Here is a 72,089-nt window from a genome sequence, read left to right as displayed (position 1 = left end):
ACTTTTTTTGACACCCAGTTATTTTCCTCACCATACTTTGCTTTGATCACTTTGCCCCATAAAGATTGGGGTTCTTGAGAGTACTTCCATAACCATTTCATTCTAAGAGCCTTGCTATGATTCTTCAAATTCCTTATTCCTAAACCACCTTGTTTTTTATCCATTGTGAGTGTCTTCCATTTAACTAAATGGAAGACCTTTTTCTCCTTATTACCTTGCCAAAGGAATGATCTTCGGAGTTTGTCCAATCTCTGTAAAATGTCTGCTGGAATTGTGAACAAAGACATCATATAAGTAGAAAGTGAGTCTAATACTGAGTTGATTAGAACTAGCCTGCCCCCCAAAGATAGGTATTGTGATTTCCATCTTGACAGCTTCTTCTCACACTTTTCTATGACTGAATTCCAGATTTCTTTTGATTTGGATCTTGCGCCAAGAGACATCCCCAGGTAAACAGTTGGTAGGGACCCAACTTCTCCTCCCAATATCTGTGTCAGTTGCTCCATGTTGTTAACTTCATTAATGGGAAAAATATTGCTCTTTCTCCAGTTGATGTGTAAACCTGAGACTCCCTCAAATAAGACCAAAATGATTCTTAGAAATCTAAGTTGGTCCTTTTCGGCATCACAGAAGACTAGAATATCATCAGCATATTGGAAATGTGTGATCTCTAGATTGTTTGCCCCACTCCTGTTTACCTCAAAACCTTTAACCCATCCACTGACTTTAGCCGTTTTGATCATGTTGTTCAATCCTTCCATGGCTATAATGAATAGAAAGGGAGATAAAGGATCACCTTGTCTTAGACCTCTGTGTGAATGGAAAAAACCTTTAGGAGATCCATTTATGAGAATGGAGAATTTTACAGTAGATATGCAAAATTTCATCCATCTATTCCATTTCTGCCCAAAACCCATTAGTTCTAACATTCTGAGTAGGAAGCTCCAATTTACATGATCATAGGCCTTCTCCATGTCTAATTTGCATAAGATTCCAGGTTCCTTCTTTTTTATTCTTGAATTCACAGCTTCGTTGGCAATCAACACAGCATCTATTATTTGTCTTCCTTTGATGAAAGTCATTTGTTAAGCATCGACAATTTTCCCTACCACCCTCTTAAGTCTTTCGGTTAAGACTTTTGAGAGCATTTTGTAGAAGCTCCCTATCAGACTGATCGGTCTGAAATCTCTCAATTCTTTCGCACCTGTCTTCTTTGGAATCAAAGCTATATATGTTGCATTGAAGCTTTTCTCAAACATCTCCTGAGAATGGAAGTTGTTGAAGGCCGTCATGATGTCTTCCTTCAAAATGTCCCAACACTTTCTGAAAAAACCCATTGTGTATCCATTCGGACCTGGGGCCTTGTCACTTGCACACATCTTCAGACAGGTCAAAACTTCTTGTTCCTCAAAGTTACTCTATAAAAACTCCCTTTCTGATTCAGAAATTCTTAAGCTATTTTTGAAATTGACCGTTGGTCTCCACTCTTCAGGTTCTTTGTATAACTCCTTGTAGAAGGAAGTTATCTCAATCTCTATTCTGTCTGGATCCTCGACTACTTCCTGTCGAATCATTAGTTGATCAATGTTGTTGTTTCTCTTGTGTGCATTTGCAGTACGATGGAACAATTTTGTATTCCTGTCCCCTTTTTTGAGCCACAGAGCTCTTGATTTTTGTCTCCATACAATTTCTTCATTCTTGAGTTGTTCCTCAATCTCCATTAGAGTAGCTGCTTTCCTCACTCTGTCAGCGCTCTTAGTTGTTGTGTTGTCTCAAAACCTGCTAGTTGACTTAGCAATTTTGATTTTTGCAGTCCCAAATTACCTTCATAAACTCTGCTCCATTCTTTTAGCTTGCCCTTGAGAGCTTTTAGCTTGCCCTTGAGAGCTTTTAACTTGCAAGCTAAAATGTAATCTGGTCTTCCTGAGAATTCAAAAGATGTCCACCAATCTCTAATTCTGTCATCAAAACCTTCCACATTCAACCACCAATTTTCAAACTTAAAGTATGATTTAGCTTGTTCCCACGCACCACAGTATAAAGCCACAGGTGAATGGTCCGAAATCAGCCTTTGTTGGATAGTTTGCTTGATGTTTCTGAAGCTTTCAACCCATTCTTCTGAAATGAGAAATCTATTGATTCTTGAAGCGGCTGTATGATTGTCCCCTTTGAACCAAGTATAGTAGCCTACTTCAAGTCGTAGATCTATCAACTCCATATCTTCTATAAAATCCGAGAATTCCCCCATCGCTTTGGACCTCCTTGAACATTCCCGTTTTTCAGAAGGGTACCTTGTAACGTTAAAATCGCCATAAACCGCCCAAGGACCTTCCATCAATCCCCTCACTGCACCAATTTCTCTCCATACTATTTTCCTTTCTATTCTACAATTTGGGGCATACACTCCTGTTATGTGACATTGAAAATTCTGTAAAAGAGCCTCGAACTTGCAAGTCAAAGTGTATGCACCAGTCTGTAACACCTCCCCTTTCCATACTCTGCAATCCCATAATAACAAAATCCCCCCTCTCGTGCCGCTAGCTTCTAAACTTGCATACCTCACCCATCTACCACCCCATATTTGACTGACTATTTCCTTAATATCCCCCTCCACTTTTGTCTCTTGCATGCATATGATGTCTGTCCTCCAGTTCTGCACTTGACTTTTTATGATCTCTCTTTTCTTCTTGTCGTTTAATCCTCTTACATTCTAGGAAATTACTTTGATCTTCATATTGAAATGATTGATAAGTCTCTTCCCCTACTCCTTTTCCCGTCACTCTTGAATTTGACATCAAACGAAGTTAAACCTTTTAATTCCAGTGATCCTTTGAATCTTTGTTTCTTCACCTCCAACTCTGTCTCCACCCTTCTAACCTGTCTACAACTGTCAATTTGCATTAACAACTCCAATGCTTCTTCTTCATGGCCTTGAAAATCTACTCCAAACATTTTCCCCAATTTGATCATATTTTGATGCATAGTGTTGCATCCATGTCTTTATCCATTAATAGATTGTGTTGTTGAACTGCTATCGGATTCACCTCCTCGATTTCCCATTCTTGGATAGAGCTAAAGTGCTTTAGTTGTTCTAAAGCACTTCCAACTTGATCTTCCCCCATATTTGTGTTTGTGCTCTGCTCCCCTGCTCCACCTTCTGGCTGACTGCAACTGTTAAGTGTTGCCTTTGGCATACTTTCAAGGTTTTCATTGGGGATTGGGTCCCCTGGAGTAGACTCTTTTGCCCCCAGGTAAGAAGGTCCTCCCATTTCCTCAATACAAGGTTTCAGCCTATATCATCAGAAAATTCACACGAGAGATCATTAAAAATGACTTGTGCAGCCAAGTCGGAGTCATATGATTTCAGCTCGTTGTTTGTCGCTTTACTGCTCTGATTCATCGAACTCGAACCTTGTGTAAGTTGCACATTTGCCTTTCCTTTATCAGTATTTTGCAATATGGTGCACCCCACTAGATTGTTCAAATATCTCTCTATTCCAAAACATTGTTCGTTTTCTTGCATCTTCAGCTCATATCTTGTCTGACTTTCAGCCCAGATTGGGATGAAAAATTTGATACCGTCTCTTTCAATCCCAACCTCATTGGGAGTCTTTCTGCCATCACCAACAATTTTAATTCTTGCCCACTTAAGATGATTTTTGAGATCAGTTTCTTCTTCAGTAGCTATCCATCCCCCACAGAGATCTCCTATTTCTTTGAAGATCTTTTGTGACCATAGATGTAAAGGAATCCCCATGGCTCTAATCTAGCATGTTTCCTCAATTTGTGAGTTTGGAATGCATCCAGCAGTATGACTCCACCATTCCAGATGAAGCTTGAACTTTTTCCAACTCCATTCTCCTTGCATAATCTGCTTCGCCATGAATCTATTTGGAAATTCAAAAAGAAACATGTTGCCTGTCATTTCATACATGTTTACTCCATATGCTTTGTTCCATGACGCACTAGCCCATCGCCTTATGTCTGCTAAAGTGGGTCTCTCGTTGATTTCTTTCCCAAAAAACCCGACAATGCATCTTTTTAGTAGACCAGAATCCTCGCTACTTGTCGGTTCCACAACAGAGATATCTCCATTGTTTATGCTGACCTTTGCCTCTCGAAGGGTATTGGATTGTCATTTACTCTCCTTGATTGCTTTGACATAAGGGTAGTTGTCCACAGTGATTCTAGGTGGGGCTGTGGGATTCATTTTGGGGGTCTGATGTATGAATCTTTCTATCTTAGCTGCTATGTCTTTCCAACCTGCATTCAAAGCTAACTCTGGAATTATAATAACAGACCTCCCTTCTCCCTTCAGTGACAGAATGCTCATGTATCTTCCATGAACGTTGAATTTCCTGGTACAGAAATGTTCTGTCATATGTTCCTTGTACTTCCATCGCTTCACTAAATTCATTTGATCTGTCGATGCTTCTTTAAGTACAAAACAAATCCATTCCATTGCCTTTCTGCCCATGGATGAACGTCTCATCATGCTGCGGCTTCTCTCCACCCATTCGAACCATACATCTTTGTTGGAATTCCATCTGGTGATGTCAAAAGATTTGAATCCTGCGTTGAAATAAATCCGGTTGTCTCCCATATTGTATCCCCCAGCTGCTCAGGTTATGGAAATTATAAGGAGTATTTGATGGTAATCACAGTTGAGCTGTTGATGTAAAAGATACTGAAATCTGGACTAAACAGAGGTTCCCCGCTCCCCAGGAAAAATAAAAGTTGTCGGAAATCTGAAAATTTTGTACAGATCTGGTCGGAATTATCAGTAGATGAAGCTGTCCAAAAGAAATTTTTTGAAACCCTGCCGGAAAAGGGCTCACGCGCCCGGCGCGTGGCGTCTAGATCGCTGGTAGGTGTCGCGCGTGGCAGCTTCTTCGTCGGAAAAATTTCAGTGGAGTGGTCGGAATTTTGGGGGCTTTCTAATGGTGTTCATGGAAACCTAAGATTCCTTGTTCCCAGGCTCCTCGGGGAGTATGCCTGAGAGCTTGACAGTAGAGAGAGAATATAGGCCAGGAATACTTGTTTGCACCCGTGGGACGTCCATTTCCCATTTTTACAGACAGATATATGAAGGGAAAGCAGCTAGTCCTTTTGTTGGTTTTGTTCAATTTTGACTCTCTTCGTCTTCTAACAGCAAGGTTTAAGCATTAAATACATGATTATATTTTGACTCTAAATCCTTCTTCTGTAAATTTTTCCAATCATCTTGCAGAATTGCACATTCTTCATGCACATGTTCCCACTTAGACGGAAGAATTTGGGTAGTACACCAACAAACCAGATGGCAAACTTAATGCTCTTTCTGTTCTCATTTTCTCTCTTCAATTGGTTCACGAGTCTGCTTGATGCTTTAAACAAAAGAGGATGTGGAGAATAGAAGATGGAGGGCAGTTCTACTAACAGATAACTAGTTTAACCTCTGCAATACCCAATTCAATTCCTAAATAGGTATGCCTTTATTTCTTGGTCTTTTGATTATAAGTTGCTCATGAGTTCCATATACCAACAGAACAAACAATGCACTTAAGATCAGTTCTAGCCCTAGTTGGAACACAAAAAATAACCCCCACCAGGATTCAAGGAAGAAATGTCCATCCTAATCATCTCAGAAGTGTTTGCCTACTTGTCGATAACATGACTCATAGCAATGTATAAAGCAGTCAAGAAATCCTAATTCACTGAACAAGAAAAAACCACTGAGACAAATGAATCCACGAAGAATAATTACTCGACCTGTTTGAGAAATTCTTCATGCCAATTGTCAAGGTTATCAAAGGATCTCATAACATTGACATCATAGACCAAAACACAGCAATCTGCACCTCTATAGAATGCAACTCCAAGACTCTGAAATCTCTCTTGGCCAGCTGTATCCCATATCTACCAAACAAGAACACAAACACATTCAGCAAATACATAATCCCCAAAATGGTTCAGCTACTCTTATGCATTTAAAAGCACGTAAACATCAGAATATTTTTCACATATAAATAACCAAGAAACTCACTTGGAGAGTTACAAGCCTGTCGTCAATTTGAAGCTCCTTTGTCACGAAATCAGCTCCAATTGTAGCTTTATATTGCTGGCTGAACTTCTTGTGAACATATCTTTGCTATTGGTCAAAGATCCCACATGTCCAAATACTTTTAAAAACATAAATCCACCCATAAACAGTGATCACAACAAATAGACAGTATAAACAAAAGAGCCCATCCCTCTGTCCCAATTTATGTAATACTCTTTCCTTTTTAGTATGTCTCAAAAAAAAATATTTAAAAAATGATTTAACTTTAATTTACCTTAATGATCTGTGCCCAGTCAAACAAGCTGATAGAGAGAGTAAATATTTATAGGTATTTGCAATGCCCAAAAAAAAGGGACTAATACTAAGTTAACTATAAATTGAAGCTAATAATAGAAAATCGATTAAAATCGAAATACCCAATTCGTAATTCGTAAATATAAATAAAAAACTTGACCTCCAATAATTAGGGAATGTGGTAGAGAAGGATACTGATTCATTAATGACGTTTTACCAACCCTGAAAACACATTAAAAAAAAGAGAAAATAAATTAGCATTATATACTTTTCCAAATGAATAGTCCTGGGATGAGAAATTTCTCAAATTGTACAAAGTTAAAATGAAAAAATAAATAGAGAGAGAAAAGAGGAAAAAAGGAACGTACCCACTATCGCCGAGGACGATGACTTTAAGCAAGGTTCTCCTACGCATAGACATGGTGAAAACAAAATGAAATTAACAAAAGGTGAACCCTTTTTTTAGGTTTGTATTTTCCCTTTTGGAATTTGGGATTTCAAATCTGGGTTGACAATTTTCAGAAGAAAGGAAATGGGGTTGTAGAGAGAGAGAGCAGGGGAAAGCGGCGCCAATTTCGATATTTTCAGACACCGATTTGTTTGACAGATAAGCAAATACTGTGTTTGGACATTGTTATGTAATGGAGTAGTATTATTTTTTTCACCATTGTTATGTAATTATTAGATTATATAATATAATTACATACTGCTTTTGGTCCAAAATAAATTTTCGATTAAAATTGTGATAAACTCATTAAGAAAATTATTAAATAATATTCATCGTAAGAGTCACTTGATTAAATTACCCTTTAGCACTCGGCAAATTATTATTTATCTCACTTGAGCTCACTTGAGAACTTTTTAGATCATTTATTAGAGCAGAGTAGATTTAAAAAAAAAAAAAAAAACATGATGTGGATTTAGCTTCCTAACATGACACCTAATTTGAACCATATTGATTTGGCTAAAATGACACTTATTTTGAACTAAATTAATTGAATTTTAACTAATATAATATTATGAGCCTACGGTTAATAGGCCTTGGGTTGGGTATCATGGTGTAACAAGTAAATTTACCCGCGCTTTATGCGGGGTTTAAAAAACATCAATAAAAATTTTAAAAAATTATCGAGTTAATAACAAATGTAGATATTATCCCTTTTTTTATGAGAAAAAAAAATCTCCAATAAATAAAATACATTTGGCTTAATTCATAAATTTAGTTTATTTGTAGCAAATAATCTAGGCGAAATACATAAATGGCTCAGTTGTCCTCAACGATCATTTGAACACCTCAACTGAGACCATTTCCAGCACCTTTCAAGTGATTGTTAAGTATATCTAGTAGACACCCCAGTGCAGCATACAAGATGCGTGAGTTACACTTGCCAAATGAGCCAATCAATGAACGACACGTGTAATTTATAATTAAAATTTAACACAAATTAACCAAAAAAAATGAATTTAAAGAAGAAAAACCCTTTTCCAACGCCCCTTCTCTTCCTCCTCCTCCTCCCCCTCCAACTTCATCTTCTTTTTCCAAACCAAAACCAGCGCCACCCCCACTGTAAGGTTTACAAAATCTAAAATCCTTGAAACCATCACATCACAATTGTTTCTTAGACACAGTATCTTCGTTAGTCATAGCCAACAATTTGAGAGGGGCAATAACAATAGTCCATGGATTCGATGCATTCCAATGAAAGTCCGCAATTTTATCCCTAGGCCAAACCAGAAAAAATCAGGAACAACAATAATTGCAACAGTAACGGAAATATGATTAGGAGAAACATTATTTACATGACAATTGCTTGTCAATGAACAGAACCTACAAAAGTATCAGAGCCGATTGCTTGCCCACTCACCCAAGGGGAGAAATAAAGACCAAAATATTTCACCCCTCACAGATTTTATGTTTCCAGGATATAGTAGTATGCAGTTAGTACTCATCGCTTAGTTTGTCCACCATCTATATGGTATCATCATTAAGACCAAAAAGTGGCATCAAATTAGTGTATCTGCTTCAAAAAAAAGGTCAGTGAAGGCTCTGGCCAAACTTTCGGCTACTACTCTGGTGGTAGCTTAAGGTAGTGGAGCTATTTATGTTGGGGCGAGGAAGGTTCACATGAAATTTTGGGTGAAAAAAGGTCTAATACTATTGCTGACAGATTTTTGAGCGAGAAAAACATAATAATGTGGGACCCACTTTATTAATTTAATTTAATTTAATTCTAAAATTAAAAAGAAAAAGTCTGAAAAAACCTCACGCGCCCAAACACAATTAAAATACATGTAACTTGCCGTGTCACTGTGAGGTGTCTACTAGATATACTTAACAATCACTTGAAGTGTCTAGCAGAAAATGGTCTCAGTTGAGGTGTCCAAATGATAGTTGAGGACAACTTGAAGGGGCCGTTTATGTATTTCGCCAATAGTATATGTAATGTATGGTTAACCTTATATTATCGATGAATATTACTTAAGTTTTATCTAATTAAGAAAGTCCAAGACTAAGAAAAATAAAAAATAAAATTAAAATAAATGTTTCATAGATTCTTAAAACTACTAATTACACAAATAAAATAAAATATATTATTGTTAGTTGTATATTGAGAAGCTAACAATTTGTATGAGGAAAAATATATACTTTTGACAAAAGATCATTAGGAAGACCTCCTCCTCTTACCTTGCAACATAAATGTTAAAACTTTTATTTCGTTAATTTATTGTATTATTCTGGTAGTTAAAGCATGCTTTTATGGGATACATTTAATTGAGTAACATCAACATTAAATTAGAGATAATGACACACTTTAAAGAATAAAATTGACCAATCATTCACAGGAATATTTTTTTTAATAAAAGAATCTTTCAATAACACACTTAATGAACCAAAACTAACGGTGTGTAAATCCTAACATTAAAAAAATGAGTATTATTTGCAAGTTGATTGTGAACTTCACTAAGTTTTCAATCATGATAGTATAACCCAAAAATAAAAAATACTTTATTTCATAAAGTTAATAATTCGTTGTCTAGTGATTTTTAAACTACTAAAATCCTACACCATTCATAATGTTAAAAATGTTATTCAGTAATAACCTATTATTACTCATGATTTTTTAATTAATTAGATTACATTATATGTTAACTAAAGTTACCTATAAATTATCAATGTCATAGATTAATGCCTAATGAATTGAACGTTTGAATTTTTTGGTACAACTTTCATAACACAAATAAAGCTTTTTACAATGATGGTGGTAAAATATCTTCATTCCTCGAGAAAGGTCACCCTGCAACACTTTTTCTTTGTGGAGCCATTTTTTTTAATCTCATTCTTATTTACTTTGGTTTCTTTCTTTTTCTTATGAACACCAAAAATAAATAAATCTTTGAGTATTATGAAAACATGGAAAGAAACTGAGAATTTTGAAAAAGAACGTTAGAGTAAACATGTTATAAATTTACAAATGTTATAAAATAATAAAAGAAAAAGAGTATTGCAGAACAAAGTAGAGAGAGAGAAATCTTATTGATATGAGATGATTTACAATGGAATAGAACCCTTTATTTATAGGGAGAGGGTGACTTAGCCACCAAATAATAAACCCTAAAATCTCTCTAAATATAAACATTCACCATAAATAAAATTCTATTTATAACACTCCCCCTTGAATGTCTATTCAACATATAATGTGCCTCGTTAAAACCTTAACTAAATAAAACTCAATGGGAAAAAAATTCTAGAGAAGGAAAAAGAGTACACATATCTAACAATACGCCTTTTGGTTGTCTCGTTAAAACCTTGCAAGAAAAACCCAGTTGAACAAAACCTTGTAAGGAAAAAGAGTGCAACGCGCATTAACTCCCCCTGATGAGAGCATCAATCCACATCTTTAAGCATTTGCATTCCAATCTTGTGCACCATCTTCAAAAAATCTTTGGTAGAGATTTGATAAACAAACCAGCCATATTAAGTTAGAACGAATTTGTTTCACTTTAAAATCATCATCCCTAATAGATGTATTATCTTCATATGATCTTGTTGGAATCGTCAGTTCAATATCTTCACATAGAGGTGAAAACTCTTGCTATCATATTATCATGCTTATAGTTATAGCAAGATATATTTGTCCACAAATTGCACTGAGGAAGTGGTACTTCAAGATCAAGAATTGTATATGCTTCAAGCAACTTAGATCCTTCATGGATTATCATATAAGTTAAGTCATATAAGCCATATAATAGACTTTAGATGCATATCAAGTTTTCATGTCATGCTAGACATATAAGATATCGAAAACTGATTGCACATACTATTGACTTTATACTTTCAAGTATTTAAACTACATGTCCAAAACTACATGTCTTTCATATTAAACCAATTCTATTTGAATTGTGTATTGTCTATTTGGCCAATATTTTTGTATTTGTCTCGACAGCCTTAAGATCCCCATCTAGACTTAGCGCTATGATAGATGTCGTCGGCAAAAATTTTATATCGGTTCCAATAATTTTCATAAAGACATAACATAGAGATCTCTTCATTCATATATTCAGGTACCTTAATCTCTCATGAGATTTTATGAAGTGTTATGTCATATGATCTTCTAGATCACTTGCCTCATTTATTATGATCTTTTTGATCATTTGCTCATCTTTTTTATCAACAAATTTTATTTGAAACCGATTTGTCTGTATGCTTTAAGCGTATCATAGACTTTGTCCTTCTAGGACTTAATATGAGCATTTACAATGAGAATATAGTTACTTTCTTTGGGTCAGCAAATGCGTATGGCTTGCTTTGCAATATATTGCAAATGAATTATCTTTTTATGAACTTCAAGTTCATATTGTTTCATTCGAGGATCTAGATGTACAAATGATAATTCATTCCATGTAACCTTTTCTCAATTGTTGTATCTTGTCTCCCTCTTATGTTAGAAAAACTAACTTGTTTTCTCAACTTTGAGAACCCATCTTTGTGCATTATGGTGTTAATCAATATACACCGCACATCAATAATAATAAGATTGAATTATTTGATTCCTGACCCTGAACCATTTGTGAGGGGAGAAAATAATATACTTTCGTATATAACGTATATCAAACTGATATAGATAATTTTGTTCTCATAAGCAATAGTTTAGATATTAAGTGGAGGCACTCAATAAATCATTTTGCTAAACCAGCTGTGATATAAACCAACTTATCAAGATAAACTATCTTGGATAGAAAATCTGGAAATTATGCTCTAAGTTAAATTATTGAGCAAATTACCTCGCAAACACCAAGTTGCAGGTTAATAATAATCGCACATGTAACCATCTCATAAATGCATCTTATGTGGTATACACGGCAGGTGAATGGGCCCATATTCACCTTTGATATTTCTAGAATTCATGGAATTCAATCCCAATTTTAATTGGTCTATTAATTAATAAGAACAAGCAATGTAAGAGAATTCGTAAAGAACTTTCTAGTTCTTTAATATTTACCCATGTGAATTCTCTATTATTTTTTTGCACATCATACTTAAATTGATATGGCTAAGCTGATTATGTCAACTGAATAAATTATCAATATTGATAAACTTCAGATTTACACCATGACATGTGCAATTATCAATAAACTCCAAGTTTATTATGATATGAGTTTTTATATTAATAAACTTCTACTATATTGTGGTATTCTTGTATTTGTGTAGTACAAACTGGAGAATAAAGCGGGTAACTTTTCATATACATATTACCCCGCTACAAATTGTAGTAATAGAAGATATTAAATCTTTCCTTTATTTATAGTGTCAATATAATCAACCGCTTTCGCGTGTACTTTGGAAACAGAATAATTTTCTTTGAGACTTACTACAACACAATACCTTATTGGTAATTAATTGTGTTTCTCTAAAATAGTATAATTGGCTCTTGCAGAGTTCTCAATTAATTTGGTACTACCACATATTCATCAACATCCATATGGTGAATATCTCCTATAAAGAGAAAATTATACCATTATGGGTATGGTCAAAATTATATGCAAGATCTATTTCTTGCATTATCGTTGTCTTTTAATAATCACAATGCCAAAATATTTTGGCGTACTATAGGTACGTGACCAATGACCATTTATGCCATAATAATGACATTATTTTCTTATATCACCTCAAACCTCCTTCTAGAGTTGAGTGTGGTATATTCAATACCAATAGCACGTTCATATTCTTCCAAGAATGAATATGTATTCATAAATCAGATGTTGTCACGTTCTCATCATGAATGGACCATAATCATCTATATGTACTTTACAAAATCTCATGTCAAATCAATGACAAACATTACTTTCACAGAGTGAAGGATTATTTTGAGAATCCTTATTATTCTCATTACTCAATAATGACGATTATAATTTCATCTATTGTCACGTCCACATCCATTGATACATTCATAGTAGTAATTTTGTCTTCTTTCAGGCTTATCACATACTGCTATCACATTCTCTAAAGGGAATGGGAATGGAGCAAATTCAATGGGACGAGTTTTCAATTCTTTGCCCACAATCATACATGAATTTGATCATGGCAAGACATAGAAATTTTACCACTTTGGGTGGTTATAATATCTTTCAAACTCCATTAGAGTTGCAATCAAAATTTATCGTCTTTGCTTGTATTTAAAATCAAATTATAGAATGTCAAGAATTTGAAAGAGAAAAGTAAATTACTTACCTTAAATCCAAAATTTAACCATGAAGGAAGTTCATGGAACAATTGACAATCATTATGCTCAATCCCAAAGCTTCTACTCAATTGGTTAGAGTCTCGTGCTGATAACGTGTTATAAAATAATAAAAGAAGAAGAGTATTGCAGAGCAAAGAAGAGAGAGAGGGAATTCTTATTGATATGGGATGATTTACAATGGAATAGAACCCTCTATTTATAGGGAGAGAGTAACTTAGCCACCAAGTAATAAACCCTAGAATCTCTCTAAATATAGACATTCACCATAAATAAAATTTTATTTATAACAACAAGACCCATTTGAAGAAAGTTTAGGGAGTGTTAGAAGAGAAACAACTTCAGAAAAGGAAAAACAATTCAAAAAAGTTCATTGAAGAAAAGACACAGCGTAAAAAAAAATTAAGAACATATAGAAAATATATTTATAAAAATAATAAATCTATATATAACAGGAAAAGAAAAACATATTAGAATCTCACTTCGACATCGGAGAAAATCACAACTCAAAGTTATTGCAATTATAGAGTATATATATATATATATATATATATATATATATATATATATATATATATATATATATATATATATACAACAAAAAACAGATATCAAAATCTCTATGTATTATTTGGAAAAAAAATCACTACTTCAACTTATACAACATAAACCTAAAGATGACAAAATTGTTACACCCCGCAGTATTACGTTAATGTTATACTCTGCAGTAATATATTATGATTGATGTTATGCTTCGCAGTAATAAGTTATGACGATGTTGCATCCTGCAGTGTTTTACGTTGAATTTGTCATAAGGTAATTGACATCAGTCCAAGGAAAAGATTATTTGGAGATTATAAGGATTATGCTATTTCACAAGTGATTAGTAAATTCATGAAGGTGAAAGGGAGAGCAAGTCAAAGAAAACGAATTTTGTCGAAGTTTGGTATTTTGGGATAAAATGCAGCCCGAGCTAAAATACTCGGTATTTATGGACTAGTACCATGCAAGGTACCATATGACCACGGTAGTATAAGGTATAAAGTATATTAAAAATAAGTAGATATTTAAGTAATTTGAGACAATTTTTAAATTATGCGGTTAATTGATTAATTATCGGTAATGAGACATTACCTAGTTAATTATTAGATTATAAAATGATACGTGGCAGCAAGGAAGCTCATAGAATATGACTAATTAGTCATAAAGGATAAGTGGCATCTACGTGTATAATTCTTAAATGTCTAAAGACATGTACCAAGATATCAAGATTTGGTCTCTTTAATTAGATCTCTAACTTGTAGTATTCTACTAACTAATGGCACCAGAGTTTCATGCCATTTGATGTCAAGCTTTTTGTTCAACTTAATTCCATCGTCAATAAGTAAGATAACAATTCTTGCTTTGAAGCAAATAGAATCACTCGCCTCCAACCCAAAGCGTCGACGAGATTCTTCAACAACATCCAGGGATAAGCTTGAGCCTTTAATAGATGAATAAAACATTAGAGAACAACCCAAACCAAGTCTTGCCTCCTCATTTCTTTGTTAATAACAATAGCAAAAAACTAAGCATGAAAAGGTTCCAACGAAATCTTACAACAACACAATTCCACACGAATTTGTTAGAATCGTAGCAACGTAAAATTTTCCGGTTCTAAAGGAGTACGGTGTTATCTTCTCCAAGAATATTTTATGGAGTTTTCCCTACTCCCAGGTATGTTAAGGCTATCCCTTTTTTTTTGGCATGATCCATACGATATGGACGAAACGTGCAAATTCACAAATTTCATAAGTGACTCTACTCATAGAAGTAATAGAAATATCTATGTTCTTTAATTTCCATGTGTCATAATATTTTATCATCTGTTCATGGGTCTCAGAAAAATACGAAGGTTGAAAAGATGTTACTTTATGATATTGCTCAAGAGGCAAAATGGTCTTATGACATTCCGAATGATTTTATTGACGTACTTTTCATGCATTGCATTCATATGCATTGACCCATGACCAGATGGCGTTATATACGCGTATATATATGTAAATATATGTATATGGGATATGAGAAAAAGTTACGGCGTTATATACGCACCACCACCTGATCAGCTGGTATATGATAATGATGTTGCCCACAGTGGCTGAAATATGATTCAAACGGCGTTATATACGCGTATATATGTATGTATTCAAATGGAGTTATATATGCATATATATGTATGTATTCAAACGGCGTTATATACGCATATATATGTATGTATATATGTATATGGGATATGAGAAAGGTTATGGCGTTACATACACACCACCACCTGATCAGTTGGTATACCATGATGATTTTGCCCGCGGTGGCCGATATGATATGATGGGATGCCCTCAGAGGCTGATGATATTATGAAACATGTACCTATGCACGACATGACATTCATACGCATATGCATGACGTTAAAAGTAATTTATGATTTACAAAGTTATTCAGACTTACAGGTTGAGTTATGTACTCTATATGTCTTCCATATCTCTCACGTATTTATTTATGTGCCTTACATACTCAGTATATTATTCGTACTGACATCCCTTTTCCCTGGGGACGCTGCGTTTCATGTCCGCAGGTCCCGATAGACAGGTCGAGAGCCCTCCAAGTAGGCTATCATCTCAGCGGAAGATGTTGGTGCGCTCCATTTGCTTCAGAATTGCTCGTTTGGTTAGTATGATTTAGACGTGTAATGTTTGGTATGCCGGGACTCTGTCCCGACCTTTATGGCATTTATGTATTCTTAGAGGATTGTAGACATATGCCGTGTACGTAAAAGATTGTACGGTCTTGTCGGCCTATATTTTGACTTTATAAAGGATTATGTTGACCTATTAGGCCCGTATGTCACATGTATATGATGATGTAATAAGAAAGATACGTTACGTTGGTACTCGATTGAGTAAGGTACCGGGTGCCCGTCGCGGCCCATCGGTTTGGGTCGTGACAAAAATCAAGGACTATTAGTGAGAACTATAAAATACGCTTTACTTCGATCTTCATCTCATTATTTGGTACTTCCTCTTAAACATTCTTCTTAAGATTCACACTTTGTATGGAATATCTTCGTGCATTTACCTTAAATAAAAAATAAAGAATAGAAATTCTACCATACCTTAGTACACTTTTTCTTTTCCACTACATCTTTTGACATAGAGATAGCTCAAACCATTATAAGCAAAATATAAAGTTAGTATCAATCATATTTGTTCAAAACATAGAAGCCCTTATAGTTATATATGTACGTATGGAAGAACATATAATAAATTGTCATAAACTTATCCATTAAATATTTAGATGTTATGAATATGAAATGCATGAGAGTTATTGACATTATTAAAAATATAGGTTATGAAGATAAAGAGGTGTGAGTTATGAAGATGGAATTTTTAATATAAAATAAATGGAAAAAAATGATGAAAACCCCCCAAAAAGGAGGAAAAAGATAAATGTGTTTCTTGGCTTAACAGAGGTGCCACCTCACTTTTTTATTGTCCACTTATATATATATATATATATATATATGTGTGTGTGTGTGTGTGTGTGTGTCTTGGAGTCTAAAAATATTGCCATCATTTTAGTGCTTAATTCATGAGTGTCTGAACAATGTTTTAAATGACTTTAATTTATGAGTGTCTAAATCTAAACTTCAACAAATTCTTACGACTTTTCATCATAAAATTTATATGAAAATCTTCTTTCTAAATTGTAATATGGTAAATCTCCTATCTTCGGATGATTATGCCATCTTCCCATGGTAGTGCTGGGATACAAAAGGAGTTTTCACTATGAAGAGTGTGCTCATATTATTGTTATCCTCACAAATTAAACTGCAAGCTTTTTATCGGTTATCATAAATAAATAAATAAAATAAAAAACCTCTTCTTCAAGAAAAAAATTGAGGAATTTCCTTTGATTTTAGTTGGTCAGTTAAGCAATAACATATAAAGTGATAAGTATAAGTTATGTACACTATAAATATATAAATATTTTATACCCTTAAATTAAATTTATATAAACATGTAACTCTTTGTAGCAAGACTAATATAGTAACTTGAAAAATAAAATAATAACTTGTTATAACCAATTAAATTGCAATGATCAATAAACATTTAAATCCTTAAACGATAGATATTATAGTTATGCAACTAAATTAAAAATAGTATAATTAACGACTAAAGTCACCATTAGATAATAACACTACCTACATATTGTATTTCACATGAATCATGATTATATACAAGGAGTGAGCAATCAAAATAGAAGTACTAGTATATGTCTTCTTCCTATATATAGTTGTACATAAAGGGATTGACACATATAAATGTTTCTAATTATGGAATAATAAAATCTTGAATGTTTTCTCCAAGAAGATTGTTTGATCAAAAAGTATAATTTTTTTTGTTAAACTAATTAAATAAAAAGATAAGGGGCTAATACTAGTTAAAGATAATAACCTAGGATCTAAAGCAGGTTTATGTGAATAACATGAGGACCATATGAAAATGGATTTAATGCAGCACACATTAAATGCTACAGTTACTAATAGAAAGAGGATAATGATAAGCAATAAATACAATAAACGATACTAAATGTAAATAAGGAGGAAGATTCACCTAATATTGAATAGGGGGAATGACAAGAATATAAGAGAATATTGCGCACTTTCTCGGATCTGGTAGAAATGACAATGGATGAGCTAAAAAGATCGAATCTCTTCAGAAAGTTGTTCTTTGTATTTATCTAGAGAGCTCAATTTTCGAAAGTTTTCTTATCATATGGAATATTACATGTTTTGTGTCGTATCTCTCCTTCTATTTATATGGGGTATTTTCAAAGAACCCTAAAAGGTACAATCAGAGGGAATATTCAACAGAATATTCCTTTTGTTGGTTCCAAAGCTATACTAGTCGTTACTTTTGTCCATGCTGCTCGACCTTGGCCTTGATGAACCACTCAGCGGCTACTTCTGTTAACCACTGATCGACCTCGGCCAAACTACCCATATTGATTTGCAAGTCACTCACGATAATCGTCTTCGCGTATCAAATTTCTTTGGTTCGATTTTGATCTATACAGTTAGTCCCTCCGCTTATCGAGGTCCTCTTTTGGTCGATCTTGATGAGCGGACTTCATTAGTTGTAGTTTGAGAAATTCAATGGGGAGGTCGAGTAGTAAGGATCGTGGCCTAAATGGTGATGTGGCATTTTGATAACCACACTCGACTGTTACATCAATTTACAATGACATCATAACATCATACATCATTATTGCGTATGTTCCCGATAGGTTACGTTGTTTCCCGCACCCCTATCATTTCGAAATTAGTGTAGCGACGCTCTGTATCCTCTATTAGGATGCTTGCATTCTTATAAATAGGGATAAGAACCTTTCATTTGGTTTGCTGCATTTTCAAGCATTCGAACCTCCAAGTTTTTCTTTCTTCTTCTCAGAGCTCTTGCATTCCTTCTTTCAGCAACTTTCGCTACTATCACTTCTTCTGCACTTTCAATTCCTTCGCATATACGTAACAAATGATGGCTAGTGCATCTTCCAACCCTGAGGGGACCTCTGACCTGGTTCCATTGTCAGTGGTCATAACCTCTCATGATGAAGGGGAAGGCATTGTTGCAGAGGATGAAAGCTTTCCCACTATGGAGAAAATCATTCCTCGTAATTCAGGCTCTAGGTCGGACTTCTTGAAATCACCTGCGGACGAGCCTAAACCTGTGAAGTCCGATATGAAAGCAGCCTATCTTGCCGAGCTTAGGGTCAAGTACAACATCCCTGCTCACATCGATCTAGTCCCAGCTGGGAACGACATGATCCATATTCATCGTCATGGGTATTGCACATTTTACGTGTACCCATTCCAAGTGGGGTATTCTCTTCCCCCACTGGCAGAGGAATTTAGTAGCTACTATGGCATCTGTCCGGCCCAACTCTCCCCTATATTTATAAACTATTTCTTATGTTGATAAAGTACGCGGAGCTGGCCAACCGTGGGATTTCATTCTGCCATCTGCTGCATCTTTTCGCGCCAAGCTTTCATAGGGGTACGATGATACACCTCCGCCACCGTGGGACCAAGGGGCTGGTGGTGAAAATGGACGATAAGGCAAATCATCGATTTTGGTTCAACTTCTTCTACATCAAGGCCGAGCACTTGGTGGCGAACCCCAATGGATTCCCTGAAGTGTGGAACTTCTCTCGTAAGTGTTTTTGCTTACTGATAGCTTGTTTTGTCTCTCTTTGGTGATTTAATTGTTCTTCCTCTTTTGTGCAGCCGAGAAGGATCCTCCTACATTGGTCGTCGACATTCGCAACCGGGTGAGTCAAATTTTACCCCACGGGGTGGGGATCCGTAAGTGGCCATATTTTAATTAGAAGTTTGGACGTAAAGATTCCTCGACCGATGAGTTATTCATTTCGATCTTCTTTTTCGCTCCCTTCTTATAGTGGGGTCAATTTTAACTTCTGTGTTTGCTGTTAGGTCAGAGGAAGACAAAAATAATGAGGGCTCGTACCCCCATTTTTCGTCAATCTTGTGCATGAACCGGATCTCTACTCATTTCGACTTCAGGCTAGTTCGTTCAGATAGTTGCTTCTTCTCGGATCTCAGTAGGCCCTTCGGTGGAGACTCCAACTTCTCCCATATTACACTTAGTGGATGAGTTGTCATCGGGCTAGGAGGAAGCAGTTCCGCTAAAAAGGCGGAGAGTAGAAGTTGGCGGCGAGGCAGTAGGAAACAAAGATCCAACAAGGGGCGATCCTGAGCTGGCCGCGGTCGCACTCGAGAGCGACATAGTTTTGGGCACATAGACTGCACCCCCCTTCAGATGTAGGATTTTCTCCCTTGCTAGAGGTTGCCGTGGAAGGAGGAGGGCGATCATAGGAAGCGGAGGTCATTCCGAGGAGTGATACGTCATCATCAGGGCAGGCCGACATTCTTTCCTCTGCCGAGGGGAGGGGGAAAGGTATGGCCATAGATGGCTATGAGTCTAGTTCTAACATCGACCCCGAAGAGGAACGGATGTTCGATGAGGGGTTTACTCAGGTAGAGGTGAGAAAGGAGGGGATCTACTCGTACTATAGTCATTCCTTTGGACTGCGACTTGTTGACGAACATAGAGAGCGTAGTTCCTTCTTTGGTTCCTCTTTGCTCTGGCGCAGAGAATAGGATGTTTAAGGATGCCGATATGTTGTTAGGCATTTCTGGAATAGCTTTGAAGGTAAGTTTGTATTTTTGTTTTTGTTGTTCTTGTACCTTACGTCCTTTCTTCCTTTTGTTTTACTGACTTTTTGGCTCTTCTTTTTTCACTTAGACTCTCATTCTGGAGATCGAGAGTGACCATTGAGAGGAAAATCTGAAGGTTGTTTTTAAGAAAATGGTTTTGAAGTATCGCAAGTACCATAAGATGCGCGCCAGATTTAATGCGGACAATAATTTTCAGTCTCTTAGAGGTGAGTTGAGGCAGAAGGACGATGAACTTGTGAGGGTCATCGGCAAATGTAGCGAGCTCGAGGGAGAGCTTAGAGTCAAGTAGGACGAGCTCAAAGTGAGCAAGGGGTTGTGGTTGAGTGTGTCGACCTTCAAGCTCGATCAGATTTAACGACTTAAGTGATGAGTTGTTCGAAAAAGTGGCAGAGTCGGAGAGGGTCGAGGAGGCCAGGTCGGCGGCTTTTGCGAAGGTGGTAGTGTTAGAGGATACCATTCACATCCTCTGATCTGAGCGGGCAAGTGATGTAAAGACGGTCGCGCTTAGGGAGACGAGGTTTGGCAAATGGATTGGTGGGCTTGAGAAAGAGGTTTCAAACCTTAATGAGTAGATCGTCATTCTTGAGGCCGAAAAGGCGCAGCTACTGGCTCAACTATCTTCATCTCGTACTTCCACTTATCCCGATGTTCCGCGAGATTTGTACGTGAAGTGGATTCAAGCTGAGGCTCAACTAGACATATTCAGGGGCTTGATAACGGCAGGGAGAGTTTCTGAGAATGAGTTTGAGGATGCTCGTGCTAAGGTGCGCGTAGCTCGGGTCGCCTGTGGTTACAATCCTACTACATCGGGGGCTAGTGATGGTGAAGATAACTTGGACAGGCTCGAGCCAGGTGCCTGGTATGATGACGAATACTCTAATGGCGAGGACGATGGTGGGGATGATGGTGGGGGCGATGCTGCTGAGTAGCGCTTTTTATAATCTTTTGTTTTTACTTTTGTGGGCGTCAGTTCGGCCCTTGTAAGATACCTCTTGATTTGGAATGCTATTTTTGCTGTTTATTTCCGAGTCTTTTCTTTTTTTCTTGAATAGTTTTCTCAATCGATTGCTTTGATTAAAGGAATTATGTTGGTAGGCGTTAGCTCGAACGTGATTGAGTGTCTTTGATTAATTTGAGTAAAGTCGAGCGTTGCCATAATTAACTCGAACGAGGTTAATTGTGAATCAAGTTCTAGTCATGCCAAATTTAAGTTGAATTTTAGCGAGGTAGAACATCACTCTTGACCAATTCGATCAAGATCAAATGTGAGTTTCTTAATTAATTCGAACGAGGTCGAATGTGAGTTGATTCGAGCGAGGTCAAATGTTACTCTTAGTTAATTCGAACAGGGTTGAATATGAGTTGATTCGAGCGAGGTCGAATGTTACTCTTAGTTAATTCGAATGAGGTCGAATGTGAGTTGATTCGAGCGAGGTCGAATGTTACTCTTAGTTAAGTCGAACGAGGTCGAATGTGAGTTGATTCGAGCGAGGTTGAATGTTACTCTTAGTTAATTCGAACAAGGTCGAACGTGAGTATCTTGATTGGTGCGGTGTTAAAAGTTGGTAGAGACATAGGCGAACATCATGTGCTTGTATGCTTTGCTTACATGTATGCATTGGATAAGTTTACATGTTTTTCGGGCTGGTATCCCAGTCCCAATCTACCTAGTCCCTTTATTGTTCGACCTGTAGAAGTATTCGAGGGGTCGAGCAATGAACTTGCTAACTTGTATTCTCACCTACTCATGCTTAACTTCGAAATGCCCTCCTCGTCTCCTTAGTAAAAACCTCCCTGAGAAAACCCAATTGGGACAAAACTCAGGTGAGGGAAAAAAAGTACGACTCGGAGAACATCTAAGTACTTAAGGTAGGCGATGTTCCAGTTGCTTGGTAGTAGTTTTCCTTCTACCGTTTCTATTTGGAACGACCCTTTGCTTGCTGCTGTCGTAATTTTGTATAGGCTGTCCCAGTTAGTCCATAGCTTTCCATCTCATGGATCCTTTCTTGCCTGTGTTTTGGCTTTGAGTACGTAGTCTCCGATTTTGAACGGTTTAATCTTGGATTTTTTGTTGTAGTATCGTTCTGCTTGTTGTTTCTGGGCGACCATCCTTATGTATGCCATGTCTTTTTATTCTTCGACCTCGTTGAGGTCTTGGCTCCTACTTTCATCGTTTCTTGGCCCGCTTTCATGTGAGTACCTTAGACTTGGTTCTCCGACCTCGACTGGTATTACTGCATCGGTACCATAGACCAATGAGTATGGTGTTTCTCCTGTGCTTGTTTTTGGCGTCGTGCGGTATGACCATAACACTTCTGGCAGAAACTCCGGTCACAGTCCCTTGGCGTTCTCGAGCTTCTTCTTCATGATATTCAATATTGACTTGTTGGAGGACTTCACTTGCCTATTGCACGCAAGATGATATGGTGTGGAGAGCATTCATTTGATATGCCATTTCTCGAAGAACTCGGTGATCTTTTTTCTAGTGAATTGAGGCCCGTTATCACAACTGATTTCTTTGGAAAGGCCGAAACGACACACAATATTCCTTCGTATGAAGGTGATCACTTCTTGATCGCGTGTTTGACCCACTTGGAAAAATAGTCAATTAAAACAAAAAAATCGTACATTACCTCGTCCCACTAGGAGGGGTTCGACAATGTTCATTCCTCATTTGATGAAAGGCCAATGCGAGGTGGCTGAGTGGAGGTGCTCGCCCGTTTGGTGGATCATGGGGACGTATCTTTGGCATTGTTTGCATTTTTTACGAAGTTGGCGGCCTCTTTTTTCATTGTGGGCCAATAGTAGCCTACTCGTATGATGCATCTGACTAGGGCTCGATTGCCGATATAAGCTACGCAGTGACCTCGTGGACTTCCTCCAGAACGTGCCGCGTCTGGTTTGGGCCTAAGCATTTTCTAGGGGGCCGCCATACGTTCTTTTGTACAAGTCGTTGTTGATGACGCTATACCTAGCCGCCTGAATTCAAAGCTTCTTGGCTTCTTTTTTATCGTCTGGAAGCACTCCGTCCTGCAAATATGTGACAATATGATTGCGCTAGTCCCAAGTTAGGTTTATAGTTTGTAACTCGATTTGATCGACGAGTGGAGGAGAGTGACCACGTTCCCTTCTCCGGTTATGCTTTTAGTGGTAGCTGCCAGTTTGGCAAAGCCGTCTGCTTTGATATTCTGTGCTCATAGGATTTGGTCGAGCTGGAATTCGTCGAACTCGGGTAATAGCTTGCAGATCTCGGCCTGGTATTTTTGTAGTCTTTTTCCTTGATTTGGAAAGTCCTTGTGACTTGATTGATGACGAGTTGAGAGTCCCACCGTAGGACGACTTGCTTCACTCCGTACTTGAGTGCTAACTTTAGCCCTGCAATCACGACCTCGTACTCAGCTTCGTTGCTACTCATATCTGGGCATCTTATGAACTGGTGAATTACTTCGCCTATTGGGACCTCGAGCACAAGTCCCAGTCCCGATCCTGATGCGTTAAAGGCGCCATCAGTATACAAAACCCACATGTCAACTTCAGGCATTATTTTTGTGCTGAAGTCGGGGAGCACTTGCAACTTTATCGTCGTTCACGGCTGATAGGTTATATCGTGCTCGCTCAATTTTATGTCCCATTTGGCCAATCTGCCCGACAACTCGGGTTTATGCAGAATACTTCTTAGGGGAAAGGTCGTGACTACCGAGATGGGGTAGCACTGGAAATAGGGTATAAGCTTTCATGAAGCTACAACCAAAGCTAGGGCCAGCTTCTTGAGGTGTGGATACCTCGTCTCAGCGTCAACCACAATTTTGCTAATATAGTAAATGGGAGATTGCGTACCTTTGTTTTCTCGGACCAGGAGCGCACTCACGGCCAGGTAGATGAGGAGATGTTCCCTAGGTTCTACCTTAGCTAGTAGTGGGGGTGAAGATAGGTACGCCTTTAACTCTTTCAAGGCTTTGACGCACTCGGAGTTCCATTGGAGTCCATTGTCTTTCTTGAGTACACCAAAAAATTTATGGCATCTGTCGGAGGACAGTGAGATAAATCTCGATAGGGCGGCTATGCGACTGGTTAGCTTCTGTACTTGTTTCTTACTAGTTAGGTTCTCCGGTATTCCTTCTATGACTTTGATTTGGTCGGGGTTGACCTCGATGCCTCATTATAATACCAAGAAGCCGAGGAACTCTCCCGAGATTACGTCGAAGGCGCACTTTTTAGGGTTCAATTTCATACAGTATCGTGCGAATATGTCGAAGGCCTTTTTTAAGTGGTCAATGTGATTCTCTTTCCTTTTTGACTTGATTAACATGTCGTCGATGTAGACTTCCATGGTTTTTCCGAGCTGGTCTTTGAACATTTTTATCACCAACCTCTGATATGTCGCCCCCGCGTTTTTCAGTCCGAAAGGCATCATTATATAGCAGTATGTCCCATGGTGAGTGATGAAAGTGGTCTTTTCTTGGTCTTCCTCCTCCATGAGGATTTGGTTATAGCCCGAGTAGGCATCCAAAAAGCTTAATAGCTCGTGCCCGGCTATTGCATCAATGAGCTGGTCGATATGGGGTAGTGGAATGAGTCATTCGGGCAGGCTTTGTTAAGATCTGTGAAGTCTACACACATCCGCCACTTCCTATTCTTCTTTTTCACCATGACCACATTGGTGACCCATTGAGGGTACTTCGATTCTCTGATAAAGCCATTTTCTAGCAGTTTTTCAACCTCCTCGCGGATCACGTCATTTATTGCGGAGTTGAATTTCCGCCTAACTTGCCGCACTAGGGGGTAAAATGGGTCGACGTTCAACTTGTGTGTTGCTATCTCTTTCGGGACGCCCGACATATTTGCATGGGAAAAGGCAAATAAGTCTGTGTTGTTAGCTAAAAATTGATGGAATTTACCTGATTCCTAAAGTTTGTGGCTGATGTAGGCTTTTTTGCTGTGCTCGTCTTCGTTGAGTTGTACAGGGTCGAGATCCTCCACAATCGATCCCGTGGCCTCTATGATTTCAGAGTCCCTGATGACATCTTTCCCTTCATTATCACCTGACCCCTACCTTGTTAATTGATATTCTGCCTCTTTTTTGCTTTTTAACTATTGGGTGTATGTGCAGTCTTGGGCGATGCAGTAGCATTCTCGGGCAATGTATTGCTCTCCTCGAATGTTGAATACCCCTCAAGGGGTGGGAAATTTGATGACTTGATATAAGGTGGAGGGGACGACTTTCATGGCGTTGTACACCGTATCCTGGTCCATGATATGGAACGTGATCTCCAAGGTGACGCCATCGGCCAGGACTGGTAGCGTGATTTCTCTAGACGTTCGCTTAACCGCATTGTTAAAACCCGTTAGTGTGATACAACATGGCACTATCCTAACCTTGAGCTTCATTTGTACGAGAACTCGAGGGTGGACAATGCACGCACCGCTCCCATTATCGACCATAATACATTTTACGTCAGTATCTAAGATGCGTAAGGTAATAACAAGGGCGTCATAATGAGAAAAGACCAAATCGTGGGTATCCGACTTATCGAAGATGATACTCTCTTCAAGATCGTCATACCGTTCTTGAGTAATTGATCGTTTCAGCTTGTGGGTGGTCGTGAATTTTACGTTGTTGATTGACGAGTCGTCGCCTCCTCCGATGATCATTTGGATGGTTTGAGTTGGGGAGGGTAGTTTTGGTGGACCCTGATGTTGTTCGTGTCCTCGAGCCAAGTTTGTCCTTCCTTAATCACTCAAAAGTTCCTTTAGATGTCCTTGGTGAGGCATGTTCACGACCTCTTGCTTGAGAGTGATGCAGTCCTCAATTTTGTGCCCCCATGCCTGATGGAACTTGCAGAGGGCATTTGACTTTCTTGTGTTTGGGTCGGACTTCATCTTTTGCGGCCATTTCACTTTTGGGTCGGGCTTCTCCGGGGTGTAGACTATTTCTTAGGGAGATACATAGCAGTCCTCAATTTTGTGCCCCCGTGCCTGATGGAACTCACAGAGGGCATTTGACTTTCTTGTGTTTGGGTCGGACTTTATCTTTTGCGGCCATTTCAATTTTGGGCTAGGCTTCTTCGGGGTGTAGACTATTTCTAAGGGAGATACATAGAAATTGTGAGCAGATAGAAGTGGAGACATACCTCTTTCACTTTGGTGAGTCCCTGTTGGCGGCCTAGATGGACCGTCGCCATGACGGGGAGGTGGTATGATGGCGATTCTGGCATATGGTTGATGTCTTTCACGGTTGAGTCACGGACCTGCATGGTCCTTTCTGATGTCATTTCTTCAGTCTTTCCTGGATTCCATTTGGACTGAGGTTAGCCGTTGAGTTGGCTTATTGAGGTCATCCTCGTCAGCTCGCACTTCGGTGCAGTAAGCGTTGCGTATCTCGTCCCAAGTGGTTGGGGATATTTCATGAGTCGGCTTAACAATTTTCTGATCGCCCTCGAACCGTTCCTTTTTAACCCGTTCTGGAAAGCTGCCACTGCAAAGGTCATCCTCACACGATTGAATCGGGCAAGGAAATCTCTTAGTCCTTCACCAGGTGATTGTTTGATGGCAAATATGTCATTCACCCTTGCCTTTGCTTTCTCAGCTCCGGCATGGGTAGTCACAAACTTGTTGGCCATTTCCTCAAATATTTCGATTGAGCATGCAGGCAACTGTGAATACCAAGTTAGTCCTCTCCTAGTGAGGGTTTCGCCGAACTTCTTCAGTAATATGGAAGACACTTGTTCTTTGGCAAGGTCGTTGCCTTTTACTACTATGACATAGTGGGTCACATGATCCTCAGGGTTCGTCGTGCGATCGTATATTTTCAAGTATGACTGCATTTTGAAGGTTTTAGGTATGGCGTGTGGTGCAACTTATTCATTGTACGGTTGCTCAACGAACCGACCGGCGTCCCTTTTTGATAAGAGTTTTGGGGTGCTTGGTATTTTGTCCACCCTTTCTTGATGCTCTTTCATTTGGTCACATAGCATTTTGTTCTTGTTCTCCATCTCCTCCATCTTTCTCAAAATGGCTGTGAGGGTATCGTTACCTGTATCATTAACGTTTTAAGTAATACCTATCATAAGAGGAGGGCCGTGCTGCTCGTCTATGACTGGTGTGATGTAGACTCTCGTAGTTTCTTTGTTCATCCTTTGGGTGGGCTTGTCAAGAATGTTGGTTAGAGTGTTTGTCAACCACACCTCGAGCAGCTTTTTCACTGCTGGTGATGCACTTTGCGTTGTGGATGTAGAGCCCCCTTTACCGAGTGAGGTTGTGATGCTGCCATGAGGAGGGGGCGAGCTGTTTCACCGGGGAGATGACGTCTTCGCCCTCCGTTTTACCGACTTCATTGATGGTATTGAAGAGATTAGCGGTGAGGTCGGCTATCGTTTTCCTCTTTTTCTCTCCATTACCTGCCATGTTAGATTTGTATGCACAAGGAAGTGTCGTGTTTTTTGCATTTTTTTTGTTATAAATCTAGAGGAAAATAAAATTTTAACTAGAAAATTCCCACAGACGACACCAAATTTGTTTGACCAAAAAGCATAAATTTTTTTGTTAAACTAATTAAGTAAAGAGATAAGGGGCTAATCCTAATTAAAGATAATAACCTCGGATCTAAAACAGGTTTATGTGAATAACGCGAGGACCATGTGAAAATGGATTTAATGTAGCACAAATTAAATGCTACGGTTTACTAATAGAAAGAGGATAATGATAAACAATAAATACAATAAATGACACTAAATGTAAATAAGGATGAAGATTCACCCAATATTGAATGAGGGAACGATTCCTTCCTCTGACAATGATGAATGACAAGAATATAAGGGAATATTGGGCACTTTCTCGGACCAGTGGAAATGACAATGAATGAGCTAAAAAGATCGAATCTCTTTAGAAAATTGTTCTTTTTATTATCTAGAGAGCTCACTTTCGAAAGTTTTCTTATCATATGGAATATTACATGCCTTTTGCATTATCTTTCCTCTTATTTATATGGGGTATTCCCAAAGAACCCTAAAAGGTACAAACAGAGAGAATATTCAACAGAATATTCCTTTTGTTGGTTCCAAAGCTATACTAGTCGTTACTTCTGTCCATGCTGCTCGACCTCGACCTTGATGAACCACTCAGCAGCTACTTCTGTTGACCACTGATCGACCTCGGTCAAACTGCCCATATTAATTTGCAGGTCACTCATGATAATCGTCTCATGCGTATCAAATTTTTCTAGTTCGATTTTGACCCATCCAAAGATCACCACAAAGAATCTGCTTGCAAAGTCCATTGATCATTGTGAAAACTGACTGTTGGCTTTTCATCGCAGTAAATGATAAAGGGGCTTTCATGATTGTGTTTTCCTTCATATGTTGTTATCAAATAGCTGGAATCAATTCCATCTCTTTCCACCTTCTTCTTTACCTTGCAACCTCCACTTGAACACTTGTAGTAATTCCTGTTTAATTGGTTTCCCCATTTTGTTAGTGCATTTCTGATGTTGTATTCCCTATTGAGATACATATTTCATTTATTTGTTATTTCATCTTAAGGTGAAAAGATAAAAGAAGAGCAAAAGAAAAACAAAGAACTATACATCATTTCCGAGCAATATTAGTTGAGATCGACCTTATAAATTCTTACGATTCATGTTACGTCATTTAAACATGTCTTGGTCCAATATTACAAAAACTATAGGTTTTTCAAGCACCACAAGTACTTTTTTGCATTTTTCACTAGTATATATGTCTCAGACAAGGCTAAAAACTCCTAACAAACGTTGGATCAATCTAAGTAGACGTAATAACATATTATTAAAACATAGTTTTTGAATCAATTATTATCACCTCTATAGATATTTTTTGTTCATTGTGCCATAGTTTTAATTAGTTTTGCATAAAGAGACAGTAAATCTTTCGAAATAATTTCATTACCTAGGCAACATAAAATAAAAGGTTAAAAAAGTGTAGGTCAAAGAATCTAAAATTTATAACAAAAAGATATCGGAATAAATTCGATAGGAACCGACAAGAATAAATGAAGCAGATGTTAGCTGGGGATAATCTGCATCAGTCAGTCGCTGACTTACTGCTCCAAGTCTTCAATATATCCATTGTGAGTTAAAGAACACATTTAATCGCTATCTCCTTTAAAACTTTATTTATGTCCCATTCATAATGTATTTTAGCTATAGCGCTAGAAGTGTACCAGCCTAACTCAGTAATTTTAATTCAAATAATATAATTATATTAAAAAATATCACTAAATATGTACAAAAATTAATTTTAAAAATCAGTTACTAACATATGATATTGCGCTATTGTGAATTATATTTTAGAATGCATAAAGTTCATATCTTGGCTCCATCTCGATGTGCGTTGTGGGAGTTTCTGGGAGGAAAGGGTATGAAAAAGACCATTTCCAAAGTCAAGTGACTCAAGCGCAGTCTAATTAGACCATATTTTTGTGATATATAATAGGACCAGTTTAGATATGTGTGCGTGTGTATATTAAAAAGGGATATTTTATCACTTTTAGCCATGCCAGAAATTATTTACATTCGATAGTCGAAAAGTTATATAAAAGTTGTATGCTTTTTGTATATAGCATACAGAATGTATATTATACAAAAATTATACAAAAAATATATTTTTTCGACTATTATTTTGAGAGCATCTATACAATGTCATTTTCCCTATTAAAAAAAGGTACATCCTTTCACTTTCTCAATATTTGTGTGTCCGGATTGTGAAAAATTGAATTTTAATCAAGTTTGAGATTCTAATCTTAGCAATTGTTGGTTAATTAACAAACACATACATGAAAGACTTCTAGCACCCAATAATTGGCTTTTATATATTTAGTGTGCGTACAATCCTTGAATATTTCTGAAATAATCCACCTTCAAAACCAAAAGTAATAATATATATAATTTACGAGTATTTAGACAGAATTTGCACCAAAACATTAAAATGATTATCGTGTTGATATAGACGATCGTCACGCAAGCTAGAGCTCAGAATTTTGATATATTTACCTTGGATTTGTGTTACTTTTCACCTTCTTTTTTCCATATTTCCTCCATTTGTATCCATCATCCAAGGTCTCAAGCTCGGTCTTTGTTCTAAAAGCAATTGCATGTTTTTCAGCCTTCTTTTCTTTCTCTATCCCCTTATTGCTTGAATTTCTTTAAAACATCAACATCAAACAAACAAGTAAATAAATAATTAAATATATAAACCATTAAAATCATCAATGAATAATTATCAATATCCTCCAGAATTATCACCCTTAGTTTAGTAGTAGTGACTTACTCATTCATGTGAATATTTGTTGGTGTGGCATCAAATGAACTAGCTGATGAGTTTCCACTATAGGTACTAGTGCTTATCTCTTGTTGCATGAAAGGATTTTGGGAATAAAGTGAAGTACTATTAAAGCTGTTATTTGAGCTGGAATATTCTTCACCATCATTAATCAACTGATCAATAAACGAAGTGTCAAAATCTTGATACATATTGTGGCCATGATCTTGATTCATATTGATGAGAGGAGAAAAGGCAAAATTAGGGTTTATAGTTTGATGAGAAATATTGCTTGTTTCTTGGAAAGTGGAAGAGCCAAACATGGTTTAATTTGAGAAGAAGCCAATTAACAAAGACTTTTTAGAGTCTCTCTAAATAGAATGGATGATGTGGTTGTATTTAATAATTTGATAGTGTGGTTTTATATAGTATTATAGATTGTGTGGTGAATTTTTGTCTTTGGACATGAGCTTCCTTATCACCTTCCTAGCAGTATCTATGGAGTTTCTTTACCTTTTTTATGTGTCGCTCTTCTTGTGTCATCATATGACGAAATAATTGAACAGGTTAAGTTTGGAACTTCTTTTGTCCTTTTGTGCATATTTAAAAAGTCTGAATTAATAACAACGGATATATACCTTTTTCATTGCAGAATTTGATGCCTTATTTTTGTTATGACGGTGGTTTCGCTAAGCTTATATTTTATGTACGCCTCAACTATTTTATTATGTATTTGTTACTTTTTATTAGGATAGGCATCGATAGCCCTACAAATCAAAGCTTAATTAGGTAGAATGTGATGCCTTATTATATGCTGTTTACACAAATAAAGGTTATCAACTAATAGTAATTTGTTTTTATTATAGTTGCATGATCGGATGCCATTTATACAAAGGAACTTATGTAGTTATGCGACGTCCTAAGGTTGACTATTTAGTGTAATTTTTTAATAGGTAACTTGTTATGGAATGGAGTGAAAGAAATTAGGGGCATTTGTATCTATATTCATTTTTGGGCCACGTTTTAACTTGTGTTCGCTTTGTTAAAAAAATTGCAAGCGTACCCACTTTTTCGCGTAACTTCAGCATACGGGGCTGAAGTAGCAAAGGCAATCACGCAAAACTTCAGCATTTAGTAGACGAGACTGAAGTAGCAAGTGTGCTGAAGTTTTTGTTTTAATTGCTGAAGTTTTTGTTTTTGTAACTGGCGAACTTCAGCTCTAGAGCTGAAGTTTTTGTTTTGTAACTGGCGAACTCAGCTCTAGAGCTAAAGTTTTTGTTTTTGTAACTGGCGAGCTTCAGCTCTAGAGCTGAAGTTTTTGTTTGTAACTGGTGAACTTCAGCTCTAGCGTCTTCTTCCCTTCATAATGATACAACCATTTCTGCTCTAGCTTCGAGAAGATTTCCAGCGTCATCTTACTGAAGTCCATCACTGAACATTGAAACAAGCAATGAAAGTAATTTACTGTACTGATGGATTATGCAACAGTTAATGGAAACTGCTCTCGATGAAACGAAAACGTTGTGGTATGACATCCCAATATTTGAAGAATAGAAGAATTACAATAAGACTTGACACCAATATGCTGCTGCTAATGCCATGCATTATCAAATAGGATCTGTAGCTGCATCATTTAACAGATCATCTATTGCCACCATTCAATCATGCAACAAGACTTCGATATTCTTCGGAGAGGCATTTATGATGCAAAATTGCACTATATATTCCTATTTTTTTCTTATTTATTTCTTCTGCACTGATAGAAATACAATCTGTGCAGTGCGACTTCAGAAAGAGGTTGAAGGCGGATATAACTTTGAGAAAAATGGGTATAGGTTAAATGGAGGCGACCAAATAGGGCGCCCCGTACAATTTTTACAAAAAATTAAGAGCCCGTTTGCATAAGAAATTTTTTTCTTTTTTTTTTTCGAAAAATTTTCACTTTTTTTCGAAATCAGCGTTTGTTCATAAAGTTTTCAATTTTTATTTGAAGATGCATTTTGGAATTTTATGAAAATTTGAAAAACTCCAAAAAGTTGTTTTTCAAAATTTTCACTCGGATCACTCACAAAACTTCAAAAACAATCCAAAATTATATTCATGTCCAAACACAACTCTAATTTTTAAATACAATTTTCACTTAATTTTTTCTTTTTTTAAAATTTTACAATTCTTATGTCCAAACGCCCACTAAGTTTTTCGTTTACATTGTAGATCAATATAACACAATATCCATTACATCCCACGAGTTGCATTTTAATAACATTAAAAATCTAACAAGTCAAATAATTATTTGATTCTTCAGTAGTGTACAATACATACATTAGGGAAAAGATAGCGTATCTCCAGTTTTTATCACTTGGTAGTGTTTCTCACCCTGTATGTACAATTCTTCTTGGAAATAATCTTTTCCTATTTTTTTTTAAACTGACAGGTGAAAAAAAATTAACATGTGATACAATTGTGTATGGGGACCGTTATGTTTTTCATGTTATTTACGGTCAAAAGCATATGCCTCCGACTTATAAGCTCGAGGGTCCGTCCTAAGCCCGAGCCCGGGCAAGGTCAAGTTCGAGCTCGACGGATCAGACTCGAGCTTGAAGACAGAATGCAATGCCCGGAGATAGGAGTACGAGGAATACCGAAGCTGAGTATGCTCGACCCCGAAATTGTACCGTTATGGATTTGTAACAGAATAAACTAGATTCCTGCCATGTCCCCAAAATCATGGCGCAAATCCCGAAATAGGATTTTACGATTCAGTACTAGGCGATTAGACAGTTGTATCAAGAATATTCCTTACTATAAATAGAAATATACCTTATTTAGGGTTCCCCTATTATATAAAGGGGACCCCAATCATTTTGTAAGATCATCTAATCATTGGCAAGGAATATACTATCATACTTTTCTCTCTTACTGTTCATCAGAATTGTCCTTTACATTTATTGTTCTTGCTTTATTGCTCTTAGTTCATCTCGAGGTCACTAAGCTCGAGGTCACTACTGCTGAGTAACATTGGTTTGATTCACTTATTTCTTTCATTTCTACTTCATATTTCTTGATTATTAATTGGTATTAAACTAAATCGCATATCTTTAAAACCACTAATCAAATTTAATTGTTACTCGTATTTTCGAGGTAAACAGTTTGGTGCCCACCATGGGGCTAAAGATAATAGTGATACTGATTCTCACTACACGCGTTGTTTTTACACTTTTTCTTGTCAAGATTTTTTGATTCTCAGGGTGAAACATGTCTAGCTCACAAAACGCACCTGTTCATGACAACGAAGGTCTTGGAGAAAATAACAATACAGGGGTCGGTGTACCACCGATAAACCTAGGAGAAGTGCCAAATATGGAACCAGTTGATTCAGTTGACACGTTGCTCTAAACACGGATTTAGGCATAGACCCCGGAGAAAATGCGCATGGAAGCCCGACCTGGTGGCCAAAGGGGAATCAGCCTCCAAGTGATATTCGAGATGCTGCAAGCACAGCAGATCGCCATTGCTCAACTTCAAAGTCAGAATAAGACTCCGAGTGTAGCTAAACATGAAAACACTCGACGTGCTGAACTAATGCCAGAGAGGTCGAATAAAAGTGACTCGGGGACTGACCCTACCATTATAAGGATGCTCGAAGAGCTTACCAAGAGGCTCGAGTCTGAGGAAAAGAAGATTGAGGACAATGACAAAAAGGTGGAGACTTATAGCTCCCGTGTTGACCAAATACCGAGGGGAACCTCCAATTTTGAAAGGTTTAGATGCCAAAAAGTTCATACAAAAACCATTCCCTCAGAGCGCAGCTCCGATGCCTATTCCCAAAAAAATTTGCATGCCCGATATACCCAAATATAATGGGACTACCGACCCTAACGAGCATATTACTTTATATACTTATGGGATCAAAGGAAATGACTTAAATGACGATGAGATCAAATCAGTATTATTAAAAAAGTTTGGGGAAACATTGTCGAAAGGAGCCATGATTTGGTACCATAACTTGCCTCCTAATTCAATTGATTCGTTTGCTATATTAGCAGTCGCCTTCGTGAAAGCCCACGCCGGGGCCATAAAGGTGGCCACGAGAAAATCAGACGTATTCAAGATAAAACAGAGGAACGATGAGATGTTAAGGGAGTTCGTGTCTAGGTTCCAGATGGAGCGAATGGATTTACCACCGGGCTCGGATGACTGGGCAGTACAAGCTTTTATGTAGGGTTTGAATGAAAGGAGTTCGATTGCGTCTCGACAACTAAAGTAGAACTTGATTGAGTATCCAAGTGTGACATGGTCAGATGTGCACAACCATTACCAATCAAAAATCAGGGTCGAGGACGACCAGTTGGGAGCTCCCTCAGGTTCATTTCATCCTAACAGATTCGCAGCCAAGCCCCCAAGGGATGCACACAGGGAATTGCGATAGAACAAGGAACGATATAGGCCATACGTTGATCGAGAAAAAATGGCTCGCGCAGTAAAGCCCCTCGAAATGATCGGAGAAACAATCGAGGCCAAAGTTCTTGAGGACTCATGAGTAAGAGCGGGTTCGATAAGCATACTAACCCCACAGAGGATCCTCGTTTGTCAGAATTTAACTTCAGTGTAGATGCACCAGGGATCATGTCAGCTATTTTAAGGATCAAAGACACGAGGTGGCCTAGGCCCATACAAACTGATCCTTCTCAAAGGAACCCAAACTTGATGTGCACGCATCATGGCACACATGGTCATAAAATCGAAGATTGCAGGTAGCTAAGGGAAGAAGTGGCTCGATTGTTCAATGAAGGTCACCTTCGAGAATTCCCCAGTGATCGAGCCAAGAATCACCTCAGGGAAAGAGATGCAAAGAAAAATGAGCAAGAAGAACCACAACATGTAATCCACATGATCGTTGGTGGAGTCGATGTCCCCCAACGACTTGTATTCAAGCGCACCAAGGTATCAATCACCAGAGAAAAACGAACTCAGAGCTATGTGCCCGAGGAAGCCTTATCATTCTATGACGAAGAAGCAGAAGGCGTATCTCAGCCACACAACGATGCCCTGGTAATTTCTATCCTTTTAAATAAAATTCAAGTTAAACGTGTTTTAGTGGATCCAGGTAGCTTAGCATAAATAATAAGATCAAGGGTCGTAGAACAACTCAGCCTGCAAGGTCAGATCGTACCTGCATCCCGGTCCTAAATGGCTTCACATGGCAAGCGAAACGACAAAGGGAGAGATTATCCTGCTAGCAAATGTATCCAGGACCATACAAGATACAAAGTTCCATGTCATCGATGTCACACCCCTTTTTTACAAGCCTCACTTAACCCTCTTAAATAAATAAAAAGATTTCGCAAAGCTCGAAAGGGTTTTTCAATTTTGAAAGTGACAAATGACAGTGTTCAAAAGGATTTACTCAGAGTCGCCACCTGACATTTGTTTCGGTGTGCAAGGTCATCGTTTTTAAAAATAATTTTCCTTTAAAAACACTTTAGACTCCAAAACTAAATCTACACTAGAGATTCGGGTAAGGGGGGTTCATTTGACTCGGAGAGAAGGTGTTAGATATTCCTCGAGTCCCTTAACTAGTACGGTTGTGTACTTGATCTAAGTGGATCTTAGAATATTCAAATTGAGGTAAAAATAAACACGGAAGAACAAATAAACACACATGAGGCTCGAGGTCGTCCCCACCTAATAAAATAAAAAAACAAAAGTAAAAATAAAAATACTATTCTATGCTTCCTCAAAGTGTTCCATTACTGGACTTCAAATACAAATACTTTGGGGCATACCCTGGATAAAAATATATACAAATTTCTTGGGGAATTCCCCGGATATATTTAACTAAAGGAACGACCTCTCGCCGCGAAACCAACAAAAATCCTAAGGCTTGCCTACCCAAATGATAACGGCCTAAGCATACTCTTAGTGATTAAAAATAAAATGATATTAAGTTTGATTTTGAGTTTATGATCAAGAACCAATTCTAATTTTCATAGATTATTTCTCCGATCCGACCCCTCAAAGTGTCGCTATATCCATTCAAACTAATTCTGTCATGTCTTCAAATTCAAATGTATAGAACACATCTTATAAAACATAATTTAGTGGAACAAACTAAGATTAAAATCATACCATTCCAAGAACAAATTTAACAAAGTAACAATAAAGCAAACCAAAACCAAGTCGTAACAGATCAATTCAACCACAAAGTCCACAAGAAAAGTGAAGAAAGGAAGAGATATGAACCTAAAAATTAGCTTTAATTTGACTGAAATTTTAAGTAAATTACACGAGTGATGAACCAACTGGTATGGACGAGATTGGAAACGGTCGGAACATGAACGAACAAACCACAAACAACAACTTAGACCAGCTCCACAAATGGTGGCAGGTTTTCGTGTGTGCGCGGTGGTTTTGGGGTGGTCCCCGGTGTAGGTCTGCCGCTGCATTTTTTTTGGAATCTCTCTCGTGTTTTTTGTCTTAGGTTTGGGTGTTGTGAAGATGGAGGAGAAGGGTTCAGGGGTCGATCTTTTTTGCTGAAAAAAATGAATGATGGGGGTGGTGAGGTTTGTTGGAGAAGACCAAGTCCAAAAGGGGTGGGGGGCGGGTCCTTTGTTTTAGCGGCAACTTTTCAGTCTTTAGCTGAAGGAGATACATTTCCACCCAAAACGGCCAACAAGTAAGCAACAATTACCTTCATTTTTATCCTCTCTGTATCCAAACAATTTGAAAAAGCTGTGAAATCCTTCTTCTTCAGTGGTCGTTTTAGGGACAACTTCTAGGGTTCAACCTTATTTTTGGTTTTCAAGAAGAAGGGATGGATGAAGGGTCCGTTTTTCTGTCCCTAGGTCTGCTTCTTTATTCTGTCAAGAAGATGATGACAAGGGGGGTTGTGAAAGAGATGAAAATCTAGGGGGGGGGGGTCGTGTATGTGTAACGGCGCTGCTTGTAGCTCCCAACTCCTAGGTCTTTGTTTTTTTGAAGAACAAGCTGGTGCCTCCTTTGTCTAGGTCTTTAGGCGTTAGTCTATGTAGGTATAGGGTCTTGGGTTTAATTAAAGGGTAGGGGTGTTGGGATAAGGGTTAATTTTGGGGCAATGAGGATTTGGGCTCAAGGGCTAGTCCAAAATTGGGTCATTTTCTTGTCCAAAATTGAGCTAAAATTGTCTTGAATTAACTAACAATTGGGCTTCTTAGAAGATCTGGATTTCGTTAACTAAAGGCCTAAGTTTTCCTTATTTATAATAGTATAAAGCATCTTAAAAAATGTAAGACTACTCCCAATTAATTAAAATAAACTATTAAAGATAAACCATAAATGAAACTGTTTTCTTTTTGGTATTTTTCAAGATTAAAAATGACTACAAAACATTAGTGAAACTATTTTTTTTTGTAACTTTCATTTTCTTGTAACAAAATAAAGTAAAAGAGTAAAAATTAGTTGAAATAGCTATATTAGGCCTAAATTAAATATTTACATGCTAAAATATAAGAAATCTTGGGGAGGGTCAAAAATCACATGTCTACAGCTGCCTCTCTTTGACTGGAAATACGAAGTATTTTCACACAAAGAACGACTAGATAATTTTTTTGACCCGACCCTTATTTGGAGAGACTAGACTAGGAGGGAAGAGAATGTGACTGAGCCCTGGTATTTGAGCTGCCTACATATCCTTGGCTATAAAGGAATCATGTCACGTGTAGTTCAGAAGTAGGAACAGTGATGGAGTGTACCGAGGTGGAGAGCCGATTGAGGTGCCGTCGTCGAGGTTCTGTCCGCGGTCCAATTATTACATCAAAATCAAAAAATGAAAAAAGACTAACTAAGCCTGTCAACTATGAGTTTCAAGATGCCTATCTATAAGTCTTCTGAAGCTTGATCTTGAGTCTTGAATGGTTCTTCGTGCAGACTTTAGATTTGAACCTTGACGCTTGCTAGTTGTAGGTGCTAGTTCATCTTCTTAAGCTTTTCAGATCAAAACCGGACACACCATGCTTGTGACTTCAGTCATGTCTTAAGCAATCCACCTCTTGTCTCAGCTTCTGCATTTTGGATTCACTTCCCTTTTCTTTTTTCCCTTTTTTTGTTTTTCTTTTCTATTCTGGATTGAAATTACTTCTGTTGATCATCTCGGACTGTTGACTCCCATTCTTGCCGCGAGTTTCTGCTACTTCTAACTTGAATTGTATTCTAAAATGACTTCCCTCGTTCTTTAGGTGGGCGCCTGCTACTGACTTGAAACTTGAAATGACACTAAAATGAACTCTGAAATGTCTTCACTCGTTCCCAAGGTGGGTGCCTGCAATCAAAATAACAAAACAAACAAAAATTTCTATCCCTATTTGCACTAGGAAGATTTGTGAGTTGTTAGCAAAACTGTAAATCACCTGTGCTATTGATGCGATGATGAGAGTAAACTAAAGACTCGACTAGGATGTGCGTCTTCTGTGGATCAAACTAAGAATATTTGACTAGTAAGTTCGTTTGCTAAGAATAGAACCTGAATGACCCAAACTGGGAAGTGCTTATCCCAAGGATAATAGGATAAAACTCGATTGATTCAAACTAGGAAGTGCGTCTCCTAAGAGATATAACTTGAATGAACCAAAACTAGGAAGTGCGCTTCCTAGGGGTAAAATTTCAATTTGGGAAGTGCATCTCCTAAAGTAAAAATATAACCTGAAAGACACAGACTAGGAAGTGCGTCTCCTAGGGGTGAAACTTCAATTACTCAAACTAGGAAGTGCGTCCCCTAATAATGAACCTAAAAGACCCAGATTAGGAAGTGTGTCTCCTAGGGGTAAAACTTCAATGACTCAAACTAGGAAGTGCGTCTCCTAGGAATGAACTTAAATGACTCAAACTAGGAAGTGTGTCTCCTAGGGATAAAATCTCAATTTAGGAAGTGTGTTAAATAACCCAAAACTAGGAAGTGCGTCTCCTAGGGGTAAATTCTCAATTTAAGAAGTGCATCGCCTAAAACAAAAATATAACCTGAAAAACCTAGACTAGGAAGTGCATCTCCTAGGGTGAACTTAAATGACTCAAACTAGGAAGTGCATCTCTTAGGGGTAAAATCTCAATTTAGGAAGTGCGTCTCCTAAAACAAAAATATAACCTGAAAAACCCTGACTAGGAAGTGCGTCTCATAGGGGTGAAACTTCAATGACTCGAACTAGGAAGTGCGTCTCCTAGGAATGAACTTAAATGACCAAAGTTAGGAAATGTGTCTCCTAGGAATGGACTTAAATGAGAAAAGCTAGGAAGTGCGTCTCCTAGGAATGAACTTAAATGACCAAAGTTAGGAAGTGCGTCTCCTAGGAATGGACTTAAATGAGAAAAGCTAGGAAGTGCGTCTCTTAGGAATGAACTTAAATGACCCAAACTAGGAAGTGCGTCTCCTAGGGGTAAAATTTCAATTTAGGAAGTGCGTCTCCTAATTTAAAATATAACTTGAAAGACCCAAACCAGGAAGTACGTCTCCTAGGGGTGAAACTCAGTTTAGGAAGTGCGTCTCCTAAAACAGAATATAACCTGAAAGACCCAGACTAGGAAGTGCATCTTCTAGGGGTAAACTCTTAATTTAGAAAGTGCATCTCTTACGGGTGAAACTTCAATGACTCAAACTAGGAAGTGCATCTCCTAGGAATGAACTCTCAATTTAGGAAGTGCATCTCCTAAAGGTATATCCTGAAAGACCCAGACTTGGAAGTGCGTCTCCTAGGGGTAAACTCTTAATTTAGGAAGTGCGTCTCGTAAATAGTATAACCTGAAAAACCTAGACTAGGAAGTGCGTCTCCTAGAGGTGAAACTTTAATGACTCAAAATAGGAAGTGCGTCTACTAGGAATGAATTTAAATGACCAAATCTAGGAAGTGCGTCTCCTAACAAGTATAATCTGAAAGACCCCTACTAGGAAGTGCGTCTCCTAACGGGTAAAACTTCAATGACTCCAACTAGGATGTGCATCTCCTAGGGATGAATTTAAATGACCAACATTAGGTAGTGCGTCTCCTAAAATAAAAATATAACTTGAAAAACTCAGCCTAGGAAGTGCGTCTCTTATGGGTAAAACTTGCATGGACCAAAACTAGGAAGTGCATCTCCCAAGGATGGACTTAAATGACTTAAACTAGGAAGTACATCTCCTAGGGTAAAAATCTCAATTTAGGAAGTGCGTCTCCTAAAATAAAATATAACTTGAAAGGCCCAAATTAGGAAGTGCTTCTCCTAGGGTGATGTGTGATCTTCTCAATAGCCTTTGCGCAAGTAGAATTGGTGCATTACACTTGAAAAATTCAAGCTTTTTATGAACATAACCTTCATACCTATTTTAGACAAAGAAAACTTGTGAGTTTAAAACACGGTGGTTAGTTTGTGGCCTTGACCTTGAAGGCGACTGCTTCTGCATTTGCCAAGATAACTTTGATTTCAACTTGGACGACCTTGACTATTATCGACTACCCATTTCTTTCAACCCTTATCGCAGAAAACACCTATGCTCCATTCGATCCCAACATCCTCTATCTGTTACATTTTCCGCATGAATTGACATTTACCGAACCTTTGCATTTCACATGAATCCCAAAGCTTGTTAATTGTTATCAACTAAGTACGCATACTATTCTTTCCTGACTTAGGCCACTTTAATGTGCTAGCCAGACTCTTCTTTGTGCAATTGGAGAGTTGGTAACAGATTTTGAAGTCATTTCTCACTTGTTCTAACCAAACAGACTCAAGAAGGGACTCAAATAAAAACAACAGGAACAAAATAAAGGACAAGGGAAAGAGATGATACCTAACAAGAAAATTACAAAGTAGAAACTTATCAGATGTGGATACCAACTCTAATGACCATGACATGCACCTTTGGATTAAGTGGCCTAATCTCTCAAGCAAGTCTAATATTCAACTCTTGTTGTACCTCTTCGCTGTGAAACTGGGCTTCAGCGCTTCAATTGTCCCATCTTGTCCACAATCCTCAATTGACTTGTAGTGCCCTGAAAGGTTTTCACCATCAAGCCTCTCTCATCTTTTCTTTTCTCAACTCACCGTCACTTTACGGTGCCCATGAGGGTTTTTACCTATAAGACTCTCTCATTTATCATTTTTTCTCTTTGCGATGAGAACAAAGTATTACCCATGATGTAGGAAGATCACATTTTGACCACACACTTGATTTGGCATCCTTAAATATTGGTCGGAAGGTCTTTCATTGGACCGTAATGTAGGCTTTTGGACATGGTTGGAAAGAAATGGTGGCATGAAGGCTCAAAATAATTTAAGATGAAAGGGTAAAAAATTACAACTTTTGGAATCATATCTTTTGGCAAAATTAAAACTTCTGCCCCAGTTTCTTTAGGTCTGGGGAATTTTGATGGGATTTCTAAGAAAATTTGCCCCACTCTCGACTTCGGGGGATGTTGATACCCAATTTTTCTCTATGTATTTTTATATACAAAATACTTTCAAAATAGCATGTACATACATATATAAGCATGCCCAAGAGTTTTGGTATTTTTTCCTAATTTTTAAGATTTTAAAATCAATTTACAGTCTATTTTTAGCAGTACAAAATCCAATAATTATTCCCAAGATTATTATTTTGGTGAATAACTTATTTTATTCTCATATTATACTAAAATATAGTTAAGGTGATTTGTTGTATATTTTTAAAAATTTATTTGTTATTTAACAGACTAAATTGCATATAATTGCAATTATAGCTTACTTTAAGATTAATAGCATTTTATAATTGTAAAATTGGGTCCAATATTTTTAAATTAATATTTATATACTATTAATTATTTCAGTACTTTTCATTTGCTTTTAAAATCATCTTCACTTTTTTTTATAAAATAAAAAGGGAAATTGGCTATTTAATATTTAGCCCCATTTTTATTTCAACAATAGCCCCATTACATTTTAATTGTAGCCTTAAGTTGACTCAATAAACTAGCCCAATTCCATTTGTACCCAACCCACGACCCAATTCCAAATGACCCTCCCGGTTCCTACTATTGATCCAGGCCGTTGTTCATTTTGATCAACGGCCATAAACTACCCTTACCTTTTTTAACCCCAAACGACTACTCTAATCCCTCATTTCCCATCTCTCAGCCTCCTTTGAAACCTCTCATCTCTCAAACTCTCCGAAACCCTAGCCTCCTTTTACCCCTCTTCAACCACCACTCCACCGGAATCCATGGCTTCTCAGGACATGGATGGTTGGCACTCACTCCCCTCCATCAGTAAACCATGGTTGTTCGAAGCTTCGAGACCCGACTTCAATGGCTCTCTTCAGATCCTTTTCAGATCTGTAGATCTATGGCTTCTCCGGCCATTACTCCGACATGTTCAAGCAATATGAGCCTTTTCGACTCAGGATCTAACTTTCCTCAAGACCTTTCTCATTTCTAGGGTTTTCTCTGAAACCTTAAGCTGTCCGAGGTTCCTTACTTGCTTATTTTCTTAGATCTGGAAAATGTCTGTGTTCTATTGAACTTTTTAAAGGTTTTCCCCAAATTCTCTTTTCAAAATCGTTTAATTTCGATTTAGGGTTTCTAAAAGGTTTTTCAAAAGCATCTTTCTGATTCTTTTTGTTCTTTCTTTATGTGTGTTTGTTTGTGTTATGCTCGTATGACTTCTTTTACTACTCATGTACTGTTCTTCTACTTCCTTTTTCTACTATACACGTTACTCTTGTATTCACATGTTAATCCTTGTTATGTTTTCCTTACTCTTCTACTATATGTGTTTACTGTGAGTTCTTTGATTTTGTTCACTTTATTTAGCTCCATTTGTGTTCTTACTAAGCATATTTCACCTGCTTTTGTTTAAGCTCATATCATCTCTTTCTTCTGAACTTGCTTAAACTCCGAGTTTTCTCAAACATGTTCTCATGACCTTGAATCAATTCTTTCTATCATGTATGTTTGTTTCTCATAAAGTCTTTGGAAGAGACTTCTGAGCCTCTTTCAATGACCTGCTCTCTCACCTCTATGTATGACTCAATTCGAAACCCTAGGATTTGGGGGTTTCTTTGGCAAGTGATATTAGGGTTCCACTTTGGGACCCTAGGCTTTCAGACTCACTATGAGTCTGTAACTGAACTCGATTCCCCTTTTGTTTGTGACTCTAAGGCTTTTAATGTTAGACTCTTTTTCTGAGTAACATGATGATTCCTTTCGTTTGGTTGGTATGCTTTATATATGTGAAATTTCTCTTTCAAAAGGTTTTTACCAACTAATTGATTGATTTCGAATTCCTAAAAATAAGCCCTGACTAATTGTTACTGATTTCCTTTAATTGATCCCTCTTTACCTTTGTTGACTTGGTTTATTCGAATTGAACCTATAATTTTGGTTTCATGGATGTTTGATTGATTCCCTTGCCATATTTGGCATAAAATATGTACCATTGATGGTTTTCCTTAAATAACTTCTATGTATTTACCCCTTTTGTGCTACTTTGAAAGGTTTTAATTAAAATTTATTTCCTTAACTGGCTTTTACCCGTTGGAATCAGAATCCCTTAACTAAAGGGAGACCGATTTCAATGATATTTCCTTGCCTTTCTTACTTGTTTCTCTGCACTATAAAAGAGACTACCCTTCTGCACTTTTAAGAGCACTTCGAGTTCAATACCTCGAACTTTTAGATCAATACTTTCAACTTAATTACACACTTTATTGCTTTAAGTTCAATACTCTTACAACATTCTGCTCTTTTCTGGGATTTCTTGGAACTTTTGCTTGCAACTTGGCTTTTTCAAGACTACTTTTACTTGTTTGTTTTCCCTGAAACTGGTATGTTCTAATTTAGCTTTCCTGCCTCACCCCTATGTGTTTATTTACAGTTTTCTGCAATCCTGTTTACTTTGTTGTTCATGATTAATATTAACTATGTGTGTTCTTTCCTTGAATCTATTTTCTGTTATATATCCCTACCCCTATTTCCTTCTATGTGTTTGAGTTGAGGTTCATGGCCTGGTAGTATCCAACATACTGCCCAGGTCCAAACCTGATCCTTAATGGATCTTAACTCCCAACTTTGGCTGACAAGCTGGTCAGGGGTGTGCCAGCACTCTTAAATTGCTGGGGCATGACCACCAGCCTGCCATGGCCTTCCCTAATCCCCCTATATGTACATACACTTACTCTTAGATTTTAAGTTCTATCCCCCTCTTATGAGCCATGCTTTGGGACCCTGAGTTCCCTATGAACTTGGACATTTGAGGGCTGACTCTTCCACACTGCACTATAATCAAATTCTGCAATGTATTTGGGGTGTAAGCACTGCCCTGAGTCCCTTTGAGACTCTTGGGAACTTTGACACATCCCAAATAAGAGAAAGGCTTTTGGAAAATGGATCCTGGAAGTTGGTTTATCTCATATTGCTAGGCCTTGAGTCTGAATTAGGTTGTTTGGTTGCAGCTGGAAGTTCTGATGTACTTTTTTGATTTATTCGGGTCTGTAATGATTTGTAATAACTATGGGGTTCTAGTGAAAAAGGGAGGGTCATTTATGTATGCATATGGGTAGACATCATGCTCATAGGGATTACTATTTACAAATTCTGCATTTATGCATATCATATAGTACTCCTGCCTATAAGTCGTCTCATTATTACATTAGAAACCATGCCTATAAGTTTCTGCATATAGAAATCATGATAAGTTTCTGCACTTAGGCATTTAGAAATCCTGCCTATAAGTTATGCATTACACGTAGAAATCTTGCTTATAAGTTGTTTCATCACTGCATTAGAAACCATGCCTATAAGTTTCTGCATATAGAAATCATGACTATAGTTTTGTTTCTGCATTTCTGCATATTTATTTGTCGTTAGGAAAACAATCATAGGTTTAATAATAATCAACTTCATTCTAGATACCACACATATAGGGCTCCTGCACTTACATAATCGTTTTAAAATCAATAACACTTAGAAATCATGCCTATAGGAGCAGCCGTCTGAATCTGATTTGTCTATTTTATCTATAAGTCTAAAATCAGTAGTAATGTTTGTTTAATATCTGCAGAATTTAATTGGTTCTAAAATCAGTAACCCTTCTTTAAAATCAGTATACTTCCACCTAGGTAAGCAGTAGGTAATTGTTTAACTGTGTCAGTTTTAATAAATTGCAACCAGACAAGGCCTAATTCGGGCTCCTCATCTGAGAAATATGTGATGAAGCAGCATGTCCTACCGCTTTAAATTTAATTCAGACTATAACCAGTATTTGAAGTCATGCTAAATAATTTGCTCCTTTAAGTGAGGAGGTTTATTTGAGCCCTTAAACTGCTATTTGTTTCCCCCTACTTGCTTATGTGTTTTGTTTGTCGCATTAGAATTTTGTCCTTTTAAAACTCTGAAAAGCCCCAACCTCCCTCCCTTTAGGACTAGTAGTTCCAAATACCTTCGGGACTGATAGGATCGGGACGGGTAATAATATGCAATAAGTAACGACACTATTCCGCGTTTAATACCTTAACGGGGTGGGAAAGGGTAGATTTGGACATGATGACCGGTGCGCTAATACCACATGCGACCCCTTTTCTGAGGAGTGATTACCGGGTATTGCATTGATGTGATCCATATTGTTTGTAAACCTAGGACCCCTTCCCCTTTACTTGTTATCCCTTTTTTAACTGTCCAAACTATTTGCTTAAGATTTCTATTTTCTTTATCTTTATTCAAACTTTCAATTCACTTGCTATGTAAATCCCCTTCTATTTGAGACCTTTATTTGCTTACTTGTTAGTTAAATCACAATTGTAACATGGCCGGGAACCACACTAGTGGATCTTGGGGGGTGCCTAACACCTTCCCCTCGAGATAATTTCTAGCCCTTACCCGAACTCTGATTTTCCAACTCGAACTCTTCTTTAGTGTCCTAATCCACTTTAATTATTAGGTGGCGACTCTTCAACCCAAAAAACCAATTCCCAAGAGGGAACGAGTTGTCCTCCCAAATGTCATGAACCCGATTTCGCTTTTAGAAAAAGGGGGCGCGACAGCATGGCGACTCTGCGGGGGACTTCTTTAGGCTTTTACCATCTCATGTTACTTGTGACTTCACTGCTTCTTTATTACCTTTATTTAATGTCTTTACCTCTTTTCTGCTATGAAACTGACTTGGCTCTTTGTTTCTTTTCTTTAATGCTTTCTTTTACCGTTTTCCTTCAATGCCGTTGTAATTATGAGCAATTATTGTAATAATTACTTTATGAACGTGCAAATACGTGACAACTTGTTTCATTCTTGTAATTGCATATTCAACATCATATTCCACTCGTGCCAAAAAAAATACCATAGCAACGCTTATAATGAGTGGTTGCGCCCTTCAAATTTTATCACCCCCTAAATTTGGCAAAGACGTATTTGCGGTAAAACCAGTCGATCAGCGGTGCAGTCGACGGTTCCGTGCCTTTCCTTCTTGAGTTGTCCGCTCAAGGGTACCAGTCTAATACCCATAGAAACCTTACTCTGTTCAATTGTGCATGCATCACTGTCAAACCTAGTCGAGTCAATTATGCTGTCCGCATAATGACTCTTTAAGATAGCCTTGTCCAAAGCCCACTGGGTTTCCTTGAAACCCAAACGGACGCTACCATGTCTGTGCATTTATTTTTAGAACTAAATACTGCTCATGCTAATTGTTGATATTTAATAGCCGAATTTGTCAGAAGTATGGCCTCACCCTTTTGTTTTGCAAAAATAAATGACAAAGTTCCCGACTTTGGAATGGTCAACATACCCTCACTCTTGCTGACCTGGTGGAGGAACATCCCATCAAGTAACCAAATCAACGAATTGAAAGAGAGAGTCACCAGGGCTAGTAAGAAGCTGGAATATCTGGAATACAGTCTGCTGGAGTTGGAAGGGAAAGTAAGGAAAAGAGTCACCGACTGTCAAAACGATGAGTAAGGCAAAGGAGAACGCCTGGCGAGGGCATTCTTACTAGAAAGTCTACGCGAGCTGGAGGATCTGATCAACGAAATCATTCAACCTGAAGAAGGTCCTTCTGGGACCAAGTAGCTAGGAGTCTTTTCTTTGCTTTAAGAATGTAATAAGGCCAATGGCCATTAGTGACATTTTACTTTCTGCTATTTTTAGTGTCGTTGTGGGATTCGTCTTATTTTATCAATAAAATGAGGCATTTAGCATTATAAGTTCTCCAAATCAACTTGTCGCTAGGCCTACCTCAGGCACAACGAGGCTCCCAAATTAGGACATGAATTACATTCTCGCACTATGTGTTTAAATATCGCAACTTCTTTTTCTTACAACCCACACTAACTTGCTACCTTCATTTTTATTTTTTTGTTTGTTTTATTCCCCTCCCCAAAGTTTAGTTCGTGCACTCTGACATCGTCATCATACTCCACAAGATCTAAGGGCCCTCCTCCTCCTCCGAGTCCTATCAGAAACAAGAACAAGGGAAAAATGGAAGATTTGAGCAACATCAGAAAGGAGAACTCAGTTGAAAGGGTAGAGGTTCCTCAGGGTATTCAGGTTTCCAAGGAAAGTGCCTCCCAGCTCGAGCAAAAGTTCCTGAAATTTCAGGAAGAACTGGACTAAGTTCGGAACTTGGCAAGCTTGTCGTTTTCCCTCACCACCCCAGATGTCAACTTTCCCAACACTCAAAACCCCACACCTCCACTAAACATCCCGAAACCACGAAACCAATTCGCTCCCCATCACCACAGCAACACATGCCACACTTCAAACAACACCCACTGCTCATCCCTGAACCACTAAACTCTACAAATGATCATCTCCACAACACCCCATCTATGTGGAAACCATACCACACTATACTCAACCTATTTCAAGCATACCTGAGTTTGATGATAAAGACTCTCTTATCAGGAATCTGGCCGCAGAACTCAAGAAGCTGACTAGCCGAGTTCAGGGTGTTGAAGGAAGCAAGGGGATTAGGGGATTGAATTACGAAGACCTTTGCATTCAGCCAGATGTCGAACTGCCCGAGGGGTACAAACCTCCCAAGTTCGAGATGTTTGATGGCACAGGGGATCCCAGAGTCCATTTGAGGACCTACTGCGACAAGCTGGTCGGAGTAGGGAAGGATGAAAAGATTCGCATGAAGCTATTTATGAGAAGCCTGAAAGGGGATGCTCTATCTTGGTACATTAGCTAAGACCTGAAGAAGTGGTCGAATTGGGTAAGTATGACGTCCGATTTCATGGACAGATTCAGATTCAACACGGAGAATGCGCCAGATGTGTTCTACATCCAAAACTTAAAGAAGAAACCTACAGAGACATTCCAAGAGTATGCTACTCGTTGGAGATCAGAAGCTGCTAAGGTTAGGCCGACTTTAAAAGAAGAACAAATGAATAGGTTTTTCGTCCGGGCTCAAGACCCATAATATTATGAGAGGTTGATGTTGATTGAAGGCCAGAAATTTTCCGACATCATTAAGCTAGGGGAAAGGATCGAGGAAGGTATTAAAAGTGGTATGGTCACAAACTTTGGAGCATTACAGGCCACCAACAAGGCTCTACAGTCTGGTGGCACGTCCAAGAAAAGGGATGTAAGTGCCGTGATGGTTACACAGAGAACAAAGTCCCCAATCAAATACCAAACCTACCCATTACCTCCACTCACATATCAGCCTACCCCAAATTACCAAGCACCCTTGCCCTCTTACCAAGCTCCACCACCTACTTACCAATCATCTCCACCTCCCACATATCAGCCCACTTCGCCCAGATACTCTCAACCCGCACCTGTCTACCAAGCCTACAACATCCAACAAGCCCACTATCAATCACCTCCCCCTCGCCAAAATTTCCCTAGACCCCGACCAAACTTCGACTGCAGACCCCCAAACAGTATACCGCCATTGTTGAACCTATCGACCAGCTGTATGAAAGGCTCAAAGCTGCTGGTTACGTCACCCCCATCCCTGTCGTAAACCCCAAAAACCCCTCCCAATGGGTCAACCCAAACAAAACCTGTGCATACCATTCCGGCATGAAGGGGCATACCATTGATGAGTGCCGCTCTCTGAAGGATAAGATCCAAGCTTTGATTGACAACAAGATCATTGTGGCAAAGGAGCCTACTCCGAATATCCATAACAACCCTCTACCAGACCACAAGGGTGGAGGTGTTCACATGATTGAGATAGAAGACGATTGGGACCCTAAATGGTCGATTGGATTGATCGCTAAAGGTGACGAGCCAAAGAAACCAACAGTCCCCCTTAACCCGATTGTGGTCCAGATGCAACCTTCTGGAGATGCCGAAGTGAACATGTCCATACCACTTGAGTTCGAAGCACCTTCTTCTGCAAAGACGCCAGGGCCTATTGAGGTCGAGTTTGGGTCCCCAAAGGCACCTGTACTATTTGAGGTTGCTGTATTACCTCCCAAAGCAAGGGTGCCCATTCCGATGGCCATGGCAGCTGTAACACCGTTCCACCCAAAGGCCATACCATGGGATTACACCGCCGAGGCGAGAAGGAAAGGGAAAACCAAATCTGGAGAAGCAATTGTAGCACAGGGTATGACAAGAACCAGCAGGGTTTATACTCCAGAACATCTAGCTAAGTCCAGTAAGCAGGCCTCTGGACGAGTAACCGTCACTAAAGCTGGGCTTGATGATCTCTGGAGGAAGATACAAGCCAAAGAGTATTCGGTCGTTGATCAGTTGAACAAAATGCCAGCCTAGATCTCTATCTTGGCTCTGCTACAAAGCTCTGACGCACATAAGAATGCCTTATTGAAGGTGCTGAGCGAGGCATATGTGCCCAACAATATAACTAGAGGAGAAATGGCAAACATGGTAGGGAAAGTATTAGAGAGTCACAAAATCACTTTCCACGAAGATGAGCTGCCACCTGAAGGGCTAAGCCACAACAAGGCATTGCATATCACTGTGTAGTGCGAAGATTATTTCATTACCAGAATCCTGATTGACGGAGGGTCCAACCTCAATATTTGTCCATTGGTGACTCTTAGAACATTGGGAAAGAGCCTGCATGAGATCAAGGATGGAGCCATCAATGTCAAAGCTTTCGATGGATCCCCCAAAGTCCACTATTGGGGAAATCAGTTTGTGTCTGCAAATGGGACTGACTTGGTTCGACGTTGATTTTCAAGTGATAGATGTCCTAGCATTTTAAAACTTGCTATTGGGACGACCCTGGATCCATGCCGCTGGGGCTGTAGCATAAACCCTACATCAAGCAGTGAAATTCGAGTGGAATCACCAAGAGGTAATTATTCACGGCGACAGTAGCAATCCCATATACAGTTGCCAAACCATCCCAACAATCAGAGGAAAAAGGAAGATAGGTGGAGAAACCTACCATCACATTGAGCGAGTCAACGCCGTGGACAAGGATAAATGGTGGGATAACAAAATTGAAAGTATACTGAATTGGTGTAGATACGAACCTGGCAAGGGACTTGGCAAGAATCTCCAAGGAATCGCTAAGCCTATCAAGTTGAAGAAACACGGTACCACTTTCGGTTTGGGATATGAATACATTTGGGAGGAGTTCAACCACTGGTCGCCACCATGGTGCAGTCCCTACTACTCGCTGGAGCATCCGATACCTCACTTAGAGCAGACCTTCCAGCCAGCCGGTGTCATATATGGGTCGGAAGAAAAGGAAGCACTAGCGGTGATGAGGAATTTGTTTTTGGAAGATGATAATATGGACTGCTGTGTCATTTTCGAGGAGGAGGGGGAGGAAGCCCCTTCTATATAAGCTGTGAGCCGAGGAGCACGCCTCAATAATTGGTCCATCAGAACCACCAGGGCCCGGAAAGCTTCGGGGTAGCAAGGCTGAACAAAGCACCATGCATTATCTTTATTTTTCGCTAGTTGACTTTTTTTCCGCATTTTTAATATTGGAATAAGAGCTCCAATGTTCAAAACAATTATGAAATTTATCAAAGCATTTCAGTTTCTTATAAATCTTGCTCTTATTACTTTTTATTATTTACTTTATTTACACATCATTACTATTACTTATCTTGATGAACCGACGATTGTGAAATGCAATGAGGCAACGCAACAAACAGATATAGACTCAGAAGAAGATGATATACCAGAAGAGGTTGTTAAAGAGGTTGAGGATTTTGAGAACAGACCTAAGTCTAACCTGGAGGTTGTCAACCTGGGAGATGCAGAAAATGTCAAAGAAACGCGCATCAATGTTCATCTGTCACCATCAGAAAAGAAAGAGTACACAGAATTTCTAAGGGAATATGAGGACATATTCGCCTAGTCTTATGATGACATGACTGGTCTCAGTACATCTATTGTAGCTCACAAACTGCCAACCGATCCGACATGTCCACCAGTAAAACAAAAGCTTAGGAAGTTCAAACCCGACATGAGTTTGAAAATCAAGGAAGAAGTCACCAAGCAAGTCGAAGCCAAGGTTCTCAGGGTAGTAAAGTATCCAACATGGTTAGCCAATATTGTGCCAATGCCGAAGAAGGATGGGAAGGTTAGAGTTTATGTCGACTACCGAGATCTCAACCGGGCCAATCCGAAAGACGACTTCCCCTTGCTAAACATACACATTCTAATTGACAATTGCGCCAAGCATGAATTACAGTCGTTCGTTGATTGTTTCGCTGGGTATCATCAGATATGGATGGATGAGAAAGACGCGGAGAAAATGACTTTCATTACACTGTGGGGGATATATTGCTACAAGATGATGCCGTTTGGGTTAAAGAATGCTGGGGCCACCTACATGGGGTCCATGACTACTATTTTCCATGACATGATACACAAAGAGATCGAGGTGTATGTAGATGACGTCATCATCAAATCTAAGAGAGCCACTGACCACATGGAAGATCTGAGGAAGTTTTTCAACAGACTAAGAAGGTACAACTTGAAGCTGAATCCCGCCAAGTGTGCATTCGGGGTTCCTACCGGAAAACTACTTGGGTTCATTGTGAGTCGCCAGGGAATAGAACTGGATCCGTCAAAGGTCAAAGCCATCCAAGAATTGCCACCACCGAAGAAAAAGAAAGAGGTTATGAGTTTCTTAGGAAGACTTAACTACATCAGCCGGTTCATAGCTCAATCCATTGTCATTTATGAGCCAATCTTTAAGATATTGAAGAAGGGCGCCGCTACCAAATGGACTGAGGATTGTTAGAAAGCCTTTGACAGCATCAAGGAATACCTGTCAACACTGCCAGTTTTGGTCCTGCCCGAGCCAGGTAGACCTCTATTACTCTACCTTGCAGTACTAGATGGGGCTTTCGGTTGTGTCCTGGGGCAGCATGATGAAATGGGAAGAAAGGAGTAGGCCATGTATTACCTCAGCAAGAAGTTCACCCCGCACGAGGCCCGGTATTCTCTATTGGAACGCACCTGTTGTGCTCTAACTTGGGTAGCTCAGAAGTTGAGGCACTATTTCTGTGCCTATACTACTTATCTTATATCAAGAATGGATCCTTTGAAGTACATCTTTCAGAAGCCCATGCCCATTGGCAAGCTAGCCAAGTGGAAAATCCTGCTGAGTGAATTCGACATTATTTACGTGACTTAGAAGGCAATCAAAGGACAAGCTCTGGCAGATCATCTTGCTGAAAATCCCGTGGATGGAGAATACGAGCCTCTAAAGACATATTTTCCTGATGAAGAGGTATCTTTCATAGGGGAAGATATTGCAAAATCCTATTGATGGTTGGAGAATGTTTTTCGACAGAGCAGCAAGCTTCAAAGGAGTTGGCATAGGAGCGGTCCTAATATCAGAAACTGGCCAGCATTATCCGGTGTCTGTCAAGCTCAGGTTCCCATGCACCAACAACATAGTCGAGTACGAAGCCTGCATCTTAGGTCTCAAGCTGGCCATTGACATGAACATTCAGGAATTACTAGTGATCGGAGATTCAGACCTGCTTATACATCAGGTCCGATAAGAATGGGCAACCAAGAACTCTAAGATACTCCCTTATCTGCATCATGTATAGGAGTTGAGGAAGAGGTTCACAAAGACAGAGTTCCAACATGTTCCCATAGTTCAGAATGAGTTTGCCGATGCATTGGCTACCCTATCGTCCATGATACAGCACCCAGACAAAAACTTCATTGATCCTATTCCGGTAAAGATCTATGATCAGCCAGCTTACTGTGCTCATGTAGAAGAAGAAGCAGACGGAAAACCTTGGTTTCATGATATCAAGGAATATTTGACGAAGGGAGAATATCCAAAACTCGCAAATCCTACTCAGAATCGCACACTTCGGAGATTATCTAACAACTTCTTTCATAGCGGAGGAATCCTGTATAGGAGGACTCCTGATTTGGGATTACTAAGGTATGTCGACACAAAGGAAGCATCCAAATTATTGGAGGAAATTCATGCGGGGACCTGTGGACCACATATAAACGGCTTTGTCTTAGCCAAGAAAATACTCCGAGCTGGTTATTTTGGATGACTATGGAAACGGACTGCATTCAGTATGTTCGAAAATGCCATCGCTGTCAAATACATGCAGACATGATAAAGGTGCCTCCAATGAGCTTACTGCAACAAGCTCGCCATAGCCATTTGCCGCTTGGGGAATGGATATTATCGGACCTATCAAGCCTGCCGCATCAAACGGGCACAAGTTCATTCTAGTGGCAATTGATTATTTCACCAAATGGGTTGAATCAGCATCATACAAAGCAGTAACTAAGAAAGTGGAAGCAGATTTTGTCTGCGACCGTATTGTTTGTCGGTTCGGAATTCCGGAGTCAATCATCACTGATAATGGTTCCAATCTCAACAGCGACCTAATGAAAGCCATGTGTGAAACCTTCAAGATCAAACACATGAATTCTACAGCTTACAGACCCCAGTTGAACGGAGTTGTAGAAGCCGCCAATACAAATATCAAGAAGATACTAAGGAAAATGATAGAGAAACATAAGCAGTGGCCTGAGAAGTTATCATTTGCTTTATTGGGATACCGCACCACAGTTCGCACATCAACCGGGGCAACTCCCTATATGTTGGTTTATGGTATAGAAGCAGTTATTCCCGCCGAGGTAGAAATTCCCTCCTTGAGAATCATACAGGAACCAGAACTTGACGATGCAGAATGGGTAAGGAGTCGCTACGAGCAGTTAGCTCTTATAGATGGGAAAAGAATGAATGCAGTTTGCCATGGTCAACTTTATCAGAACAGAATGTCCAGAGCCTTCAACAAAAGAATCAAGCCGAGACAGTTTACACCGGGGCAGCTGGTGTTAAAGAAGATTTTTCCGTATCAAGATGAAGCCAAAGGGAAGTTCTCTCCCAACTGGCAGGGTCCATACATGGTTTACTGGGTTCTAACCGGAGGAGCCCTCATACTTGCAGAAATGGATGGTGAAGTTTGGCCGAAATCGATCAATTCAGATGCAGTGAAGTGATACTATGTGTAACTCTTACGATTTCCTGTATAATGTATTTGAACTACGCTTAACCTGATTCCTGTTTAAGAGGGGATACGTAGGCAGCCCTATGGGTTCGGTCACAATTCAATAAAGTTTTTATTTCCCCCGCTATTGGAAACTGGGGCAGAATTTTGAGGATGACCCTCAAAATTCCAAAGTTGATTTCAGCCATTTATCGCACACAGCTGTCAGAAGCACCAGCCCAGTAAACTGGGGCAGAATTTTAAGGAGTACCCTCAAAATTCTGGAGCGAGAGAGGTTGCAATGTCTTGAACTGCGTCGCATTCGTCGGTTCATCTAAAGAAAACTATTTTAAATTATGTATTTATGTTACATTTTTTCTAAATCATGCATGTCTGGTATCAAAATTGCTTTGTTTAGCAATGCTACCTCAATGTTACACAACGCCAAGCAGGACAAGTGAAGCTCATGGGGAAACGAACTAACCTTCCCCCCCTTTACACTCACAATTTTTCTTTGGATGCAGACATTCAAGTTGTAAAATCATCAGATATATCTATACACTCATACTTCCCAGGAATACAACTCTCGGAATCATCACCTATTTACAGTTGCTATCCGTACACGACATCCACAACAACCACAATATAGCAATCAGCTATCAGCTATCATCTATCAGCTAAGAGATTTCATTACTATTCGCCTTTTATTCTCTGCATTGCATAAGGCTACCTTTCTGCCTTCCGAGGTTAAGCTCTACCTCCATCTGCATTTCTCTACATTGCATAAGGCTACCTTTCTACCTTTCGAGGTTAAGCTCTACCTCCATCTGCATCTTCTGCATTGCATAAGGGTACCTTTCTACCTTTCGAGACTAAGCTCTGTCTCCATCTGCATTTTCTGCATTGCATAAGGCTACCTTTCTGCCTTCCGAGACTAAGCTCTGTCTCCACCTGCATTTTCTGCATTGCATAAGTCTACCTTTTTGCCTTCCGAGGTTAAGCTCTACCTCCATCTGCATCTTCTGCATTACATAAGGCTACCTTTCTGCCTTCCGAGACTAAGCTCTATCTCCATCTGCATTTTCTGCATTGTATAAGGCTACCTTTCTACCTTCCGAGGTTAAGCTCTACCTCCATCTGCATCTCCTGCATTGCATAAAGCTACTTTTCTACCTTCCGAGGTTAAGCTCTACCTCCATCTGCATGGCTAAAATACCGCCACCTTATTTCTCTTACATGGTTGAAATATCACCACTTTTATTTCTCTTGCCTGGCTGAAATACCACCACCCATTATTTACGTCTTGCATCGGCTGAAATATCGCCACCTTATGCATTTTCATGGGCTCAAAGATCGCCAAATTGTCCAAAGGTGTCATTGTTCGGAGGCACCATTTTCATAGCCCGAGAACGCCATGCCATGGCCTGAGGACCCCATTTTATCTTTTGCATATCATTATCCAAAGGCATCATGGTTCGGAGACATCAACCTCATAGCCCGAGAACATCATTTCATAGCCTGCTAATCCTCTATCATACGCTTCATGGCCCAGGACATCATGGTCCGAGGACGTCATCCTAACCGTCCAAAGACAACATTCACGGTCCAACGAGAACATGCATCACGTTTAAAATTATGCACAATATAAATATGCTGGTATTGTTCATTCGTAGGTACACCGGCTAGCAACAACCATTTTAGCAGGAGCGATCCTGCTCCAGTTCCCACAGCCTGTCAGACTCTGACCATCCTTTCTCAACCTGAACATCGCGTCCGCTTTTCGAAAATCTCCATCGGCATACTCCGCCGATGGATCCCGAACTACATATGTCCGGATTCTTGTAATACCAGGGATATGTAGGCAACTCAGAAACTAGAGCTCGGTCAAAACTCTTCAAAATTTTAGCAGCCTCGCAGAGTCTTCAAATTCCACTCCTTGAATTTTTCATTTGAAGATTGGGCAAGTGTGATAGCTCATTATTGATACCCAATTTTTTTCTATGTATTTTTATATACAAAATACTTTCAAAATAGCATGTACATACATATATAAACATGCCCAAGAGTTTTGGTATTATTTCCTATTTTTTAAGATTTTAAAATCAATTTACTGTCTATTTTTAGCAATACAAAATCCAATAATTATTCCCGAGATTATCATTTTGGTGAATAACTTATTTTATTCTCATATTTATACTAAAATATAGTTAAGGTGATTTTTGTATATTTTTACAAATTTATTTGGTATTTAAAAGACTAAATTGCATATAATTGCAATTATAGCCTACTTTAAGATTAATAGCACTTTATAATTGTAAAATTGGGTCCAGTATTTTTAAATCAATATTTATATACTATTAATTGTTTCAGTACTTTTCATTTGCTTTTTAAAATCATCTTCACTTTTTTTTATAAAATAAAAAGAGAAATTGTCTATTTAATATTTAGCCCCATTTTTATTTCAACAACAACCCCATTACATTTCAATTGTAGCCCTTAAGTTGACTCAATTAAACCAGCCCAATTCCATTTGGACCCAACCCACGACCCAATTCCAAATGACTCGCCCGATTCCTACTATTGATCCAGGCCGTTGATCATTTTGATCAACGGCCATAAACCACCCTTACCTTTTTTAACCCCAAACGACTACCCTAATCTCTCATTTCCCATCTCTCAGCCGCCTTTGAAACCTCTCGTCTCTCAAACTCTCCGAAACCCTAGCCTCATTCTACCCCTCTTCAACCACCACTCCACCGGAATCCATGGCTTCTCAGGCCATGGATGGTTGGCACTTACTCCCTCCATCAGTAAACCATGGTTGTTCGAAGCTTCGAGACCCGACTTCAATGGCTCTCTTCAAATCCTTCTCAGATCTGTAGATCTATGGCTTCTCCGGCCATTACCCCGGCATGTTCAAGCAATATGAGCCTTTTCGACTCAAGATCTGACTTTCTTCAAGACCTTTCTCATTTCTAGGGTTTTCTCTGAAACCCTAAGCTGTCCGAGGTTCTTTACTTACTTATTTTCTTAGATTTGGAAAATGTCTGTGTTCTATTGAACTTTTTAAAGGTTTTCCCCAAATTCTCTTTTCAAAATCGTTTAATTTCGATTTAGGGTTTCTGAAAGGTTTTTCAAAAGCTTCTTTCTGATTCTTTTTGTTCTTTCTTTATGTGTGTTTGTTTGTGTTATGCTTGTATGACTTCTTTTACTACGCATGTACTGTTCTTCTACTTCCTTTTTCTACTATACACGTTACTCTTGTATTCACATGTTAATCCTTGTTATGTTTTCCTTACTCTTCTACTATATGTGTTTACTGTGAGTTCTTTGATATTGTTCACTTTATTTAGCTCCATTTGTGTTCTTGCTAAGCATATTTCACCTGCTTTTGTTTAAGCTCGTATCATCTCTTTCTTCTGAACTTGCTTAAACTCCGAGTTTTCTCAAACATGTTCTCATGACCTTGAATCAATTCTTTCTATCATGTATGTTTGTTTCTCATAAAGTCTTTGGAAGAGACTTCTGAGCCTCTTTCAATGACCTGCTCTCTCACCTCTATGTATGACTCAATTTGAAACCCTAAGATTTGGGGGTTTCTTTGGCAAGTGATATTAGGGTTCCACTTTGGGACCCTAGGCTTTCAGACTCACTATGAGTCTGTAACTGAACTCGATTCCCCTTTTGTTTGTGACGCTAAGGCTTTCAATATTAGACTCTTTTTCTGAGTAACCTGATGATTCCTTCGTTTGGTTGGTATACTTTATATATGTGAAATTTCTCTTTCAAAAGGTTTTTACCAACTGATTTATTGATTCTGAAATCCTTTTAATAGGGCTGACGAATTGTCACTGATTTTTCTTCGATTGAACCTCCTTTACCTTTCTTGACTTGGTTCATTCGAATTGAACCTGTAATTTTGGTTTCATGGCTGTTTGATTGATTCCCTTGCCATATTTGGCACAAACCGTGTACCATTGATGGTTTTCCTTAAATAACTTCTATGTATTTACCCCTTTTGTGCTACTTTGAAAGGTTTTAATTAAAATTTATTTCCTTAACTAGCTTTTACCTGTTGGAATCAGAATCCCTTAACCAAAGGGAGATCGATTTCAATGATATTTCCTTGCCTTTCTTACTAGTTTCTCTGCACTATAAAAGGGACTACCCTTCTGCACTTTTAAGAGAACTTCGAGTTCAATACCTCAAACTTTTAGATCAATACTTTCAACTTACTTACACACTTTATTGCTTTGAGTTCAATACTTTTACAACCTTCTGCTCTTTTCTGGGATTTCTTGGAACTTTTGCTTGCAACTTGGCTTTTCAAGAATACTTTTACTTGTTTGTTTTCCCTGAAACTGGTATGTTCTAATTTAGCTTTCCTGCCTCACCCCTATGTGTTAATTTACAGTTTTCTGCAATCCTGTTTACTTTGTTGTTCATGATTAATATTAACTATGTGTGTTCTTTCCTTGCATCTATTTTCTGTTATAAATCCCTACCCCTATTCCCTTCTATGTGTTTGAGTTAAGGTTCATAGCCTGGTAGTATCCAACATACTGCCCATGTCCAAACCTGATCCTTAATGGATCCTAACTTCCAATTTTGGCTGACAGGCTGGTCAGGGGTGTGCCAGCACTCTTAAATTGCTGGGGCATGACCACCAGCCTGCCATGGCCTTCCCTAATCCCCCTCTATGTACATACACTTACTCTTAGATTCTATGTTCTGTCCCCCTCTTATGAGCCATGCTTTGGGACCCTGAGTTCCATCTAAACTTGGACATTTGAGAGCTGACTCTTCCACACTGCACTATAATCTAATTCTGCAATGTATTTGGGGTGTAAGCACTGCCCTGAGTCCCTTTGAGACTCTTGGGAACTTTGACACATCCCAAATAAGAGAAAGGCTTTTGGAAAATGGATCCTGGAAGTTGGTTTATCTCATATTTCTAGGCCTTGAGTCTGAATTAGGTTGTTTGGTTGTAGCTGGAAGTTCTGATGTACTTTTTTGATTCATTCGAGTCTGTAATGATTTGTAATAACTATGGGGTTCTAGTGAAAAGGGGAGGGTCATTTATGTATGCATATGGGTAGACATCATGCTCATAGGGATTACTATTTACAAATTCTGCATTTATGCATATCATATAGTACTCCTGCATATAAGTCATCTCATTATTACATTAGAAACCATGCCTATAAGTTTCTGCATATAGAAATCTTGTATAAGTTTCTGCACTTAGGCATTTAGAAATCCTGCCTATAAGTTATGCATTACACGTAGAAATCTTGCCTATAAGGTGTTTCATTACTGCATTAGAAACTATGCCTATAAGTTTCTGCATATAGAAATCATGACTATAGTTTTGTTTCTGCATTTCTGCATATTTATCTGTCGTTAGGTAAATAATCATAGGTTTAATAATAATCAACTTCATTCTAGATACCATGCCTATAGGGCTTCTGCACTTACATAATCGTTTTAAAATCAATAACGCTTAGAAATCATGCCTATAGGAGCAGCCGTCTGAATATGATTTGTCTATTTTATCTATAAGTCTAAAATCAGTAGTAATGTTTATTTAATATCTGCAGAATTTAATTGGTTCTAAAATCAGTAACCCTTATTTAAAATCAGTATACTTCCACCTAAGTAAGTAGTAGGTAATTGTTTAACTGTGTCAGTTTTAATAAATTGCAACCTAACAAGGCCTAATTCGGACTCCTCATCTGAGAAATATGTGATGAAGCAACATGTCCTAACGCTTTAAATTTAATTCAGACTATAACCAGTATTTGAAGTCATGCTAAATAATTTTCTCCTTTTAAGTGAGGAGGCCTGTTTGAGCCCTTAAACTGCTATTTGTTTCTCCCTACTTGCTTATGTGTTTTGTTTGTTGCATTAGAGTTTTGTCTTTTTAAAACTCTGAAAACCCCCAACCTCCCTCCCTTTAGGACTAGTAGTTCCAAACGCCTCTAGGACTGATAGGATCAGGACGAGTAATAGCATGCAATAAGTAACAACACAATTTCGCGTTTAATATCTTAACGTGGTAAGAAATGGTAGATATGGACATGATGACCGGTGCGCTAATACCACGTGCGACCCCTTTTCTGAGGAGTGATTGCCGGGTATTGCATTGATGTGATCCATATTGTTTGTAAACCTAGGACCCCTTCCCCTTTAATTGTTATCCCTTTTTTAACTGTCCAGACTATTTGCTTAAGATTTCTGTTTTCTTTATCTTTCTTCAAACTTTCAATTCACTTGCAACATTATGTGTAAATCCCCTTCTATTTGAGACCTTTATTTGCTTACTTGTTAGTTAAAGTCACAATGGCCGGGAACCACACTAGTGGATCTTGGGGGGTGCCTAACACCTTCCCCTCGAGATAATTTCTAGCCCTTACCCGAACTCTGATTTTCCAACTCGAACTCTTCTTTAGTGTCCTAATGCACTTTAATCATTAGGTGGCGACTCTTCAACCCAAAAAACCCAATTCCCAAGAGGGAACGAGTTGTCCTCCCAAATGTCATGAATCGGATTTTGCTTTTAGAAAAAGGGGGCGCGACAGGGGATTATGAAATATTTTATTTGGTGTGACCGAACCGTAAGGCTGCCTACGTATCTTGAGATGACAAGAATCAGGTCAAACGTAGTTCAAAAGACAAAGTTGTTTGTTTTTTTTCTTTCTTTTCCTTCTCTCCCTTTTTTCTTTTTCCTTTTTTCCCTTTTTCTTTTTTTTTCTCTTTTCCTTTTTTTTCTTTTTCCTTTTTTCTATTTTCTTTTCCTTTTCTAGTTCCTAACTCTATTTTTGATTCCAAAAGAGGGGTATGAATCAAAAATTAGGGCTCAAAATGGGTAGCAAAAGATAAAAGTGTTTGGGTAGTAGAATAAAATGCCTTCGTCATACCAAACTTAAAAATTCAAAGTACAAGCATGCAATTGAAGATAAGCAAAGAAATCGTATATGGTATCTATTGATGGAATCAACACAAACAAAAGTGCCAATGAGCAATACCTTTATCTCAATGAATGACCCTTGCCAATTCGAAGCAGACTTGACTCAACCTTATCTTGATGTGGAAGAATGCATTTCAACACTGATTGATTTACCTCAAACTACTTGATAGGCATTTCCTTGTTGTATGCTCTCATCAACCTCTTGATTTCCTAGACTTACTGCCTCAGTTTCACTCAATTCAAAGTTCAGGCCATCTCAGAATGTGTGAATCTTTAATTGTTTCCTCAAATGCACCCTTTTATCATATTCAAAACTGTGTCATTGCTTCATGATTAGACTAACTTTCAAGATCAAGCTGTGAATTATGCGTGCATGTCACGTCATCAGAGTCAGTATGAAAAGAACTATAAAAGGAAAAGTAACCTAAACAAAAACTGACTAGAACTAACAGAAAACAAGAGATTGCATTAGACAGATGGTGAAAAGGGTTTGAACAAAATAAGAAAAATAGACATGGGTTACAACCCTAGAACAATCCTAAATAACACTAGACGAGTTACTACAACTAAACGAACTAGACAAAATAAGACGAAGAAAGGTTTGAGGCACAAGACAATGTCCGAATTACAACCCCGAAATAACTTGGACAACAAAAATGGCAACAAAATAAACCACCAAAACTCCTCCCTGGCTAGCCAAGAAAGGAGTGTCTTTCCAATTACCAAGCTCGATGTATTAGCCACTGGATTGCACATTAGAATTACTGGGACCAATTTCCATCACGTTGACCTTAGCAAATAGCTTTTGGGTCCCTTTTGCCAACTCGTCCGCCAACTCGTCCTTAAGATCAACCTCTGGAACCGAGATTGATAGTGCTGAAAACTTTGCGGTAAGTGGCCCTCTAAGGGATTCAGGATAGTTCTCATATTCCTTTTCCACACAAATCATGTCCACCATATGCGTCTTATTATGAACAGGCAATAGACTTTTGCTAGTATCTACTGCATTTGTTTTTTGCACGATAATGTCACCTGCATCAATAAGCTTCTAGACTGCTCTTTTCAGATGCCAACACTTTTCTATGTCATGCCCCGGGGCATTAGAGCAATATGCGCACCTTTGAGAAAAATCAAAATTCTTTGGAAAACGTTTCGGCATATTTATTTAAATCGGCTTCAACATGTCCAATTGCCTCAGCCTTTGAAACAGACTGACATATGATTCTTCAATAGGAGTGAAAGACTTTTCTCTTTGCTATTGCCTTCTCATTTTATACTATGGCCTTGGTTGGAACCTCTTTCGGGTTGGGGGTTGATATGATTGTAGAGGTGGGTAAGACATTTGTGAAGGCGGTGCAAGCCGTTGCGGGTTTTGTGGATGTAGAGAATATAACAGTGCATTGTGGATAGAGTACTGGGAAGGTGAGGTATGACTTTGGGGATTTTGTGGAGGAAAGTAGCATTGGTGAGGATTATCTGGAGTACGAGGATATCTATGGGGTCGGTATTGAGGCTAAAAACGTTTAGTAGGAATGCCCACTGGATCATGTCTTTGGCGGGGCTCAACAACATCTTTTCTATTAATCGGAGAAGTGACCCGAGCAATTTGTTCGTTCCATCTGAACAAAAACTCCTTAAAACTTTCCTTGTGTCTCTTTCCTTGGGCATCATGGACTTTGAACACAGTCTCGCTAGAGGATCGAGGAAGAGTAGCTGGTGGAGAAGCTATAAAAATAGGAGCAGATGTCGGAGCAGGGTATGAGGTCGTTTTGGCTGGTGGAGCATGGAAAATTTGGGAGGAAGTGCCAGGGTAATTGTGGTAAGGGGTAAAGCCTGGTGCATGTTAAGGGGAAAGGTCAACGGTAGTGGGAACCTGGGCTTATGATAGTAGTGAGATAGTTACAGGGTTTTCAGTGTATTTGGTGGGGAATGAAGGTGGAGGATGCCCCCTGATCCAAGACTGATACATTTTTGCCATCTGCTGTTTCAACCTTTGGACCTCCTCTTTCAATTCAGATTCCGACTTCTAAATCTCCCTCGACGGGTCAACAATTCTTGTGTCCAAGTCTTTGCTAGCCATGTCTACCTTGCTCTTTGACCTTATGTTGTGCAGATGACTCGCCAAAATGCCACAAACTAACCACCCTCTGTTATGATAACAATGAAAGTAACAAAGGGGAGCAAAAGCCAACATGTTAGCATTAGGGCATTTATCAGGTAGAAATATCACATTGCGTGCAATGCCCCTAGCAACAATTAACGGTTCTAGAATGACTTCGAGGGTCACAAAGTCATTTGGCATCATCCAATTTTGTTCATTTCAATTTTCTCTTTTCTTTCTTTTCCAATACTTCTTGGCTTGCTCATTTTCCTTCCTCTCTTTTCTTTTTAATTGTCACTCTTTTCTTTCCTCTCATTTCTCACATCCTAAAACTTTTCCTTCTTTTTTTTCTCTTTTTTTTAATAATGATTCGATCGAACCCTATGTAGGTTACCTACGTATCATGCCCCTCATGAATCAGATCAAGCGTAGTTCTGGAAAAAGTAATGGACAAATAAACTAAAAATAAAAATCTTTTTGGAATTTTCATTTATAGTTTTTTTTGGTTTTTCAAATACAGAACACGAAGTAATATAAGACTCGAAAATCTTAACTTGACTGACAAACTCGATACTACTGTTCAAGACTAATAATTAAAAGACAACATAAAATAGACTAAAAATAAAAAGTTTCCTCAAGCAGCTCGTGCATGCAATGGTCTTGACTAGAATGATCATGGGGTATCTATCATGCTCGAGTCCTGGTACATGGATCCATACCTGAATGAGAAAAATAAGATCAAACAGATTAAATGACTCGAGACACTATGTGAGACCACACCTCCTATTGGACACATGCAAGACAAGATTGGGCTATTTTTGAAAATTAACCTAAGTGGCCAAGAGTGGCTAGAAGTGCAAACTCAACTTGGATGACTACTTGATATGGAAATACCGCACTAAGGCTTATATGGATTCACATTCCCAATAATCATGGCCCAAAATTAATTTGCAGAAATGACCCATTTTGCAAAAATATCCGATATGACTAGAAGTGGCTAAAGATGCAAACTCAATAAGGAAGGACCTTAAGTAATATGACACCTAGTTGTGGACTCAAAATCCTAAGACGTGGGTAATAGAACCACTTTTGCAAAAATGACCCCATTTTTCAACAATGGCCGATATGGCCAATAGTGGCTAGACATGCAAATTCAACATGAATAGACCTTAAAACTAAGAGGACACCTTGCTATGGGCTTAGGACTCTAATACGTGGGTTAACAAGCCACTTTGCGAAAATATCCCTATTTTGCAAAAACGGCCTATGTGGCCAAATGTGGCTAAACATGCAAGATATGGCTAAGACCCCGCAAAGTCAAGAACCTAAGACACTAGAAAGACCGACCCTATGTGGGTTTCCTACATATATCGCTCCGAAAGATAAGAATTAGGTATGCGTAGTTCGGGAGGATTGGACATGGGAGAAAGCTAAAAAAAATAACACCAATTTGGAAAAAATATATTTTTTTATCTTTTTAAAAATGATGGAAAATGTAAAATCTTTTTGGATTTTCTTTTTCTCTTTTTTTTTTGATTTTTTGAAAAATGATGGGAAAGTGCAAAATCTTTTTGATTTTTTTCATTTTCATTTTTTTGATTTTTGGAAAACTATGAAAGAAAAATGCGAGTGGCCCCTACTTGCTTCATTTTATACTTCACCCACAAATATCGTTGGTCCGCCAAATGACCCTTTTACCCCAAAAGAAATGCAGCATGTAGCACATAAGGATGATTAAATGTCTTTTTGGGCCATAATCCCATTTTGACATAATTTGGATAGGCCTCCTACAATGGGACACGGTGCCTGGGACCGAACCCTGCTAGGTTTAAATGATATGATGCACATAAGAATGACCAAAAGGCTGACCTACGGTTGGGGTTCACTAGACGAGGCAATTCGGGGCGGCACGTGGTCGATGGCAGCTGCTCTAGCTGTCCGCCCACTCCACGCTCCCACGCCACCCCCCTAAAGACACGGGTGAATCACAAAAAGGCTGTGTATGCTCAAACGTACTTCAGAAGACTTGTTGCAGAAAAGACCCATTGTTATGCAAATGGTTCACTAGACGAGGAAATTCGGGGCTGCACGTGGTCGATGGCGGCTGCTTTAGCTGTCCGCCCACTCCACGCTCCCACGCCACCCCCTAAAGATACGGGTGACTCACAAAAAGGCCGTGTACACTCAAACGTACTCCGGAAGGCTTGTTGGAGAAAAAGACCCATGGTTATGCAAATGATGACAATTTATAAAGCAGTAATACATAACTGTAAACAAATAAGGAACTAGCAAATAATAAAACGAAATAAACAAAATAAAAAGCAAACAAAACACATAAAAACCTCAACTGAATATCCTAAAAACCAACAAGATCAAGTACTAGCTCGAACCTGCAACTCCCCAGTAGATTCGCCAGAGATATCACACCCCTTTTTTACAAGCCTCACTTAACCCTCTTAAGTAAATAAAAATATTTCACAAAGCTCGAAAGGGTTTTTCAATTTTGAAAGTGACAAAAGATAGTGGTCAAAAGGATTAACTCAGAGTCGCCACCTGACATTTGTTACGGTGTGCCAGGTCACCTTTTTTAAAATGATTTTTCTTTAAAAACACTTTAGACTCCAAAACTAAGTCTACACAAGAAATTCAGGTAAGGGGGTTCATTTGACTCGGGGAGAAGGTGTTAGGCATTCCCCGAGTCCCGTAACTTGTACGTTTGCGTACTTGATCTAGTTGGCACTTAGAATATTCAAATTAATATAAAAATAAACACAAAAAAACAAATAAACACACACGAGGCTCGAGGTTGTCCCCACCTAATAAAATAAAAAAACAAAAGTAAAAATAAATATACTATTCTATGCTTCCTCAAAGTGTTCCATCGCTGGCCTTCAAATACAAATACCTCAGGGGAATATCCCAGATAAAAATATATACAAATTTTTCGGGAGATTCTCCGGATATATTCAACTAAAGGAATGACCTCTCGCTTCGAAACCAACAAAAATCCTAAGGCTTGCCTACCCAAATGATAACGGCCTAAGCATACTCCTAACGATTAAAAATAAAATGTTATTAAGTTTGATTCTCAGTTTATGATCAAGAACCAATTCTAATTTTCATAGATTATTTCTCCGATCCGACCCTTCAAAGTGTCGAATATCCATTCAAACTAATTCTGTTATGTCTTCAATTTCAAATGTATAGAACACATCTTATAAAACATAATTCAGTGGAACTAACTAAGATAAAATCATAACAAATTAATTCAACAATTTCAAGAACAAATTAAACAAAGTAACAGTAAGGCAAACCAAAACCAAGTCGTAAGAGATCAATTCAACCACAAAGTCCACAAGAAAAGTGAAGAAAGGAAGAGATATGAACCTGAAAATTAGCTTTAATTTGACTGAAATTTTAAGTAAATTACACGAGCGATGAACCAACTGGTATAGACGAGATTGGAAACGGCCGGAACTCGAACGAATAGACCACAAACAACAACTTAGACCAGCTCCACAAATAGCGTCTGGTTTTTGTGTGTGTGCGGCGATTTTGGGGCGGTTCAGGGTGTATGTCTGCCGCTGCATTTTTTTTCGAATCTCTCTCGTGTTTTTGGCATTAGGTTTGGGTGTTGTAAAGATGGAGGAGAAGGGTTCAGGGGTCGATCTTTTTTGCTGAAAAAAATGAACGATGGGGGTGGTGGGGTTTGTTGGAGAAGACCAAGTCCAAGAGGGGGGGGGGGTCCTTTGTTTTAGCTACAACTTTTTAGTCTTTAGCTGAAGGAGATGCATTTCCACCCAAAACGGCCAACAAGTAAGCAACAATTACCTTTATTTTAATCCTCTCTATATCCAAACAATTTGAAAAAGCTATGAAAGCCTTCTTTTTCAGTGGTCGTTTTAGGGACAGCTTCTAGGGTTCAGCCTTGTTTTTGGTTGGCAAGAAGAAGGGATGGCTGAAGGTCCCGTTTTGGTGTCCCTAGGTCTGCTTCTTTATTCTGTCAAGAAGATGATGACAAGGGGGGTTGTGAAAGAGATGAAAATCTAGGGGGGGGGGTGGTCGTGTATGTGTAACGGTAGCTCCTAGCTCCTAGGTCTTCATTTTTTTAAAGAAGAAGTTGCTGCCTCCTTTGTCTAGGTCTTTAGGCGTTAGTCTATGTAGGTCTAGAGTCATGGATTTAATTAAAGGGTGGGGTGTTGGGCTAAGGGTTAATTTTGGGGCAATGGGGATTTGGGCTCAAGTGTTAGTCCGAAATTTGGCCATTTTCTTGTCCAAAATTGAGCTAAATTGTCTTGAATTAACTAACAATTGGGCTTCTTAGAAGATCTAGATTTCGTTAACTAAGGACCTAAGTTTTCCTTATTTAAAAAAGTATAAAGCATCTAAAAAAATGTAACACTACTCCCAATTAATTAAAATAAACTATTAAAGATAAACCATAAATGAAACTATTTTCTTTTTGGTATTTTTCAAGATTAAAAATGACTACAAAACATTAATGAAACTATTTTTTTTTGTAATTTTTATTTTCTTGTAACAAAATAAAGTAAAAGAGTAAAAATTAGTTGAAATAGCTATATTAGATCTAAATTAAATATTTATATGCTAAAATATAAGAAATCTTGGGGAGGGTAAAAAATCATATGTCTACAACTGCCCCTCTTTATCTGGAAATACGAAGTATTTTCAGACAAAGAACGGCTAGACAAGTTTTTTGATCTGACCCTTATTTGGAGAGACTAGACTAGGAGGGAAGAGAATGTGACCGAGCCCTAGTATCTGAGCTGCCTACATATCCTTGGATATAAATGAATCAGATCACATGTAGTTTAGAAGTAGGAACCGTGATGGAGTGTACCGAGGTGGAGAGCCGATTGAGGTGCCGTCGTCGAGGTTTTGGTCCGCAGTCCTGTTATTACATCAAAATCAAAAAATGAATAAAAATTAACTAAGCCTGTCAACTATGAGTTTCAAGATTCCTATCTATAAGTCTTCTGAAGCTTGATCTTGAGTCTTGAATGGTTCTTCGTGCAGACTTTAGATTTGAACCTTGACGCTTGCTAGTTGTAGGTGCTAGTTCATCTTCTTAAGCTTTTCAAATCAAAACCGGACACACCATGCTTGTGACTTCAGTAATGTATCGAGCAATCCATCTCTTGTCTCGGCTTCTGCATTTTGGATTCACTTCCCTTTTCTTTTTTCCTTTTTTTGTTTTGTTTTTCTATTCTGGATTGAAATTACTTCTGTTGATCATCTCGGACTGTTGACTCACATTCTTGCCGCGAGCTTCTGCTACTTCTAACTTGAATTGAATTCTGAAATGACTTCCCTCGTTCTTCAGGTGGGCGCCTGCTACTGACTTGAAACTTGAAATGACTCTGAAATAAACTCTGAAATGTCTTCACTCGTTCTCTAGGTGGGTGCCTGCAATCAAAACAACAAAACAAACAAAATTTTCTGCCCCATTTGAACTAGGAAGATTAGGGAAGTGCATCTCCTAAAATAAAAATATAACCTGAAAGACCCAGACTAGGTAGTCCGTCTCCTAGGGGTAAAACTTTAATTACTCAAACTAGGAAGTGCTTCCCCTAATAATGAACTTAAATGGCCCAAAACTAGGAAGTGCATCTCCTAGGAATGAACTTAAATGACTCAAACTAGGAAGTGCGTCTCCTAGGCATAAAATCTCAATTTAGGAAGTGTGTTAAATGACCCAAAATTAGGAAGTGCTTCTACTAGGGGTAAAATCTCAATTTAGGAAGTGCATCTCCTAAAACAAAAATATAACCTGAAAAACCCAGACTAGGAAGTGCGTCTCCTAGGGGTAAACTTAAATGACTCAAACTAGGAAGTGCATCTTCTAGGGGTAAAATATCAATTTAGGAAGTGTGTCTCCTAAAACAAAAATATAACATGAAAAATCCAGACTAGGAAGTGCGTCTCCTAGGGGTGAAACTTCAATGACTCAAACTAGGAAGTACGTCTCCTAGGAATGAACTTAAATGACCAAAGTTAGGAAATGCGTCTCCTAGGAGTGGACTTAAATGAGAAAAGTTAGGAAATGCGTCTCCTAGGAATGAACTTAAATGACCAAAGCTAGGAAGTGCGTTTCCTAGGAATGGACTTAAATGAGAAAAGCTAGGAAGTGAGTCTCCTAGGAATGAACTTAAATGACCCAAACTAGGAAGTGCGTCTCTTAGGGGTAAAATCTCAATTTAAGAAGTGCGTCTCCTAATTTAAAATATAACCTGAAAGACCCATAACAGGAAGTGCATCTCCTAGGGGTGAAACTAAGTTTAGGAAGCGCGTCTCCTAAAACATAATATAACCTGAAAGACCCAGACTAGGAAGTGCATCTCCTAGGGGTAAACTCTTAATTTAGGAAGTGCGTCTCCTACGGGTGAAACTTCAATGACTCAATATAGGAAGTGCATCTCCTAGGAATGAACTCTCAATTTAGGAAGTGCATCTCCTAGGAATGAACTCTCAATTTAGGAAGTGCATCTCCTAAAGGTATATCCTAAAAGACCCAGACTAAGAAGTGTGTCTCCTAGGGGTAAACTCTTAATTTAGGAAGTGCGTCTCCTAAACAGTATAACCTGAAAAACCTAGACTAGGAAGTGCGTCTCCTAAAGGTGAAAAATCAATGACTCAAACTAGGAAGTGCGTCTCCTAGGAATGAATTTAAATAACGAAAGCTAGGAAGTGTGTCTCCTAACAAGTATAATTTGAAAGACCCCTACTAGGAAGTGCGTCTCCTAACGGGTAAAATTTCGATGACTCCAACTAGGACGTGCATCTACTAGGGATGAATTTAAATGAACAACATTAGGAAGTGCGTCTCCTAAAATAAAAATATAACTTGAAAAACCCAACATAGGAAGTGCTTCTCCTATGGGTGAAACTTGACCTAAAGGCTGACCTACGGTTGGGGTTTACTAGACGAGACAATTCGGGGCGACACGTGGTCGATGGCGGCTGCTCTAGATGTCCGCCCTCTACACGCTCCCACGCTACCCCCTAAAGACATGGGTGATTCACAAAAAGGTCGTGTATGCTCAAACGTACTCCGGAAGACTTGTTGCAAAAAAAGACTCATGGTTATGCAAATGGTTTACTAGATGAGGCAATTCGGGGCGACACGTGGTTGATGGCGGCTGCTCTCGCTGTCCGCCCACTCCACACTCCCACGCCACCCCTAAAGATACGGGTGACTCACAAAAAGGCCGTGTACGCTCAAACGTACTCCGGAATACTTGTTGCAGAAAAAGACCCATGGTTATACAAATGATGACAATTTATAAAGCAGTAACACATAAGGAAAAAACTGTAAACAAATAAGCAACTAGCAAATAATAAAACGACATAAACAAAATAAAAAGCAAACAAAGCATATAAAAACCTTAACTGAATATCCTAAAAACCAAAAATATCAAGTACTAGCTCGAACCTGCAACTCCTCAGCAGAGTTGCCAGAGATGTCACACCCCTTTTTTACAAGCCTCACTTAACCCTATTAAATAAAAAAAAGATTTCACAAAACTCGAAAGGGTTTTTCAATTTTGAAAGTGACAAAAGATATTGTTCAAAAGGATTAACTTAGAGTCGCCACCTGACATTTGTTTCGGTATGCCAGGTCACCGTTTTTTAAAATAATTTTTCTTTAAAAACACTTTAAACTTCAAAACTAAGTCTACACTAGAGATTTGGGTAAGGGGGTTCATTTGAATCGGGGAGAAGGTGTTAGGCATTCCCCAAGTCCCGTAACTAGTACGGTTGCGTACTTGATCTAGTTGGAACTTAGAATATTCAAATTAAGGTAAATATAAACACGGAAAAACAAATAAACACACACGAGGCTCAAGGTCGTCCCCACCTAATAAAATAAAAAAACAAAAGTAAAAGTAAAAATACTATTGTATGCTTCCTTAAAGTGTTCCATCGCTGGCCTTCAAATACAAATACTT

The 72,089-nt window shown here is 38.6% G+C and overlaps 2 protein-coding genes across 3 annotated transcripts in view; both read right to left on the bottom strand.

Annotated features, from left to right (window-relative positions):
- LOC107807915 (ras-related protein Rab7) overlaps nucleotides 1–6,946 on the bottom strand; it is a 14,276-nt gene extending 7,330 nt beyond the window's left edge. Inside the window, exons 1-4 of the mRNA XM_075232816.1 lie at nucleotides 6,706–6,946; nucleotides 6,533–6,559; nucleotides 6,026–6,125; nucleotides 5,752–5,898 (exon numbers count right to left, since the gene is read on the bottom strand). Of these exons, the coding sequence (XP_075088917.1) occupies nucleotides 5,752–5,898; nucleotides 6,026–6,125; nucleotides 6,533–6,559; nucleotides 6,706–6,758 (327 nt within the window). The 5' untranslated portion in view covers nucleotides 6,759–6,946. The remainder of the gene's footprint in view (nucleotides 1–5,751; nucleotides 5,899–6,025; nucleotides 6,126–6,532; nucleotides 6,560–6,705) is intronic.
- A 21,297-nt stretch (nucleotides 6,947–28,243) lies between these two features.
- Nucleotides 28,244–31,069, bottom strand: LOC107807916 (putative WRKY transcription factor 51). Of its 2 annotated transcripts, none has more exons than XM_016632372.2 (3): nucleotides 30,664–31,069; nucleotides 30,387–30,536; nucleotides 28,244–28,859 (listed from the first exon to the last, which is right to left on the bottom strand). In XM_016632372.2, exons 1-3 carry the CDS (start codon nucleotides 30,975–30,977, stop codon nucleotides 28,610–28,612), a joined length of 714 nt encoding a protein of 237 aa, XP_016487858.1. In that variant the 5' UTR covers nucleotides 30,978–31,069; the 3' UTR covers nucleotides 28,244–28,609. The 2 variants fall into 2 exon arrangements, with proteins under 2 accessions (XP_016487858.1, XP_016487859.1); XM_016632373.2 differs by having other exon boundaries at nucleotides 28,244–28,808; nucleotides 30,664–31,068.
- Nucleotides 31,070–72,089: the final 41,020 nt, after the last annotated feature.

The sequence above is a fragment of the Nicotiana tabacum genome, chromosome 16, assembly GCF_000715075.1.
Source record: "Nicotiana tabacum cultivar K326 chromosome 16, ASM71507v2, whole genome shotgun sequence".
In the NCBI taxonomy this organism is placed as follows: domain Eukaryota; kingdom Viridiplantae; phylum Streptophyta; class Magnoliopsida; order Solanales; family Solanaceae; genus Nicotiana; species Nicotiana tabacum.
This window is presented reverse-complemented; position numbering and strand designations above follow the sequence as displayed.

Excerpts from the sequence above, each read along its gene's own strand:
- LOC107807916 (XM_016632372.2), bottom strand. The coding sequence starts at position 30,977 with ATGTTTGGCTCTTCCACTTTCCAAGAAACAAGCAATATTTCTCATCAA. Across the intron at positions 30,537-30,663 it reads ACAAATATTCACATGAATGA|AAATTCAAGCAATAAGGGGA; the intron begins GTAAGTCACTAC and ends GATGTTTTAAAG. Across the intron at positions 28,860-30,386 it reads AAAAGTAACACAAATCCAAG|GGAATACAACATCAGAAATG; the intron begins GTAAATATATCA and ends GTATCTCAATAG.